Source organism: Mercenaria mercenaria, unplaced genomic scaffold, assembly GCF_021730395.1.
Source record: "Mercenaria mercenaria strain notata unplaced genomic scaffold, MADL_Memer_1 contig_2813, whole genome shotgun sequence".
Taxonomy (NCBI): Eukaryota; Metazoa; Mollusca; class Bivalvia; order Venerida; family Veneridae; genus Mercenaria; species Mercenaria mercenaria.
Window position 1 is genome coordinate 1 of NW_026460895.1, and position 60,946 is coordinate 60,946.

At 35.4% G+C, this 60,946-nt stretch overlaps 1 protein-coding gene across 1 annotated transcript; it reads left to right on the forward strand.

The window, feature by feature from the left end:
* Positions 1–601: 601 nt before the first annotated feature.
* Positions 602–9,144, forward strand: LOC128552452 (uncharacterized). Its single transcript, XM_053533492.1, has 4 exons — positions 602–673; positions 7,540–7,673; positions 8,362–8,497; positions 9,016–9,144. Exons 1-4 carry the CDS (start codon positions 602–604, stop codon positions 9,142–9,144), a joined length of 471 nt encoding a protein of 156 aa, XP_053389467.1.
* The last annotated feature ends 51,802 nt before the right edge of the window (positions 9,145–60,946 follow it).

Consider the following 60,946-nt stretch of genomic DNA (forward strand, 5'->3'; position numbering starts at 1 on the left):
TGTATGAAAGTTGGTCTGAATGTTCATCTTGATGATATCAAGGTCAGGTTCAAAACTGGGTCACATGAGCTTAAAAACTAGGTCACTTTGTCAAATAATAGAAAAAACAACATCATACTCAGTTCAAAACTGGGTCATGTGGGGACAGGTGAGCGATTCAGGACCATCTTGGTCCTCTTGTTTGTTACTATATTAAGACATTTTTTCCCGTTCGGGAAACAAAATCACAGTTTTTTAATAGGGTCAGAAAAACTGATCAGTGCATAAGGATTTTCAAGTAACAGAAATATTGATGGTACCATTGTACAGAAGAAGTGTAGTTCTAAAATTCAACCGTTTAGAATTTGTTTTAATGTTCTTGTTATCTTTTTATTCTCCATCGAAAGTTAGCACTTCTACTTAGATTTAGTGAAAAATCTGCATTTCCCTAATAAGAAATGCAATTTCCCGTTTGGGAAAGGTAAATTGCTTCCAAAAGTGTTGGATATAATTTTGCTAAAAAAAAACTGGAACACATTTCATTTATTCTGTCTGCAATATTGGCAATGTCGGAAGTATTGGAAGACGGAGAAACATACAAGTGAAATATACAAAGTCGTTGATGCCATTGGATAGAAATTGCAAAGATGAAGATACACAACAACAGCAGCATAGAAACACAAACAGAGGCTTGGTATGATGGGCAAAGATAATTAATAGCAATGTAACTGCTGATAAAAAGATCACTGTCATATCAGAATTACATACACTGCAAATGCTGTGATTAAGTTGCTATAGTTGCAGCTTATATACAATTTACCATAATTTTCTCAGGTCCAAACCTCAGTTCTTTAAATAATTGGGTGATCTTATAAGCGAGTTTCCTTTTCAGATGATGTAGAAATGTAAATTTTATCTTAAAGGCATTAGTATAGGTTTACTAGTATTACCATTATGCTGAGTATGTTTTTCTAATGTAAGAAGTGAAATCATAATTTTTATTTTGAGAGCTTAGACCAGTCATTCATTTTGTATGAACAACAAAACATAGCATACAAACAGCCATTGACATTTCAGTCTGTTTGTGCATTGATTATTAACCTGTAGAAATGTAGGTACTTTGAATGCTTTCCACTGACAACACAGTTTTAAACTAGAGCACTCTGAGTTAAAGACTTAAGCAAAAAATCCTAAATTGAAAAATAGACATAATTTTGTAAAAAAGCAAGAGTTACAAAGCCTGTACAGTGAGCAAGTGTGTGAAGTTTCAATCCATTCCAACCAGTGGTTATGGAGATACAAACTTACATAGGACTAGAATTGTGTCCAGAGGACAAAGATGCCCCACATACTGTGCCATCCTCTGTATAGCAAAAACTATCAAAGGGCCATAACTGCAGTAAAAACATTCACAGAAAACAAGCCTTTCTTTACGGTCATCTGCACATTAAGCTTGTTCATCTGTGAACGTTTGATGCAAATCAGGCTAATAGCGTGGAAGAGGTTGGACACACAAGACTTTTCTCTACATTCCATATAGCAAAAAAAAACATCAAAGGGCTATAACTGCAGTAAAAATAGCCGCAGAAAAACAATTCTTCCATTGTGGATATTTGCACATCTAGCTTGTTTATCTGTGAATGTATGAAGCAAACCAGGCTATAGTGTGGGAGGAGTTGGACACACAAGATTTTTGGACGTACGGCCCGACGGACAGACATACTTACAGACAGCAGCAGCACTATATGCCCCCTACGTAAATGTGTGGGGGTATAGAAAATGTAGATCGTACTATTGTTAGCTGAAATAAGAAGTTTGTTTTCTGTATGACTGTTTTTGCTATATATTAGCTTCTTGAGAAAAACAAACCGTAATTTACTAGGGTCTGTTCGTATTGCCTCAAAACATTTTATTGATTGAATTCTATTTCAAATCTGTTTTCTTTATCCAAGTTTCTTTTTTTTAAAGTCATGTTAATTCATGAATACTAGATGTTGATATCTGCGATGAAAAATCATTCAGGTTTGATCAAATCAAAAGACATAAATATGAAACAATTGTTTCCATCTTGAATATTTAATTGTTATGAATTTTGCAGATATGGCAGATGTACATGCTACTTTATGGTGTGTGGTATTATGTACATTTTGGATTGAAACAGGTGGTCTTATAAGCGAATAAAAGGACTTTGCGACCACAGAAATACAGAATAAAACATATGCTCTGGTAAAAATAGCATTTTAATGTGATTGTTTCAGTATTGGGTAAAGTATTTAAGGTATTTAATTCCAGTTGATGATGTCTAAATATTAAATCTTTTTCTATCTAGATCTCTATCTGCTCTGGAAAAAGAAAATCTTGCCCTCACTGTTGGAAAATCAGAAGCCAAATCTGTAATAGATGACTCTAAATACTATCTTCCATGTACAAAGATGTGTATTTGATAAGGCAGCTCAACTTGAAAGTATATAAATAGAACCGGAGCGAAGCTATTATTGCCTTTTTAGAGGGCATTACTTCAGAAATTAGCACTTAGGCTTGTATAATTAACAAGTGCATCGCAACCGAACATTTGTACAGTTTATGTAACTCTTACTTAGTAGCACCTTTGTCTTTTATTTCAAACCTAATTCAGTATGAAGCTGCACAGAGTAAATTTGTCATAAATCTGAATGCAAAATTAGGTCCTTCTGTCAGTTATCCTGCAACTGTCTCAAAACACTTAACAACGACATTGTGTCTGAAATCATTAGTCCTCCACCTCTGATTCATGTGGGGAAGTTGGCAGTTACTTGCGGAGAACAGGTTTGTACTGGTACAGAATCCAGGAACACTGGTTAGGTTAACTGCCCGCCGTTACATGACTGAAATACTGTTGAAAAACGGCGTTAAACCCAAAACAAACAAAACAAAACAAACAAAACACTTAACGCCATTACATTTCCTAAATGTTGACTGTATAGTAGCTTTTGATAATGATTAAGTAATGATAAAAATCTGACAAGAAGTTGAATGCTTCAGTGGAGACATGTTACTTATATTATAAACAGTATATATGACATTAATTATAGGGAGTTATATAAAAGTTTGGACAATTTTGTAAAAAAAAGGTTTATGAAGAGCAAACGCAGGCACACAGTCATGTCACTTGTGTTAGTGGTTGCATCGATCAATCGTTTTACAGATTATATAAGATTGACAAAAATTCAGATAGACTTGTACTTAATCGTAGAAATGGTTTAGAAGCTGGTGTTGCAAGATATTCTATGTCACAAGAAATCAAAATAGAATTGGCAATAGGTATTTCACGGTATTGTGTGACAGTTTACCATATGTGCAAATAAGCTTATACATGACAAAATGTAGCGACTCAATTCGTGGTATTGAAGGTTTTAAAAAGCACAACTTAAAGGGACAACACAAATATATCTTTGAATTTGATTGGGTTGTTTTACTTTAAGGTCACTTTGAAATAAACATGATTTTTAACTAAATTTTGAACCCTGTTTAAAACGTCTTGCTGTTTTGATTATGTTTAAGTCAGAAAAAGCTCTAAATTGTGCCAAACTCTGTCGTGATAATCACAAATCTTGGAAGATGCTGAAAATATTTCATTTTGGATCATAACCATATGTCAGGGAGGCCATTAAGAACAATAATGTCCCTTCTGCAGAGGGATACATAAATTGATGTAAAAGGTGAAAAAATCAAAATCAGTTGTATATGCACGAGCAAGTGTTTAGTATGCAACCTAACGATCATTATCAAACCTGTATGGATACAAAAACAAATTAGTTCGACAATGAAATTTTTATATGGAGACAGTTTTTAAGGAAGAAAGGTTATCTGTAACAACCAAAAGTAAACGGAGAGCACGAGTCAGTTACTAGAGATTAATTTGATTCTGGTCTCATATCTCATAATTTTTACCAACTTTGCTACAGTTAATCACCAAGTGTTCTTTGACAAGGTAATATCATCAGGTAATATGTCAGAGGTCCTGTGTATGTACCATCCACTGAAAGACTAACTCAAGAGTGCAAAGGAAGCAATTTACAAATTAATTGAGAGTTGTTTGTACAGGCTAAAGAATGAAGATATGCAACAGTATTATAAGGAGAATACACGCCTTGAGTTTTGTGTAAATGTTTTGTCTCCAGAATTTCAATAAAAATAGTTACTATTACCCGCTTTTGTTTAAACATTTCCTGAATGGGAAATCAAGAGTAAAACAGTAAACTGCTACATTTCCCAATCGGGAAATTGCATTTCTAATTCGGGAAATGCAGGCTTTGAGAAAAGATTGAGCAAATGTGCCTATTTCGGATGTCAGACAAATAAAAAATAACAAGACCGTTTAAAAATATTCTGAACGGTAGGATTTTAGAACAACATTTCTTGTGTACATTGATATTATCATTATCTCTGTAACTTGAATATCCTTATGCACTGATCAATTTTTCTGACCCTATTAAAAAACAGCAATTTTATTTCCCGAATGGGAAAAAATGTCTTAATATAGTAACAAAAAAGGGGAAGTCCCGATTTCCCGATCGGGAAGTTTCCCCCACTGTTCAAATAGGCTTGAATCTTTCATCACAATCAAGCTAAAATGAATAAGTATAAACTAATTAGTCAGTGTTGTTAGAAGTCATGTTTGAAAAAAACAAAACACAGTGTTATGGCAATATCAGTCTGTCTATCTTTCTGAAAACTTTCTTGGCATGAGAATCCTGTTTTACTTTGGTTTCAGCTGGATGTTATGACACTTGCACTATGTCATTTTTTCCATTTAACTCAATTCTTTTTTCACATAGAAATATTGATTTAGATCACTATTTAGTTAAAAGTGTTATACAGTATGAACGCAGATAATACTAAAAAGATGCATTAGCATTGGCGGTTTTCCACATTGGTATATATGTTCCGGTTTCTGTGTACAATTTAAACTATTAAAATCTTTGGACAATTTTATCAAGTTGATATATTTGTTTTTGCAGAGGTAAACATATAAGAGTTTAATTTTACACCAAATTTTGAGCAGAAAATGCAGGCATGTGCATATTATTAGCCCACCATCATCAGATGGTGGGCTAATCAAATCACTCTGCATCCGTGGTCCGTCGTCCTTCCGTCCGTTAACAATTTCTCGTTATCGCATCTTCTCAGAAACTACCAGGGGGATTTTGACCAAACTTTGTCAGAATGATGTATTGGTACCCTAGTTGTGTCCCCCTGAAAATCAGACTGGTTCAACGATTTTTAGTGAGTTATAGCCCCTTGTTTATTTCTATAATTTACGTAGATTTATATAGGGAAAAACTTTGAAAACCTTCTTGTCCAAAACCACAGAGCCTAGGGCTTTGATATTTGGTATGAAGCATCATCTAGTGGTCCTCTACCAAGATGATTCAAATTGTTTCCCTGGGGTCTAATATGGCCCCACCCCGGGGGTCACATGGTTTATATAGACTTATATAGGGAAAAACTTTGAAAAACCTCTTGTTCAAAACCATAGGGCCTAGGGCTTTGATATTTTGTATGTGACATCATCTAGTGGTCTTCTACTTAGATTATTCAAATTATCCCCCTAGGGTCAAATATGGCCCCGCTCCGGGGGTCACATGGTTTACATAGACTTATATAGGGAAAAACTTTGAAAATCTTCTTGTCCAAACCACAAAGCCTAGGGCTTTGGCATTTGTAATGTAGCATCATCTAGTGGTTCTCTACCAAGTTTGTTCAAATTATCCCCCTAGGGTCAAATATGGCCCCGCCCTGGGGGTCACATGGTTCATATAGACTTATATAGGGAAAGGCTTTTAAAATCTTCTTGTCAATAACCTACAACATTCAAATTTGGACCACATGTATGGTTTTGAGTGGCAAGATGAACCTTGACATGAGTTGACCTTGATTTTGACCTAGTGACCTACTTTCACATTTCTGTAGCTACAGCCTTCAAATTTGGACCACGTGCATAGTTTTGTGCACTGAAAAGAACTTCGACCTTGACATTCACCTAGTGACCTACTTTCACAATTTTGAAGGTACAGGTTTCAAATTTGGACCACATGCATAGTTTCGTGTTCCGGAATTAAATTTCACCTTGATTTTGACCTAATGACCTACTTTCACATTTCTCAAGCTACAGCCTTCAAATTTGGACCACATGCATAGTTTTGTATACCGAAACAAACTTTGACCTTTACATTGACCTAGTGACTTACTTTCACATTTTTGAAGGTACAGGCTTCAAATTTGGACCACATGCATAGTTCTGTGTTCCGAAATAAAATTTGACCTTGATTTTGACCTAGTGACCTTCTTTCACATTTCTCAAGCTACAGCCTTCAAATTTGGACCACTTGCATAGTTTTGTGTACCAAAATGAACTTTGACCTTAAGATTGACCTAGTGACCTACTTTCACATTTCTGTAGCTACAGGCTTCAAATTTAGACCACATGCATAGGATTGTATACCGAAACAAACTTTGACCTTGACATTGACCTAGTGACCTACTTTCACATTTTTGAAGGTACAGGCTTTAAATTTTGACCACATGCATAGATTTGTGTTCTGAAGTGATTTTGACCTAGTGACCTACTTTCACATTTCTCAAGCTACAGCCTTCAAATTTGGACCACTTGCATAGTTTTGTGTACCGAAATAAACTTTGACCTTAAGATTGACCTAGTGACCTACTTTCTAATTTCTCAAACTACAGCCTTCAAACTTGATGCACATGCATAGTTTTGTGTACAAAGAACTTTGTCCTTGAAATTGATCTAGTGACCTACTTTCACATTTCTCAAGCTACAGCTTTCGAATTTGGATCACATGCACAGTGTTGTGTACGGAAATGAAATTTGACCTTGAGCTAGTCAGTAAGTCTTGAAATTTGGAACACTCAAAAATGGCACATTGGTGGACGCCAAGATCACTCTGTTATCTCTTGTTAATCATTGCACAGAGCACAATTTCATACAAAAATACAGTTTGACATGGCCTAGCTGACATATTGGATCTGCATATATTATGTGAGGTTATTTTAGCTCTATACTTCAGGCCATAGAGGCCTTTGAAACTCTGTCAAATATTTTGATTCATGAAGAAATTTTATGGGTTTCAGACTTCGGGATGACTTTCAAACATAATTATGTCTCCCACACCACTGTGGTGGGAGACATATTGAGTTACTCCTGTCAGTGTGTGTGTCCGTGTCACAAATCTTGTCCGCACTCTAAGTCGAACATTTCTAATTCAATCTTCATCAAACTTGAACAAAATATGTTTGCCAATAAGTCCTCAGCCAAGTTCAATAACTAGCCAAATTGGCTTAGGCACTTCAGAATTAGGGCCCTTGAATTACCGAAAATTTCTCTGTACACAGATGCCCATATCCACACTCTAAGTCATTTGTGCATGGTTGATGCCAGTATCCACACTCTAAGTCATTGGTGCATGGTTGACTCAGATACATAACTATTCAGATGATTAGACAGTTGTGCTTTTCTCAAAAGTAGCTCTAGTTAGACAAGTTATGCACCATTTTCAGGTTAGTCCGGTGAAGTTAAGCCAGGTTTTACAGAAGTTGTTGTACTTAACTGGCCAATCACAGAATCAGCTAGATCACCTGTTTGCACTTAGGCAGGTTCTCAGGAGGCAGTTCCTGGATATCCTCGGCGAAAGGTAACATTTCATTTTTAGTTATGAGCAAGTTAAATGTTGTTTTCCACCACCAGAGCTGAAAGATAGGAAAATCTTTTAGCAATGCCCTCTCTTGAGTTGTTTATTAGATATTCACCAAAGTGGGTCAGACACAGGGTCATACGATCAAGATGAGTGACTTAGGGTCATAGTTGCCTGCATACCTGTTATCGCCTTGACTTTTGATAGGAACTCGTATCCCAGATTCTGAGTCCTTAAATTTAGCTCATAGTTTGACTGTCATTTTTTGGGCATTCATGTATGATAATCATGGATCTCAAACGATAGGAGCCATTCACCCCCGGCAGTATACACAATATTATGAATCCTAGATACAAATATTCCAGAAGAAATAGTTCATGAAATTCATTACTGACATACAGGCTTTGCATGTTTTGTTTGCCGTAAATTGAATAAGTTGGCACTGAGTATTCTATGTTTTATTGAATGTCTTGCCAATACATTACTGTGCAATATATCTCTGTTGATAAAAAAAATTGCATAGCCTATATTTAGTAACATTTTATGGAAAAATAACAGTTGCTCACTTTCATTTACGGAGAATTTGTTTTCTTCTTCTGGCAGCAACAATGTTTTCTTAAAGAATTTGCCTCTGTTATGTTTTAGGGTTGATATTTGATTCAGAATGAGAGTTTTGATTCTGTTGTAGGTGTACAGAGAGAATATTTTCAGTTGTGATTGGACATGCAAACTTTACTGCTGGTAACAGGACAACTTCACAGAGGATGCTTATTGATGAATTCCTTAATGTACCACACAGTTGTCCACTTCTGAGGGCTGATAAGGTACACATACTTTCTCTTGTTCTTTCAAAGTACCTGGCATTTGTTGCCGACACATACTGTTTAAGGTACGAAAATGTTTGCGGTTTGTTGGTGGTTACTAGGAGGAACGTCTGTAGTCTGGTACACGGCACATTTATTTTCGCTATTTTGCTATAGTTAGCTATCAGTAGAGATGGATATTGCAACACCTACCAGCCAACATAAAACATTTAGCATGACTGTTTGAAAACCAGGAGTGCCGTCACATTTGCCCATGCATCAGTTTCAATTTTGTTTGTCAGTTTAAGGTCCATGGCACAGTATTCAATTTCATGATACCTTTTATGGAAAGTGCTATTTTTGCCTCCGTGTTAAGGTGGCTGACATTGGATTTTTTGTCACTCGCTTCTTTGTGTTTTGAGCCAAGCACATGTTCTAATTTAAGGATGACATCCACTAAAAACATGGAAAAAAGTGTAAAAAGTACTATGTTGTGTTAATAGTTGAAGTCATACTTTGAGAGTAACTTGTATTTTCAGGTGAAAGTAAAGTTTTCAACCATTGTAGATGTAAAAGGAAGCATCTCTGATGTTTCAAGTGACAGTATGGAGTGGAAGTTTTCTAGACAATTAGCTAATGATCAACAGGTTGGTATTAATTTATTTTAGCTGTTTGCCATGGATAAGTAGAGGGAAAGCGTTTGACGAGTCCTTGCTATCGCCCGATTTCTCATTCTCATTAAATGGCCTCACAACACAGTGAATTGATGTAATTCCATTAGACTGTCTCTAATTTCAAAGTGTTCATTGATCAGATGAAGTTCAGTTATGTCAATCCCATTTGCTATGACCAATATACGATGTAATCTGTCAAATTTATGAAGTGTAATTGTGCAATACTCGAAAAAAGCGACATATTTTCTTCCGCGGTAACTCATTTAAGCATAAACACGCATAATGATTCTGCGTGATTTGGTAATACATTTGCCTATATGATTATGGTGACTAATTTTATGCCCTTTTGTCACAAAATAAGAATTATGATGTTCACAAATTCAAATAAAAACTGCATATTAACTTATTAGCCAAATTATCCTTTTTTTACCTTGTCCGTTTCAAAAAATTATCTTTAAAATCATTGCGCAAACACAAATTTATTGCGCTGTGCATTTATAAATTGCGCAGGTTTACCAAGCTTACGTAACATCCAGTGAAAGACAAAATATAGTTCCAGAACATATGCTAGTATTTTATTGATTTGGGGTTTCCTTGAAGCTTGGAATGTCTCTTACCCAAAGAGTTTACCACATCGATGAAATTAAATTATGACAGTTTTCATTTTAAATGGCCCGATAAGTTTATGTGCCAGTACGTTAATTTTTCCCGCGAGACTTCGCGGATGAATCCTAAAAACTTTTCTGGGCACTTGTCGGCGAACACACGCGAGCTGTTTATAACCGCTTCCAGGACATTGCGTTTGAAAATACGGACTTCGGTTAACCGAAAAAATACTACGAAGATCGGCCAGATCAAAATGATGCAAAATCGCGAGTGGCGAAAATGCAAACGTCTACATACAAATTTGTTTTAAATCGTAACCTTTCTGGAGTTTTGACTGGTTCGGATAATTTACTTATGATTCAGGTTGCAAAAACAATGAAACCGTCACCCATTCTGCGTTTCATGATGACACATGGGTTGAATTTTGCAGTCAGTAAGCGGATAAATTATTGGGAGAAGAAGCTTTTACTGGTTTGTTTAATTACTACTGATTTTAAAAATGATTTTTTTTCTTATTTTTCAAGAAATAAACAAATCGGCGAAACATTAAATTGTATTTTCTTGTAGTTTTTGAAATCGAAAGTAGATCGTCTTTGTTAGACTGCTTTGACAAAACGAAACAATTTTTTTTTATGAAATAAATTTAAATAAGGGGAAATTTTTCCACCTAAACTTAAATGTCAGATACTGCCAATTGCTGCTTAACTTTCTTCGCATAATAACAATTTGTAAAACATATTGTTGAAACTGGAGATTTTGGGGGTATAAAGAAAAGTGTAATCGTACCCAGATATAATATTTTGGGTAAATATCGAGCTGTGTTATGAATTTTTAACATTCAAGTAAAATAGCCGCCGGTTTCTTTTTGCCACGCCGGTATTTGGCAAATTCAGCCCATATTTATACGCGCTTTACAAAAATGAAAATTGCCTTTAAATTGTTACATTAACCCACCTATTTTAAAGTTAGTATGTTTTGATATGATATCATTACTAGTTTTTGTTAATCAGTACGAGAAAATTACTTTTGCCATGGCAAAAGCGTTTTGCCGGGCAAATCGGTCTTTTGCCATGGCAAAATAATTTTGCCATGGCAAGAAAATTCATGATTTTGCCAGGGCCCAAAATTGCCATGGCAAATTTTTTTCATTTTTCTTAAAAAGTGATTTTAACTATTTCCAAACGAATGTATTGTAGAAATACGTTGTTTCATTCGATAATCATTTTGTTTTATTTTGCCATGGAAAAACTGGCCATGGCAATTGTGCCATGGCAAGATTTGCCATGGCAAAATTTTTCCCACGGTTAGTTTCCCATGGCAAGATTTTGCCATGGCAATTAATTTATTTTCTCAAATATTTTAAAGGAAGTTTGATAATTTTAGTGATTATGAAATACAATACTGACAGGAACAGAGAAGATTTTAGATTTCTTGTTTTGGGCACATTTAATCAGCAAGCACAAAATCTTGCTACATAGGTTGTTTCACCATTACTGGGAATAAATGCGGGATTGATTTTCAAGTGGCAAGAAGTAGTTTTTTATTTCCTTGTTTTAATGAATAAAATTGATGAAATGTAATTGTAATTTCATATAAGGGTTAATCATATGACATATATTTTTTTGTTTAGAACAATACATATATTTCTCGAATTACATATTTAAAAAGTAAGTTTCTTTCGTTTAATATGAAATACTTTATTAATTATTATCACAGTATCTTAATCTTTGATGTTATATGTGACTCGAGGATTTTTTTTAGGCTTGGATAATCTAAGCCGCGCAAGAAAAGAAAAGAAACCCGAATAGAAAGGTTTAGCGCTTTAAAGTTTTCTGTCTCTTTATCTAAATTTAATTGCGAACATTGAGGTACTTAAGCTTTCTGGAAATGATTGTGAATACAATCAATTTTAAATTTAACGAAAAGAAAAAATTTGTATCAAAATATTTTTTGTGCAAACATATGCTATGTTACTAAATGAGCATTTGCAATATCCGTAGAAAGTCACCCGCCGGCTTATAATGTCGTTCTTGTCGCCGTCAGTGACCCCGCATTATTTTTAAACGTCATGTCGTACATTTAATTCAGGGATACCTATCGATGGCAGATAGCTAGCATTTGTTCGGAAGTTTAACGTGTCAGGCAAGCGAATTTTAAGTGCATCGGTTTGAAATTTTTAGTTGTATTTATGAAATTATTTTTAAAAATGACAGTACTTAAACCGAGACTATTTTTGGGGAGAGATAGAAGCTTTTAAATTGTTGTTTATGAATGGCAAGGGAAACCTTAGTTTAAAAAATCGAGCTATGTCCTACACGTTCTGCGGGGAATCTTTTAGTATTTAATTGGTTTTTAGGCATGACCAAGTTATTATTATTATCATCATTATCATATCATCATTATTATCATTCATCATCATGATAAACACGTTCACGGCGCTTCACTAAAGAAACGCCCCAACACAGGCGAGAAATTTGAGATATTATACTTTTGAGTTTAGCAAGTTATTAAAGATTTCTTTTCTACTTTTTTCAAGATATTCTCTAAATATTTGCATGATCCATGTGATTTTCTTTAACAGTGCACCTTTTATGCCCGTTACGCTTGGCGTATTAAATCTGACGTACGATCTGTATGTGTTTTAATAATAATAAAACAGTTTCAGTCTTCTTTTTTTAGTATGGAAAAAATCGGGGCGTGTTAGAAAAATGGCTATAAAAAACGAATGTGAAGGTCATATAATGACCATATTTATTTTTACAAGTATCAGAACATGTGTATTTACGTCAATTATAGAATAGAAATATGTTTTTTCCACAAAGCAGCGGTCCCACATCTATATGATTTTTCACTGAGGAACTGACGTATCCTGCATTTAACATACGGCCCAAAACATACGCTAACTTTACTTTAGCACTATTTACTTTCGCACTAGCGTTTAAGTGTCGCAAGCACAGTTAAACGTCGAAAGAAGAAATTAAATGTTGCATCCACCGTTAGCAAACGTTTTGCCGCAAAATCATCTGCCACTAGAAGTTGCACTTTTGACATTAAATGTTGCAAGAATTTGTACACAGATATATATGTAATATGAACTTTTAATGTCGACAATGCCTACTGAAAACTAAGACATGTATTTATAATCAATTATGTAATAGGTTTGGATCTTCAATAGTAAAATAATGTGGTATTAGCTTAAAGCCCAATGGAAAGGTTATACATTCTATTACATGTATACTTTCTGAAGACAGCAGTCTTAACATGTATAATTTTAAATTTTATTTTCTTCCTTGTACATATTGAAGACGAGGACCTTGCTCACCTTGCCTTTATAGTTGGCTGTTTTGATAGAGGGTCACGCAAGAAAAGGTGAATTATTTTGAAATAGGGAGAGTGTTTGTGACAGGGAGATGTTAAATTTTCCACTTAAATGATACGGGATGGTAATGTCGTCCCATTTGAGGCGTGTGGTGGGGATGGGGTTAAGGGGGGGAAAAGGGAAATAATGAATAATGATAATATTGTTATTATTAAAAATGATACAGGAATCTAAATATTAGTAAAGAAAGTAATTTTAAGGGAAACAGAAATTGATTTGGGGGGTGAGTGTAGATGACTAAGGGATCAATTTGGAAAGGGTAGAATAAAAAATGTGATACTAGGAGGTAATGCCAAGAAACTAAGATATGCAAAAATATCAAGGCACCCTGCTCGGTATTTGAAATAGTGCAATGAGGAAAACACATGATCTTCAGCTGGATATCGCCTTATGACATTACTAAAATTTCAAACAGAATTAGAACCCATGATCACTTGGCAGGAAATCATTCGTTTTCCACAGCTTCACTAGTACCAGGAATATTTTTCAGGGGACCTATTTAAGTCTCATTTGTGCAAAGGAACAGGCGTTTTCAAGATCGGTGCAGTTTACACTTCTTGCATATCAATCAGTTTGCCATTGGTGTCTATAATTTATTCGAGTGTGATCCCTCGGTGGCAAGGCCTTTCTATAAAGCATTATCATACATTTTCAGTAGATATAAGGTGTAAAGTGATCGAGACGTGATTTCGTGCGTTCAAAATTAACATGTCGAGTGCTGGAGTTAAAATGTCATGCTCTCGGGTGGGAGGTTGTGCGTTTTAAACTAAGATGGCTTGCGCTCAAAATAAAATGTCATACTGTCGAGAATAGATGTCGACACTCGTATATAAATTTTCATACAGCAGCGTGCGTAAAAATTTGAATTTGTCAACCCGAGGGCAGAAGTCAACCGAGGCGAATGCCGCGTGGTGACATTCTGTTTCGAGGTTGACAATACCAGTGTCACATACGCTCCCTATAGTATTTGTTTTATTATAACCGAGCAAACTTTTGTACAAGATGTTTTAAAATGTTTTTAATTAATTTAATTTAACAGTTTTATCTTTAGCGCGGTTATTGCCTGTGTACACACAAATATTGACTTTCACTACTAAATTATGGTACAAGGGAGGCAATCATTTGGCTAAACGATGAGGTTTTTAGCATTTTATTCGTACAATAATGGCTTCCGTGATGTAGTCGAAAGAAGTTCCTGATAAATTAGATCCTCGATTTTTCCGTTTTTCGCACATTTGCGCGTAAATCAGGGGTCAAATGGGCATTCAGTTGTGAAATGATTTTACATAAAATAGTACACTTTTATGTAGTATTGCATGATTTCGAGTTGTTTACTTAAAAGTAGAGTGCTTATTCTGCGGACCGTTTTCTGAAATGGGGCCCGAAATGGGGGTCCCTTGACTTCAGTTGACTTGCATTTCACTGCATACTACAGGTATTAAAAATCCCTTTTTCTTTCGTTTTCTCGAAGCAAATGTATGGATATTTTTGTGGAAAAAAAGGTCTACGTCAGAGTGAACATCTAAAACTTTTACAAAATTGTTCTGAAGTAGCTGAATGTTATATGTAACAAAGAGCAATTTCTTTTATTGGTATATAGCCATGAAGCAGTTAATTGCCCTTATATGAGATTCTAAATATCAGTGCGGTCACTGACCTAACGGTCCTTTCGCTTAGTCAGTGTTATAAAGGTTGAAAGTTTTCGATAGTCAAAATATTTCTTTCTCGGGTAATTAGGATTTTATCATTGTAGACAAAAAAATGGGTATAATAAAAGATTTTCACATCTCGAAATGAGACATAAGATGCCATCGAAGTAAAATGTCTCGCGCTCGAGGTAAAATGTCATGCTCTCGAGATAAGATGTCGTCCCCTTGAGTTCAGATATCATGCGCTGGAGATGTACAACGATGAGATACGTTTCCTTTAAACCGGAGAGATATAATGGCCTAGATCGATCACTTATGTTTCAAAAACTGGAAGTCTTGCATCAACCTAAAATTTGGTATAGTGATTTTACACAAGTAATTGGTAAACTATGCTAACGGGCGGATGTTTTGATTTTAACGGGCATGCGCTCTTTACGTGTGGTAAAAGAACTCTCAACCATAAGAAAACCCTACATAAAATTATCATGATATTACGAATTGTTTTGTCATTATAAAAGATAATTTCATTCAAGTAATTTATCATACGTATACTTGATTAAGTTATGTGTTTTAAATTTTAAACATATCTTACTTGAAAGTCTGCTTTATTCTTATTTTCGTCAGAAAAGAACAAGATTTCCAGTTTTTTCAACATCATACAAATATAAAACTTGTTCCTTACGTTTAAAAAAGTTCATATTTTTTCATAATATCTGTTTTACACAACTTTAAAATAGTTGTTTATACTTTTTTTCCCGCCTTGAATGACATGTCGCGGTTCTATGTAAATGGTTGCTATTTTAAGTGATTTTATCGGATAAATAAAATCACGTGGCGGAGCTGTTTTGTGAATAAAAAAATAAACATTTCACGTGATATCTAGTATCAAAAAAATCTATAAGAATATATGTTATGCTATATTTTTTGGGAAACTTTAATGGACATTTCCTTTTTAAAAGGATGAAAGTGTAGTTACAAAAAATCTAATTCGTAAGATATGAATCAACTCAAGAACTATAACTACACACTGAAGGAAAATGCCTGATATAAAATTCTATTTTTTTTTTATGTTTTCATGCTGGATCATTTTCATATCAAAAATGTACCGCGCAAAGAAGTCATTATCCGTGTTTTAGAATAATTGTGATAAACTTGAATTCCGCAAAAAATAGAACAGATAAAGAAATGTAAGTGTAAAAAACCCCCTCCCCGCTACCGCTCCCTTTCTATCAAATGTTACCGTTGCATTGACCATTCGGCCACTTTGATAATGTAAAATTAAAAACTTTCAAATTCGAAGAAAAAACCCAGAAATAAAAAATACTTTTTTTTAAGATGATTATTGTTAATTTTGAATACTGAATGAATTGATCCCATTGGAGTATGTATGGATATAAAACCATAGGCTGAATTTTTTTAAATGAACTTTTTTATTTTCAAGTTCGACTTTTAACTAATAGGTATTGTAACTGCGACACTTTGTAAGTTTTGTGAGATCACGTTAGGAAGTGAAAACCACGGACTTTTCGTGCGGAAAGTACGGAAATACAGCTTTTATCCTAATTACATACAGACGGACGACAGATGTTGTCTTTTTGTCATAAGTTTTCAGATTTTGTCACTTTTATCAAAAAAAGTTTTTATTTGCAGTTATGTACCCATAAATAAATATTTTATAAGCACTTTTCCTCATTTTACGGCTAATATTTTAAGCCAAAAATGGCAAAGTTCAGCAAATGTTTCCCGACGGCGTGTCCGTCGGAGAAGAAAATTGTTTTTCATATTCGATTAGACAATTTTTCAAGTATTATTAAAAGAATTGTAAGTTTGATACCTTACTTTTAACGCTTTTTACAATAAAATGAAATTAATGTGTTTTTTTTTTCGAAAACAAAATTAGCATTTATACAGTCCCTATAGCAAGTCTGCAGATCGTACAGACGGACAAAACTTACCTAAGCTATTTTTTTTCCATAGAAATAATTGATATTTACCAAGTGTGTTGCTTTAGAGCCTTAGTTGATGTAAAATCCTTTTTTGTAGGAAAATAAGGTGTAATTTCGTGCATTTTTTCTTTTTTACTTTATGGCACCTATGTTCGAGCCAGAAAGACCCTTAGGGTTGCGTTGGAGAATTGCGCTATACTTTTTTAAATAGTTCCATATAGTTCTACAAATGCATGTAAAAATTTTATTAAGATACCTTAAAATACTTGAAAATAAAAAAGGAATATATTAACAACATCTGGGCCTAAATTACCTCGACATGTGACAATTCCTGTCGAGTGTCCTTGCCCGTTAAAGTGGCATTATGCGCATCTAAAACTGCCACATAGTGTGTTTTGGGTGAGTGTTCTATAAAAGCAATTTTCGGTTGCTGTGCAATTAGATGTGTTAAATTTATATGTAAGGCCGCATTTGTTTTGAAGATGATGCTTTAAAAATAAAAAAATCGGACAGATAAAATAATAGATATTTTCAAATCTTCTGCGCCCAAAGATCTCCCTTACCTGAAAATGGAAATTTCTGAAGGAAAGGGAAGCAAACCAGCTTGCAGTTTGGCGTTTTTTAAAAAGACTGTCCCAGCCAAAATAAGAAAAGTCATATCTCGAAACTTATTATTTTGTACTGGTAACAGGGAAGAGTTTGGTATGTTGGGTTAAAAGCTATAATTTCCTCCCCCCTTTTTACATACACATCTATTTTTAAACTTGATTTTTACTTTAAAAAATGCATATTTAAATTTCCCCTTTTAAACTTTGAATCTTCAATCTTGAATCCCGTTGTCGTGTGTCGCATTGAATGTCGTGTTGGGCGTGGTTAATGTTGTGTGTCGTTGTAACATTGTCGTGTGTCGCGGTTAATTCCGTGTGTCGCGTTTTCAGGGCAACACACATTCAAATGTTAAAATATCGTGTGTTCTTGTACATTGTCGACCGTCACGTTGAATGTCATGCGTGTGTCGTGTGCCGCGTTGATTGTCGTGTGTCGCCCTCAAAAATTACTTCGACATGCGACAATTCCGCTACATTTGCGCAATATAATGTCGAGTTTTCGTTGTTCATTGTCGTGTGTCGCAAAACTCAATTTTTACTGTAACATTTTTGCCAAACCCTAGCGCGACAATGAGAGATTTAAATGTTTTAAAACGTCGTGTGGCCCTTGTACATTGTTGTCCGTCGCGTTGCAATTCGTGTGTCGTTCGTGTGTCGCGTTGATTGTAGTGTGTGCCCTTTTATGTGGCATTAACCGTATTCCGTAATACAGCGATAGAACTTTTTATAATATTGCATGTGCAGGTAGCTGTGTGGTCAAAACCTTTACTTGCCTTGATTATGAATTCGAAAACTTAAGTCTTACCGTATTATTTATATAATATCTCCTTATATATGAAGATTACACATTTAAAAACAATTTCAGACAATATTGAATACCTTTTATCCAAGTTTAAACAATAATAAACATATTAGACTGATCTCTGGCTACTAAATTTACGTATGTACATATACATAATTGCAACTTTTAATCAAGCATTAAATCTTGCTTTTTTCAAAACTTTATCTGTAAAATTAATAGACAGGAAAATTCTCACATTTCCGATCAAATTTATATTCATTTATTGAGGGGAAATACGCTTGTTTCACTACTGTTATCCAGTTAACCGTTGTAGATAATGTCGATTAAAAGCGTCTTTACTGACAAATTACTGGTCACCAGCTTTCCCAGAAAAAAAATACTACAAGAGAATCATTAAAATTTGTGAAATATGTTCAAAAATAATGTAAATTTTAAAAGCAATATTGTTAACATCACATTACAGTTTTTAAAATGTATTTGAGTTGATTTCGAACCCGAGATAACATGCGTGGAAGACCCGACACTTTACCACTTCATCGGTTAACTAACTATTCTAGTATTTTTTTAGTAATACAGGTACAAATATTACGTAAAACTAACGAAAACGCCGGAAAAATTAAAGGCTAAGATTTAATGACTGCGATGTAAATACTTACGCACAATAGCTTTTTTACTTTTATTGACCCGATATATCATGCCACTCCCTGCTTAAAAAGGTTGTCTATTTCAGGGCCAATCAGGTTCAAAAGACAAAAGTAAGTCACACTCTAGGCATGTCATAATAGGTGTAATTAACCCGTTAGTTCGGCAGAAGCAACGGAATTAAGTCTGTGTATTGTTATTGTCGTACTCAGCAAGGGTTTATTTATTTAAAATGTAGTTACGCAATTTAATTATTTATGGATAATCGTAAATGAAATGAAATGTTATTTAACTTGTCAACTATCTTTCAAAAGTACACAATATTTAAATATTTTTATGCTTACGAAAATTTTTTGGGATTCTGTTGGTGGAAGCTATTTTGACCTGAACATAAGAAAATATTATCCCCTAATAGGTTATAATAAGTTATCAATGGATGCTGTGGGTAGATATTTTGTAAATAAATACAAACCTGTACTAAGAAATCAAGGTTTCCAAACCATAAAATTAGGTTATATGAAAGATTTGTCAAGTATTAAATTATTCTTCAAAATATATGATTTAATGAGAGCTAAAGAGTTACAGAAATAAAGAAAAACAATAAAATAAGAATGTAAAAACAATGTATCCAGTCGGTTGTCGGGTTTGTGAAAAAAACATTACATTTATTATTGTTTTTAAACTTATACGTAAATTAACGTATTCGGAAATTTAAAATTGAACTCAAAAAAAATAAACGTACAATAATCAGTAAATATACATCAGTAAAGGCGGGAAAAAGGTATTTAAATACCTACAAAAGAACATAGAGGGATGCGCTCCATCGTTCTAAAAATGGCAATGAATTATTAAAATTTTTATAGAGCTTCTTACCAGGATTTCATGTTTTCAAATGTTACTAAAATTTGTGACTTCATGGTTTAAGCTCATCTTTAAAGATGAAAAGATACCCTGACTTTGAATTTATAAAGTTTCAGTTATACACAAAGATTGGGAATCTTTATTTTACTTCATTTTAATATGGGGTATGCACCGCTCTTTGCTATGTCAATACAAAAACGCTGGAGACATGCGTTCGATCCTATCACTTCTGTTTTTTCTTTATTATTATAATTATTATTATTATTATTTTGTCGATTAGGTCAGATTCCGTAGAATGTGTACATGTAATCATTGTGACATAAAATTTATTCACTTGATGATAACAGCCATATTGCAAGCGAATCACTGCAAGTTTTTAATGAGTTCATAATAGCAATTCTATTCAACATTATCTTTTACCACTCTGCAATTAACGTATTAATACAATACACAGAATGGCAACTAGAGATAATCTCGCGTTAAAGCGCCTCAGGTCAAAAATACCCCGCCGCGATCACAGCGTTACTGTTATTTGTGTCACTTTTAAGCGGTGAGAGAGGAGCTTAGGGATTTATGCAGGTTTGTTGTCTCAAATATACGATTTCTGAACATGCACTTAAATTTTGCGGGACATTTACCAGACAATTTTGATGTTAGTAGAGAATATGAAAACTTTACGCTAACTGAATTTCTTACACTTTACAAAGACTAAGAAGGGAGGGGGGGCGCCTTAATTAATGCTGGGATTATTGTCACCGTCACAACCCGAAATCATACAAGATATTTTCCAAAGGGGGGAATTTAGTGTGTGTATTTGCTTCTTTTTTTTTAAAAAAAACAAATGTATAATTTTTTATGTGCGTCATCATTTTACTTTTCTTGTTTTCATACCTAAAATTTTGTCTTTAACATAGTTTCGGACGGACTGTTTCTCGAAAATTGTCGCGATAAAAGCGGGGTTATGATCGGTTTAAGTTAGTCAATTTTTTTTTTCTGTTTCAGGATTGCTTAACATAAAATAATTATTACACTCTTCCAAATACATATAAACCACTGTTAGATTGTTTTGCATTTGACTTGCGTATATTTTAATAATATATTGTACGAAAATAAACAAAAACCTGAGTAAATGGGGGAAAAATACTTCTACTGCAGTGGAGTAAACGCTTTCTGAATGTTAGTAGTCAAAACTATTTGCCTCTGCTCTATGAACTCGGGTAATTTGTTTTTTCTGTTAGCCGACATTTCCATTCAATCAGGTAGTGGCGGGGGTCCGGTACCCGACCTCTAGTCTAGAGTTCGGTTACTTGTCTCCAGACAACCCGTGCATGGCAGGCTAGAGGTCTAGTAACCTTTAGATACTGGACTTTTCTTGTATTACAAAGAGAATAAAATCATGATAAAGTAAATATCAAATTACATTCTATTTTATTTAAGTTAGGCCAGAAGTTAATATTATATGTAGTAGGGACCTATGTTGGGATAAACAACGCCCGGACCGAGAAGAGCACTGAAAGACGCCACCATAGGAAAATCCCGTAGCGATTTGGTGATCCGGAAATACAGACGTCTACACACAATGGTAAACAAACAACAGGTAAACAGGTAGGCTATTTTAAGTAAGAATTTTTTACGCGTAATTTAGGCCACGGGTACACAGGATTCGCGTGGAAAACATTTATTAATACATAGATTATCTTGAAATTTTCAGTATCATTAAAGAACACATATCGCTAGATTGCTAGATCATTTTAGTAAAATAAAAACTTTAAAATAAGTAAAAAACATAGAGAAACTGTCGATTTTGATAATTCAAACGCAAAATTTCATACAACGCGATCGTAAATGTCTTTTTTTAACAATTTAAAGTAATTAATACCCGGGTATAATATTAAATATAGACTTTAGGGTTTAAAGTGCAAAAAAAAGTCTGAAAAACATTAAGAAAGACAAATGACAGCATTTTAAAAACTTAGAGTAAAACAGTAGCGGTATAGTACATTCAAAGTTTACGAGAATATAGAAAAAGCATATTTATCGATATGACACATTTATGCAGTAGGCGTGGCGTGTAATCTGGAATAACCTGTGTACTGTCAAACAATCGTACGTATATAAATGTTATGTTTTTTATGGGTTTTAAAGTTTTAAGTTTTGAAAGTTTTCTGTTAATAAAATAAAGAAGTAGAGTGTATATGTAGTTCATTGATGAGGCAGTTTCTTAGGCGTATCAGAGTGTAAGTAAAGGGAATCGCGGCTCTTACCCCGGATGAATAATTTAATAAATTTAATTTTAAATTCATAATTTAGACATAATTTAGGCGGGGGATGGGGGGGCGGTATAACATTTCAAACATTACAATAAATAAAAACTACCGCAAAACCAGACATGTTCCAAAATTAACACCGGGGCTTTGGGAATTAAGGCCCCCTTTTTAATTATATAATATGAATCTAATTCTTTGGAATCAATCCAGGCGCGACCCCGTATCTGGCAACGGGTCTCAAATTTATATTTCGCTGGGCCTACGATGATTAGTTTGACTGGAAACAGTATAATACGCAGGCAGCGGTAAAACAAATAAAAATGAATAAAACAAAACAAAAGTATTACAAAAGCATATTGTTTACAGGAGATGATTTAAAAAAAAAAATGTTTTCATACTTTCCTCGATTATTTGATGGTTCAGTCACAGGAACCCGATGTATTTATAAATTTTTTAACCCGGGAAAGTACGATGCATATTAAGATAAAATTATAGCACCTCGTTATTCATATTAATTACCGGACTCAGCCTGTCCTGTACGAGTTCCGGGGGCATAGCCACTTCCATTCGTAAGCGTATAATGTTACATGATTCTTTATAAAATTCCAATCAAAAATTTGTGCTAGTGTTTGTTTTTTTGATGCCGTGCATAAAACACGGCAGACCTCAAAAATATTTTTTGACCTGACTTCCAGTCTTCGATCAAGGTTGAATAATATATTTTGTGTGTATATTTTCTTATCTCGCCTCCTACAAGGAAAAAGGCGTCACGTACGCAGAAAACGCGTGAAGAGCATTCATTAATTAATAATTTGCTTCAAACTTTCAGTATCGATAGAGAATAGACTTAAATCGAATCTTAGAGCATTTTTAATGAGATATTATGTAAATAGTACACAAATCATACAAAAACGTCGATTTGCAATAAATTACCTGTAAAATTTCATACAGTGCATTCGTAATAGATATTTGTTTTTTCAGAAAATGTTTTTTAAAACCGCTGCGACCATTAAATTCCGACTTTCGGTCAGATAATGCAGAAAACAGAATAGAAAAATATTAAATTTAAAAAAGAAAATGGCATCAGTTTAAAAAAAGGCCAACATACTTAGAGCGGCTAAGTATACTAATAGTATATAGAATGACACATTTATCGATACAACATATGAGTCGCGCCATGAGAAAACCAACTTAGTGCATTACCAACTTTTAGTAACATCGGTCTATCGGAAAATCGATAAAGTTGCCTGTATAAATAAAGAAGGAAAAAAACTTAAACTTAAATAGAAAAAGTTCTATTTGGAAATCAAAAATTCAATACACCACAAATTTAAAATTTAAATTTATTCCCGGGTATTATGAATATTTTTTAAAAAATATTTTAATATTTGGTTGGTCCTTTTTGACTTTAAACAGACCCACTTCAGTTTTATATAGACTCTGTAGGAAACGGGTTAAAAAACTGACTTTTTCAAATATAACAAGATAAAATGAGATATTTTCCCCAAATAATCAAAAAAAACGATTCCCCTAAAAATGTAGAAAAGTTATTCAATTTTCGTTATGTGTAATTTATTTTTAAATTTTATAATGGTTGTTTGGTCCTTTTTGCATTTTAGTGTGTACAGTGAACTTTCTTAAAATTCCGGCTTCTTCCGCCGTTATCCGTAAGTACTCGGAAGCTGTTATGGAAAATTTTGTCATCTGCTGGACTGACTTTGTCGGTGTATGAATTGTAGACAGCTTCACATTGAAAAAAAAAACTGAGATTGTAATTAGGGCAGATTAAAACAAAATTAAATTTTTGAACTGAGAAACCCCGAAACCCAGATCCGCTGTCGTTTTAAATAAGTATGGATGATTTGTATTCAATTCGCATTTGATATAAAAAATGCTTTTAATTTTCATCGCAAAAAATACTTAAAGCAACTATTTCTCACGTGTTTCCATAAAATATAGTCTGTCAGTAATTGTGTTTCAAAGCATTCTTAAGAAATATAGCGATGATTAATTTCCAGATACATATATTAGTTTTTTGCCGATCGATCTGGAGACTTCTTTATTGCCGCGGCGGTCCGGGTTCGACCTCCTACGCGGTCATCTTTTTTTTCTTCATGTGGGAATTTTTAATAATTTAGAACCAAAAAAAAAGTTGTTGACACTGCATAGCAAGTACCGTAACTCTGCATTGCTTTTTGCAAGAATATTGACCTCCTTCGGTCTAGAGATTCACGGCTAGGTTTATAGGACTTAGAGAATCATGGCTAGGTTTATTTTCTTTTTACACAGAAACAAAAAATTCAGATGAGCATCTGCATCCACAAGGCGGTGCTCTTATTTTGTAAAAGGAGAGTGCAGTAATTCGTTCTATACCTGATTCTACTTTATAGTGTAAGTCTGTATTTTAATTTATTTTTCTGTTACTCATTTACTGGGCGTATGTCATAAATGTTTACAACATTATTGTTCTTTTTACAGGTCATCTAAACGCAAAAACCGGTCATGCGGATAGACATCAAAATGTTGAATTGAACTGGTATTTGAGACTTAAATCTTCAGAATATTATTTCATAAAACTGGTTGATAAATCGAAGTGGAAGTCTTTAGGAATGGCGAGTAAACAGTTGTGTCTCTTTGGAGAAACGATGATACAATATCTACGTCTACATTCAAATGATGCTATTCAAGGTAACACTATACTTAAAGAAGCTGACATATAGCAGTGTGAGAAAGGAAGTCTACTTTTGCACGATAGCAAAATATAGTATGTATATTTTATCGGAAGCAGCTGCAAAACCACTGTCAGGAAACTCTTTGAAATTATGGTGTGGTAGCCTATTTTACTGTTTTGGGTCCGCCTTGGTGGGACGATATTAAGGTAGAGTTTTATATGAAAATCTACGATAAAGTCTGATGATCTCGAATGTGGAAAAAAATAGACTTGATTAAGAAGTTTCGCTAAGAAATAAAGCCTCTGCGTTGGATCAGCTGCATTTTTTGCCGTCTTCTGAAGATCTTATCTTTCAGGAATAAACTCGCTGGACCAGCTACTCTGTCTAACTGTGACCTCTATTTCTCTGTCTCTCCTTCCGATGCGACTCAAACTCTGATGCTCTCGATCTGAAGTCGAAGGCCCTACGACTGAGCTGTCATGGCTAACGGATATAATTTTGTGTAATAGTAAAGTGATGTTAAAATAAGTGTTCATCACGTTGAATCGACAACGGCCGCATACTAACGTTTTCTAAAAAGCTAAGCTTGTTTAAATTAAAATTCGTTTACAGTTCATGTGCGAAACCACTACTGCAGACGACACTTCATATTGGAAGACGAATACACTGCATATCACTTTGAGCTGATACCATCGCGAAGGTAACCACAGGGACAGTTTACTGAGGTATTGACACACTAAATAGCTGTAGGCTCTTCTTTTATTTATATGAAACAGAGGAACTTTCAGTGGCTGCAGCGCACACTGAGTAAAGCACACACCGTGGACCATTTGAAAAGACTGTGACTTAGTTACATTAACTTGAGGAATGTTGTCAGTATAGTATACAAATCGAAAGAATGACTTATTTTCCATGACAAGTTAAGATTTTTTACGAAGAAAACGCTACCAGCATTTCAGGGATAGATCTGTTAAATAATTTCAACCAAAACAAAACATCAAAAGAAAGGAATGTATTTCTACAGAGCCAAAACAGCGATCTATTTGAATATGTTATTTTCTACCATTTTTTTCGCGCCATTTTCTTATTTGTTAATGTCTGTATATACCCACAGAGTCGCGAGTGAAACATGGTTTTACAATGTAGAATTTCATTGAACCTTTTTCTTTAAAAAAAAAAAAAAAAAAAAAAAAAAAAAAATGAAGGAAATTCAGTTATTAAAAAAGATAAGATCGTATTCTTTAATTTATTGTACGACCGATTTTGCCTTGATTTCTTTTCAGTGTGTCATTCATAAAAGTTCGAAAATTTCCGATGGTATAAAATAAATAAATTGTCAGTTTTCAGTTAAACATAAGTTTGTTCGTTGGTTTGTTTTGAGCTTAGCGCCATAGAAACAGTGTTTCAGTTATGTAATGACAGTTAACCTAACCGGTGTTCATTGATTTACAAACCTAATCTCCGCAAGTACTTGCCAACTTCCCCACATAAACCAGAGGTGCAGGACAATGATTTCAGGTACAGTGCATTTTATCAGATCGTCACGGAGAGCACACGCCTAGCACAATCTAAACTCACGACTCCGCGATACCTAGATCTGCGTTCTCCCTATTTGGTCTAAGCGGGAGGACCTAAAACAAATAAATAGCTGGATTCTATAAAAATCAATGGTTTCATTGTCGCAGCTAAATACACTGAATGATAGATATAACTGCACAAGACAAATCCTTTTTTTAAACTTCTATAACTGAAAAACGCATCATCGTAGAAGTTGTTTATTACGGAAATGGTACTGATGTTATAAAACTAATTCATTATTTTTTACAATGTTTTGTGGTGTTAAGGTACATCGACTTTTATCACATGTCGTATTTAAAAGATATCAATGTAGCTGCACTGGTTTTATTTTACTTGTTATAGTGTTCTGTACCGATATGATATATTTCATTGTACCAATAAAGCTGAATATTTCAAGTTGAGATATCGCTTTCTGTCTATCTATTTGATATTCAGTCATATTTTCCATACCTAAGTTGAAGTCCTAATGGTACAGCCGAACTTTGAAACTTAAAATGCACACAGATAGCGCTGAGACGAAATGCATCGTACAAGAAACTGAAATCTTGTGTTGTAGTATTCAGATTATTTCCATTTATGTAGCTATTTTTGTCCAAAAATACTAAGAACATCTCGGACAACGTAACTTTTATCAAATTTATGAGATAGAGAGCAGTACAGAAGAACAGTAACCTCGTTGACAGCATTTAAAATCATTTCTCTTTTTATTTCAAAAAATACTAGGAAGTTGAAATCATGATGTGCATTGTATAACAAGGAGTGCATGGGAATCTTCACTCAGTTTAGGACATCCTTTTTATCCGGAGCATATTGTTTTTGCGTTGCCCGTCCGGCTGTCCATCTAGGTGCTTATAATGCGGGAAGTATTTAAGCTAGAATCGCCACATTTAACATTATTAAAATTTGCGTACATATTATCCCATTTGACTCGGTAAATGCAGAATTTGTGTTCTTGATTTGTTCAATAAACATGAAAATGCTTAAAATGCAAAAAGTATTTAAGTTAAAATCATCAGATGTCATATAATGATATTTTAGCATAGTGCAACTACACATTTGCGGATCCATGATGTGTGCAGAGAGGGACGTCGCTGACGTCGAATCAATTGCCCCTCTCCGATGCCGGTTTGAACTTCACTTGGGGCGTTGAATAACTCATGCCCGGAAGCCATCGAGCTTGCTTTCGGAGCGGAAGGGCTGTGTGTTCTACCAGGTAACCGCCCCAGATGAAATAATGCGCAGAGGTAAAATTGAGGTCTTTCTCCACCATCAAAGCTGAAAAGTCGCCATATGAGCTAAAATGGTGCCGGTGCGGCGTTAAACCCAACAAAATGATGCCTGTGCTAAGTTGGGAGTCATGATTTCTAGGCTGTTCCTGGGGTACGCCCCCTTGGTATGAGATAGATATAGCTCAAGTGGTGCAACGGGTCCTACTTGTCATATAATTTGACATTCTGTTGTCACAATATCATCTTTGAAGTTTACTTGTTAATCAAAGCTGAAGGTAAAAAATGAAAGATGTATTATTGAACCTCCATTACTGGAAAAGTTCCCTTGGTTCTAAAGCCATACACACAGAAAACTGCGTCAGCTCCATAATGATACGTTTTAACTCACTACGGCTCTATAGCGATCATTACTTTAATTTCATTGTGTAATGTGATTATAATTCTATAAGCGTCTGAGAAGAAAATCATTCAAGCCCCCCGCACTCCCCGCACCCCCCCCCCCCGCCGGCGTTTTACTAACGTTTGAACATTGTAATTTAGTAAGAAAATCCGGTTCGATAGTGTAACTTGTTAGTGTAACACTAAAACAAATACTTTGGTTGACGTTTAACTTTATACACGCACTTATTGAATGACTTTTTCGGACCGTTGGGCAATATTTTTCACTATATACCGCCCAACGATCTATAAAGTTTCTCATTGCATGAGGTCAGATGTAAATTTCATTAAAACGTTTCTTTAAGTTACGACTTAAGTACAGGAAAATAAACTGTTTGAATTTAGACAATTCAATAGCATAAACTATGGGCCGACGACATAAATAAGGTGACGTGTTATAAGATTCATCCTTACACGTGAATGAAAAGGGTCCCCTTAAAAAAAGATACGTATAGTCAAAATATAGATGGTCAGATTTTTACATGCTTTATCGCAGAATTTTTCATTCAACAATTACATTCCTTTTCCCAAATACATGACTACGAGTTTAATTACAAAAATGAGTGATTATAAGTCATACATTATGCGTTAATTTCATTAGATTTATTCGATTTAACTGCATGAAGATAGTTTTAAACACCTGAACGTATCTGAACTTTTTTACTACAATTTCAACTTTTTTACTAAAATATTTACAATATACCAGTAGAGATATTGTCCGAAGCTATTCGAGTCAATAATGTACTGATTATGATACAAATGTACTGTTATCCTAATTAGATAAAACACAAACAAAGACGCCAAAGGCGGTATCGCACTTTGATCTTCTGATTGACAGGATGATATATCGTGTCATACAGTATCCATTAGTTGTTTTGCGTCTACCTGGTATTTAGCATTTTGCGCATGTGTGATTATGCATTATACTTAGTGACTGATGCCAGTGTAAATAACTTTTGTTTCTTTTATATAACGGTATTTTAGAGACATTTGTTATGATACTGCAATTGTAACTTTTTTGTATCTGTTCGTTTTAAAATAAAATTAACACCACTTTTAAACAGTACAACATGCATCTTGCATTCAATATTATTAGGTTATTTAACATTGTTCTGTACAATACGGAGACATATTTGGACGAGTACCCAGCTGAGAAAACCATATTGGACGAGCCGCTAGGCGAGTTCAATATAGTTTTCTCAGCTGGGTACGAGTCCAAATATATCTCGTATTGTACAGTACAATGTTAAATAACCTTTTTATTCTATATCTATTTTATCTTACTATATTAATAGTTTAAATTAAAAAGTTTCACTGAATATTGTATTCCTGCCTTTTCTAGTTTTTCCCAGCTTAGTATGAGTGCAAATATATATTATACAGAACAATGTTTGACCTTAAATAACCTTTTTATTATATATTTATTTCACTTCATACGTAATATACGTAATTCATTGAATGTGTTTTTTTTCTACGTATCATCATGAAAAAAGGTATATGGTGCAACATCCCTACAACAGCCATTTGGCGATTTGGGTGGTAATAATACTTGGCTGAGATATTATGCCCACCGACATTGTCAGCAAGTTTGGTGAAGATCGGATGAAAACTGTTCGACTTTTAAGAGCGGACAAGGCTAAGTTCCCTGTTCTTCGAGTAATTCAAGGACTATTATAATCAAAGAGTGCGTGGTACAATTTTGCTAGTTATCGAAACTGGCCGAGATGTAATGCCCACAAACATTGTCAGCAAGTCTGGTGAAGATCCAGCGAAAACTGAGTTATAGAGCAGACATGTTTTGGATGCTGACCGCCCGTCCGTTGCCATTCATAATCTTCCCATTTTGTTTCTTAACCCTTAAATTATAAATTGCTGAGGTAGCTATTCAGACAGTCATGGCTGATACCAATTTCTAGGTTTCGTCCGGAACGGCTTCTTTTAGCGACTTTTCAAATATTCCAAGATCTGATGATCCTTTTTACTGTATTTTTAAGTTTTTGATTATTAACAAACGTTTTAATATCTTAATCAGATAGCATTGTTATCCCTTGAATCATTTTTGTGTGTTGTAAACAAAAAGAAAGAAAAAAAAACCTCAAATTAAATCAAGATTTCAAAGCGCATAATCAAACTCTGTACATAGAGCGCCTACTTCATCCGATTTGCATTCGGAACATTTTCACGCGTTTCGGGCTTTATCGTATGTTTAACACGGGACTGTTGAACCATCCAAATACAGAAAATACAGGATTTTTGTACGCGCGTGCGTCCAAATACAGAAAATACAGGATTTTTGTACGCACGTGCATCCAAATACTGTAATATATTGTACGGTCACGTGTTGCAAATGAACGTTCGCGATTGGATAGATAAAATAAGTATAGAATAATGAGATGTATAACAAATGTATGATCTATCTCTACTGGTTAGGATTTTTGTGTGTACTTAGATGTTTTGCGCTTCCAGTCCTTTTGACCGCTAGCGGACTCGACATGTCGCCCGTAAGCATCTTATATGAAGTTATGTGTTTCTACCTTTCCTTTTGGTTGATTTTTAGACCGATGATAGATTATAGTACATAGGAAGTAAAATATATCTATTTGAAAATACGCCAGCTCCCGTATTAAAGCTGTATTTTATCCCCTTTAAATATGTGAATAATTTATCAAAACACCAAACTGAATGCAGAGTGTAATCCGTGTCAGTGTTTACTCGCTGCATAATTCATATTTATAATTATTCATCCTCAAATGTTTAATTCTTGCATAAAAACTACTTTTTTCGCTGGATCCGCCCATTTATTTCATTTTTTCCAGTGAATTATAGAGTTTTCTCAGTAAAATAAAAGTGATAATCCACAGTTTTGAAACAGTAGATTATCATTTTTATTTTTCACTGTTTTTGCCGAACTAGTTCCGATCCTCCGTCGCGATTGAAGTCAAATTTTATACCGAGCGTTATGAATACCGGGGACAATAATGACGATGACGTCGTTAAAATGACGTCATTTGTGTTATGCTTTCTGTTGATCGTTCCCGCGATTTTCGACATTTTATAAATTACGCAACAAAATTAGAGTTTTACACATGAAATAAAAAGAAAATTTGTTTGTGTCAGTGAAATATCAATTTTATTTCACTCGTGAGCACCAAAAAAAGTCATTTTCATTCGTGGCTACGCCGCTCGTGAAAATATCAGTTTTTGGTGCTCACTTGTGAAATAAAATTGATATTTCACTGAAACAAACAAATATCCTCTATGTATTAACGGGAGAAAAACCGTGTGCAAACAAGGCAATTCACGTGCTGTTAATACCCGATTTTTATTTTTGAAATGCTTTCCCAGGGACGTATATGTAATTCTGCGCAGATTGACATCTGGTATATGCGTCTTTTTTCTTTCATAAAAACCTCTTCTTGAAGCATTAAAGATGCAATCTAAACCATAGAATGTTTTACTGTATCAGTATCTAACGCCAAATGCGCTGGCCCCCAACATTGTTCGTACTCGTTTCTTCCCTTGTTTACTCCCCTTTTAGAACTCTGCGTCAATTCAGATTTTGTAGACAACCGTGAATGTTAAAGAACCGCGTGTTTACCTGTGCGATTCTTTGTCTTTAGGTATCATGTTTATGATTTTTGTAAGTACTATCCGACCAGGGATACCTGACAGTGACGTCATTTTGTGTTTACATTCCAATGTTTACCTTGTAACTGTAGTAGATTATCAATCTGTTCTTTTACTTATATCTAGTAAGGATACTTAGCTCAGAGGATACGGCGCTGTCGTTGTAATCGAAAGGTACGGAGTTCGAATCCGGTCAGTGACTTTTTTTCCAACACGCATATTTTTTTTTTTTCAATTATATACTTATCAACATTTTCTCGTGCTTCACGAGGTATGCGTACAGAATAAATTGTGTAGGAAACTTTTGTCATTTCACTCCACATGGAATGGCTAAAATGGCTATGAACACGTTTTCTAATTGTAATGAGCCTCTGAAGAATAACGAGAAAGCAACATCTATTCTAAAACATGTTTTAGAGGTTAGATGAATATCCAGAGCTAAATAATAATAAGATAAAAATACTTTATTTAGTAATTCATTATTTAATTCTTTAATCAAATAATCAAATAATCAAATATGTTTTCGTTATATTCTTTCAGGTCTGCAAGCAGGAGAAGGATGCCGGGAAGTTGCTGGTGCCTTTAGAGTCGGTGGTTGAGAGAGTGGCGCATCTTACTGGGGTGTCTGAGTCGACACTGTACAGGCTACAACGGGGAAACACACCAGCAGCTGAACGAAAGGATTATCCGAGGAGGATCGAGCTAGATTCTTTTGACCAGGAGGTCGTGAGGCGTACTGTTGCAGACCTGGTGCGTTCGCAGAAAATCGTCCCTACCCTTGCCGACATTCTGAAAGAACTGCAGACAAGGATAGGTTTCAATGGAGGTCGTGAGACATTGAGGAACATCCTTAAAGACCTAGGTTTCAGTTGGAAAGCGACACAGTCTAACCGAAGTCTCCTCATGGAACGTACAGACGTCGTATTGGCTAGAATCCAGTATCTGCGTCAGATACGAAAGTTTCGGAATGAAGGTCGCCCGATCGTGTACACGGACGAAACGTTTGTTCACACTTCCCATAGTGCTCGGAGATCCTGGCAGAGCGACGACTTTGCAATTGCAGTCCCATTTGGAAAGGGAACCCGTTACATTATCGTCCATGCAGGGTCTGGGGAAGATGGGTTTATCGACGGAGCGGCATTAATATTCAAAGCTAAAACAACCACAGGTGATTACCACAACGAGATGAATTCTGACAATTTCATGAGATGGCTACAGAACATGTTAATACCAAATCTCAAACCCAGGACCGTTCTCGTTGTAGACAATGCGCCCTACCATAACATCCAAGAGGACAAGTGCCCGACATCTGCCAACAACAAGACAGATATTAAGGCGTGGCTCCAGCGCAACAACGTTCAGTACGGAGACAATATGCTCAAGGCAGAGCTTCTACATCTATGCAAGACCAACAGACCGCCCCCGAAATACAGATTGGATTCAATGATGAAAGCGCATGGGCACACTTGTATTCGTCTGCCTCCGTACCACGCCGAGTTAAACGCGATAGAGTTGATATGGTCTCAAGTCAAGCGCTCAGTGGCGATGAGAAACACTTCCTTCAAGACGACAGACATGATCCCCATGATTCGCAATGCCTTTAACAAGGTTACACCCCAGGACTGGCAAGCCTGTTGTAGACATGTCGTTAGTGTGGAAGAGGCATACTGGAGGAGTGACATAGCGAAGGAGGACCAGCTAGAGCGCATTGTCTTCACTGTTTGCTCCAGCGACGAAGATACTGACACAGCGAGTGACACAGGTTGCTTTGACAGTGAGACAGATACAGCTGACTGTGACAGTGAGACAGAGACAGGTGACAGTGACGTTGAGACACACTCAGCTGACAGTGACAGTGAGACAGAGACAGCGGACAGTGACAGTAAGACAGGCACTATTGACTGACAGTGAGACAGACACAGTTGACGGACAGTGAGACAGAGACATGTTGCATTAACATTCTGTTATATTTTGTAATATAATAAATGATTGATACACAAATAAAAAATAAAAAAAAAAAAAAAAATAATTAAAATAAAAAAAATAAACATTTTTTTTTCAGAAAAAAAGAAAAAAGAAAAAAAAAAACAAAAGAAACGCAAACGAAACCAAATCTTAAAAAAATCAAATCTTTCCAAATATATTTTAGTTCTTGCTACTAAATAAAAGTTCAAAAATATATCTCGCCTACCACCAGTTTCGAACTAGCATCGCCTGCGTGACAAGTAGCCAATACATCCACTGGACTATACCTTACTCAGAATATATTAGTTGATAAGGACATATCTCTATCTATTACAAGCATACATCCGTTTGGGGATATACCGTGGTTATTTATAGTTTGTTGACAAATTGACGTCACTGTCAAAAATTGTCGGTGGATTAGTATCAGTCAGTATGTTTATATCTAATTTCTCGAAGAATTTATATAAACAGCTTGGAAACTTGACACTGAGTTCGTACTCATCCGTACTCCAACTGCGTGTCCGTACTCAATGTAACTCAAATGTAAAGTTATTATTCATGAAATTGTGATCGAGTCCACCAAATTGTGAAATGATATGAACAATTATTGGTAATGTTATGTTTGTAATAATGAGAGATAAAAACATCGCTTAAAACCCTTCAGGATGTGTTTTTGATAGTGTTGTTTATTTCCGGGCCCTGGATACGGATATTTAAAACATGTTTACCGTTTCCAAGAACAACTGGAATGGTAAATAAAAAATGTACCGGAATCGTCAAGTCATCACGTATGAAAACAATACATAAATCGTCGTGAAATATATTTTTATGCAAGAATAGCGACAATACACGTTTGTTCTGTGTATTAACGTCTGCAGAAGCCCGCGGGATTGTTTGTGACCGAGACCGAAGGTCGAGGTCACAAACATATCCCAAGGGCTTCTGTAGACGTTAATACACAAAAAAAACGTGTATTATCATTACATTCTAAATAAATATTTAAATATTTCATAAAAGAACAATCATGATAACTCATCCTTATAACAGTGGATTAAAAATTCGCAGCAAAATAAATAAAAACAAAAGTCTGTAAAAATAAAAATAATCATTGTATGAATGCCCGAAGCATTTGGAAATATGCCGTCTCTAATGTGGATTGTTTTGTCTTTTCAGTCAATAACTTGTGTAAACCTGTGTTTGTTAAAAATAACATATAATGTTGAAAATTCATAAACCAACACAGTTTTGTCAAAACATGTTTCGCTTTAATAAGCTTCTTCAGTTAAGAAATAATTTATAGCAAAAGAGTGCTTTAACACTATTTATGCACGATGGGTGGTTATACGTCGGGCGTAATAATATCACGAGGGCGCAGCCCGAGTGAAATTATTTGAACGACGTATCACCACCCGAGTGCATAAATAGTGTTAAAACACGTTTGTGCTATAAATTATTTCGATTCTTATATGCCCTTCAACTAAAACAGTAGATAAAATATAGAAGCGCTCTTTCTTGGTCGCAACAAAACCTTTGACGTCACCGCACGTTAATGTGACGTCATTCTAGCGTAAGAGTGCTTTAACAGAGGCAAGCATATTAGAATTGACAATAACATACACAATGATACGTGAAATGCGGAAATGACGTTGACGCGCCAAATGGACGTCGACGTTTAGACGCCATAAATGGTTTATAAATTTAAAGTGCATCATAAAATAATACGTCTATGAATGTTAAATAATATACATTATTATTCTATTTAGTTGTAGACGTTATAATTTAGATAATACACGTATTAAACTCATCATTAATTAACTGGATCAAATGATACATGAATTTCCACAGAGACTCGGCCAGTAAATAATATTCAAAAAAGTGGAAATAACAGTTAATTATTGAAGATTCAAATACAAAAGTTTTAAAGGTAGAATCCAGCAGAGATTCATTTTAAAATTCATAAAGCCACGATAAAGGCACACTTTGTTATATATATATGAAGGAAAGACATTAAATTATTAACAAGATAATTGAACATTTAAAAAATTAATCTAATTGTTTATAATATTATGCGCTAATTTATTTAGCAAATACAATATGTATGCCAGAATTAATCAAATTACGTTCCATATAAAAACTTGCAGCCGGTACTGTCTTTATCAAAATTTTATATATAATAAAGGGAGGTAATAATTAAGATGCATTTTGTTGTTTTCGTAAAATGTTGTCATAAAAATATTTATATTTACAATAAATTGAGAATACAAACATGTTAAAAATTAAAGCTGAATAATTTTGGTAGTGTTAAGATTATACAGAAAGGTTACGTAACTATATAAAACAGGGAGTATATAAAAGTGCAAAACTTAACTTCAACATCATACACATAACACGAGACATTTCAGTTCTAATAAAGTTACTTTGAGAATTTATACAGTGACTTTGCATTCATACCGTGCGGCTATAACGTATCTAATTTATGAATCCAATATGTCTCCTTAGCAGTCTATCCATGTTATCACGCACTAAGTCAATCGGCATAAAAGTCTTCCATAGAATGTTCAGTAGAATTGAAATGAAGAGCAACATTTGATGAAAAACTTGGGTCACATATACTTCTGATATCAAATTTATGACTGTTCATCCGTTTCGACACAAGTTGATGCGTTTGACCGACATATTGTACTTTACACCTTTACATGTGATTAAATAAATAACGTCACTAGACGTGCAGTTTCCACCGAAAAATATTTTAAAAGTTTTCCCTGTATTTGTACTCGTAAATGTATCACTTTCAATAATACTGTCACAATGTGTACATCTGCGTCTGTTACATCTACTTTTTACAATCCAAAGATTTTTTGTTTAGTGACGAATGAGTAAGATAATCCTGTAGGTTTTTGGGTCGTTTATAAGCTAGAACAGGTTTATAGTTGTATAATTGTTGTACACTTTTATTGTTGGACAGTTAACGTGGGTTAAGAATAATGAAAATGGTGTTTTTACACGATTAATAGTGGTAGAATTTTGAAAAATCGTCTGTGCAGATATTGACTTTCAAACCTTGATGTGTCCTCACCGTAATATTTTTGAGCTGCTGTGCCGTCATTTAGCGTTTTAAGTCCCCAGAAAGTTTAAAATATCAATCTAGAGGTTCTAAACTACCTAAAACTGCGCAAAATCAAGAGATTTCCGAAATTTAATTTTGGCCGAATCTTTTATAGGGGCAAGGGACAATAAATATGAAAACTCCACAACTCTGCGCTGATACCAGTGCGAAAAAAAATCATAAAAAAATCCAAATTCGACAAATTCAAGGCAATTATTGAATGTCTTGCATACACATAGCACTTCATTATGTGACATTTTCAGTCGGCCGATTCTGTTGCTTCTGTGATAAAAACGAGTAAAACGCAGGTTTCAGGACACTAATTTTTTACACAAAAAAGGCCCAAAATGCACATCTTGCACGAACTGTACCGTATTATCTGGAAATGACTGACCTAAAACACATGCATACTTTTAAAGCATGTGGCCAGATAAAAATAATAGTGGGAAGAAAAGTGACTGATGACCGTTTACTTTTTCCGCAAATTTGAGCTGAAGCTTGATAGATGGATGACTGTTTCCAATTCGTCTGACTTCCGTTACCTCAGGTAAAGTTTTAGACCCGGCCGTCTACATGGAGCTAGGAAAATCGATACATGCACATATTTATTTTACACAATAATCACTCGTACGCAGGAATCCTTAGTTCTATACACATCATAAATAACCAGTTGAAATATACATGCATATGCCTGTAAAGTGCATATGTCTATTTTATTTAAAAAACGTACCCGGGCCAAATGCGAAACTGTCCCCTGCCACTTAAACGCAGCTTCTTGTTTGATTAAATGTAGGTACCTCTGGATAATATTTTAACATTCGACTCGCCGATTCATTAAGTTTACACTATATCGCGCGAGGATTTGTAAAGATACTTTAAATTCGTCATAGATAACACTTGACTATAAATGCCTATTTAGTAGTCTACTATTTTCGCCTGAGAATCGTTTGGACAAAATATTTTCCGTTGTAAAATATTTGTAGTACTACTTTTCAAAAAATCATATACGCAATACAAGCTATTTACTTTAAGTTAGCATTACTAAGATATTGAAAATACGTGTCTACTGTATATGGAAAACGTTTTACCGGTCTTTTCTATTTGAAAATTACACTGCTGACGTATTATGTTAATAAATAAAAATGGCTATATTTCATAACATATAGTGTACCTTGCAAGTAGATAGTTACTTGACAATCAGCTTTGCTACACATTGTGAATTATAATATCTGTTTCTTTCCATATAGCCAAACTAGTCTGTTATATCCATTATAGATTATATCTGTTTCTTCTTAAATAAAAATACGATATAACCACTGTCTCGTATTTTGAAGACTCACACAATTATATATATATGTGCAAGGGAAAATCTGATACATATTTTTCCTATTCGTCAATAAAAATCGCTGTATTCACAATTATGTCTTGAATGCTTAAGTACCTGATTGCAGATGAAGAATATAAAAAAAAACTTTAAAGCGCTAAACATTTTTGTTGGGATATTTTTTTTTCTAATTTTGTACGGCGCTTAGATTATCCAAGCCTGCTAAAATTTTCGAGTCATATATAACATCAAAGACCAAGATACTATGATAATAACTAATATCGTATTTCATAAACGAAAGAAACTTACTTATTTGATGAATAGATATGTTCTGTAATTTAAGTAATATTTGTATTGTTCTAAATAGAAAAACATATGGCACACGATCACTGTTATGTAATATTACAAATACATTTCATACATTCTCATTCATTAAAACAAGGAAGTAAAAAACTACTTCTTGCCGCTGAAAATCAATCAGCATTTATCCCAGTAATGGTGAAACAATATATGTAGCAAGATTCTGTTCTTCCTGATTTAAATGTGCCAAGAAATCTAAAATCTTCTCTGTTTCTGCCAGTGTTGTATTTCATAATCACTAAATTTATCAAACTTCCTTTAAAATATTTGAAAAAATAAATTAATTGCCATGGCAAAATCTTGCCATGGCAAACTTACCATGGTAAAATTTTGCCATGGCAGAAACTTGCCATGGCAAAATAAAAAAAACTGAGTTATCGATATGAAACAACATATTTCTACCAATACATTCGTTTGGAAATAGTTAAAATCACTTTTTAAGAAAAATGAAAAAAAAATTGCCATGGTAATTTTGCCGTGGCAAAATCATGAATTTTCTTGCCATGGCAAAATTATTTTGCCATGGCAAAAGACCGATTTGCCATGGCAAAACCGCTTTTGCCATGGCAAATGTAATTTTCTCGTACTGATTAACAAAAAACTAGTTATGATATCATATCAAAACATACTAACTTTAAAATAGGTGGGTTAATGTAACAATTTAAGGCAATTTTCATTTTTGTGAAGCACGTATAAATATGGGCTGAATTTGCCAAATACCGGCGTGGCAAAAAGAAACCGGCGGCTATTGTAACAGACATGATAGATATTATTGTAACAGAAATGATTCTAGAATTTATTTTTATAACACACACATAGAATCTATATCAGACTTATATTCTAGTCCTGAGGCATGACCTGAAAGTAAAAATATGAAGTGACAGTCATTCATACTTTGGATATTGTAATACTAAAAAGAATCTAGGTAATATTTAGAAATTGAAACATAAAATTCTCATTTAGAATTCACACCAAAGGCTGTATCAAGGATCTACATTTTCAAAATTTTCTTGTGGTGATACCCCAAACCCTACTTGCAGGAGGGGGTATCCTCCCACACCCTTCCCCCATATTGCCACTTTACAGTTTGATACATTTGCCTTTTTACCACCTGCCACAATGCCCATTTCAAAATCTGACTGCAGTTTAAAGCGGGAAGGAACACCCCTCCCCACACCCACCCTGCTACCGACCACGTAAAAATGGCTCAAACATTTTTCAGCCCAGACTGGGACGGTCTGTCTACATGAATCAAAATGGATAATTGAAAGTGCATGGACTTGGGGACTACTGACATGGTTTTGAAGGGGTTAACAGGTCTGAAATAGAATAAATGATGGTTTAAAAACTAAAAAAGAACTGCATTTATTAATATCGGTTATCTTTTCCTAAATTGGTAGCTAGGGGCCTCCGTGGCCGAGTGGTTAAGGTCGCTGACTTCAAATCACTTGCCCCTCATCGATGTGGGTTCGAGCCTCACTCGGGGCGTCGAATTCTTCATGTGAGGAAGCCATCCAGCTGGCTTACGGAAGGTCGTTGGTTCTACCCAGGTGCCCGCTCGTGATGAAATAATGCACGGAGGGGCACCTGGGGTCTTCCTCCACCATCAAAGCTGGAAAGTCGCCATATGACCTAAATTGTGTCGGTGCCACGTTAAACCCAACAAAATAAATTGGTAGCTAGTCTGAGTAACTTCCCTTAGTTTCGAATGCACAATTTTCCTGACACTATATATTGACACTCAGCAACATTTACATAATTATCTTTAAATGCAAAAGTAAATTTACTTTAAATTCACATCCCTTATAATATGATTGAACAATACCTAGCGTGTGACACGGTTATCGCCAGGCCCGTTATCTGTAAAATATCTGAACAGTTCTTTCGTCCATCTATTACAAATTGTGTGTGGCAATCTGCGCTATAAAATTTCAATATGTAAATTGTCATATTCAAATTTTATCATGTCGAATATATACCAGCCAATAATTGCCTGTTTTGGTAATGCCGGAGGCAAATGTTTACTGGAAAAATATTTATAGTCATGGGCAGTATCTTAGTGTCAGCTGTCAAATTGTAGTTTGTACTTTCAACATTTTTATTTTTGCGAACCACTTCTCAATTTTAGAGAAATATATTGGGTTTAAATACTTGCATGATGTCAAGTTTTACTAGGCATCAATTGAATGTCCATTTCATCTATTGTAACAAAATCTCTGTTCAGTTGGGGGAAAAAAAAACTTAAACCAAATTGAAACTGGTAGACTATACTACCAGTAAATCAATCATTAGCCGACTCTCAGCCCCTTCAGGCCTTTGATTTTGGTGTATTATTGTTTTCATGTGAGATGGGAGTATCTTGGCAAGTAAGTATTAGACGTAGTATTTTCTTAAAAACTGCCCCTATTATTGTACCCCCCGACAACAAAGTTGTAAGGGGGGGTATACTGGTTTCAGGTTGTCTGTCTGTCTGTCTGTCTGTCCGTCTGTCTGTCTGTCCGTCTGGTCGTCTTCCGTCTGTCCGTAGACGCAATCTTGTGCGCACCATCTCTCCTTATCCCCTTGACAGAATTTAATGAAACTTCACACAAATGATCAGTACCAACAGTAGTTGTGCATGGGGCATGTTAGGTTCTTTTAGAAAAAAAATTTGCAGAGTTATGGGACTTTGTTTTTTTGTTACTATACTATATACATAGACACAATCTTGTGCGCACCATCTCTCCTCATTCCTTGGACACAATTTAATGAAACTTCACACAAGTGATCAGTACCAACAGTAGTTGTGCATGGGGCATGTTAGGTTCTTTTAGAAAAAAAATTTGCAGAGTTATGGGACTTTGTTTTTTTTTTTTACTATAATATATACATAGACACAATCTTGTGCGCACCATCTCTCCTCATCCCCTTGACACAATTTAATGAAACTTCACACAAGTGATCAGTAACAACAGTAGTTGTGCATGGGGCATGTTAGGTTCTTTCAGAAAAAAAAAATCCAGAGTTATGGGACTTTGTTTTTTTGTTACTATACTATAGACATAGACACAATCTTGTGCGCACCATCTCTCCTCAACCCCTTGACACAATTTAATGAAACTTCACACAACTGATCAGTAACAACAGTAGTTGTGCATGGGGCATGTTAGGTTCTTTCAGCGACAAAAATTGCAGAGTTATGGGACTTTGTTTCTTGTTAACATACTATGTACATACAGTCTTCATATACAATCTTGTGCGTGCCTAATCTACCAAACCCTTGCACACAATTTAATGAAACTTCACACAAGTGATCAGTACCAACCCTAGTTGTGCATGGGGCATGTTACATTCTTTTAGATAAATATTCTGCATAGTTATGGGACTTTGTTTTTTGTTACTATACTGTATACATACAGTCTATATACATACAGTCCACATAATTATGCAGTCTTGTGTGTGTCAGATTGCAATGTACTATGTCAGTGCATGCGGGGGGGTACATTCATCACCTTTAGTGATAGCTCTAGTTATCAGTTTGTCTTGATAAAGGGACATCACCCCAAAGGTCAACAGTTTTAAGCTGTATCTTCTATACTACTTTCCCAGTTATCATTAACCTCACATTGGGTCTGGTCTTAGTGAGAAGGAAGACAGATTTTGATTTCAAGTTCCCTGACATTGGGGATTACTTCTCCATCCAGCCCTATTTTTTTGTCCTTTCAAACACCTTTCTTACCAACCTCCCCGATTTAACCCTTCCTCACCCAACCCATTAACAGAATATAATCTTCCTCTAACCACTTTTTATATTACTGCATGTTATTTCTAAGAATCCCACATACATATCCTCCTTTTCTACCAGTCCTTTTCCCCTTCACTGATGCCACATTTACATGTTTAATGACTCTTTGTTGTGTTTGATTGGTAAACATTCACAAAATTTCTACCTGTGTACTGTAAATCCGATATTCGCGGTGTTTTAATTTTCGCTATTTTTCGCAAATCGGGTGCATCGCGAATTCATAAATCCGCGGAAGTTTCCTTCCATAACATACAGACATATTCGAAAAAAATGTCCGAAATATGGTCAAGTTCAACAATAAATACTAGCCGCCTGTACACGATGTTTATTAAAAGTACTTCAATTTATTTCAGTATAGTATATATAAGTATAATAAAAATCATCGAAACTACATTTCATGTAGAATATACTGCTTAAAGACATAATTAACGCTAATGTGTAGAGATTGGATTTACATGCAGCTGGCAGGGTGATAACTTTGTTTTTAGCTCACCTGTCACAGAGTGACAAGGTGAGCTTTTGTGATTGCGCGGTGTCCGTCGTCCGTCCGTGCGTGCATCCGTGCGTCCGTAAACTTTTGCTTGTGACCACTCTAGAGGTCACATTTTTCATGGGATCTTTATGAAAGTTGGTCAGAATGTTCATCTTGATGATATCTTGGTCAAATTCGAAACTGGGTCACGTGCCATCAAAAACTAAGTCAGTAGGTCTAAAAATAGAAAAACCTTGTGACCTCTCTAGAGGCCATATATTTCACAAGATCTTCATGAAAATCGGTCAGAATGTTCACCTTGATGATATCTAGATCAAATTCGAAACTGGGTCACGTGCCATCAAAAACTAGGTCAGTAGATCTAAAAATAGAAAAACCTTGTGACCTCTCTAGAGGCCATATATTTCACAAGATCTTCATGAAAATTGGTCAGAATGTTCACCTTGATGATATCTAGTTCGAAACTGGGTCACGTGCCTTCAAAAACTAGGTCAGTAGGTCAAGTAATAGAAAAACCTTGTGACCTCTCTAAAGGCCATATTTTTCATGGGATCTGTATGAAAGTTGGTCTGAATGTTCATCTCGATGATATCTAGGTCAAGTTCGAAACTGGGTCACATGCGGTCAAAAACTAGGTCAGTAGGTCTAAAAATAGAAAAAGCTTGTGACCTCTCTAGAGGCCATATATTTCATGAGATCTTCATGAAAATTGGTCAGAATGTTCACCTTGATGATATCTACGTCAAGTTCGAAATTTAATCCAGATATCTCTGTAAAGGCGCTGACTGGGTCTGATTAGTGTCTTTTATAGTGTTTTATAAGCTCACATGTCACGTAGTGACAGGATGAGCTTTTGTGATCGCATTTTATCCGTCATTCGTCGTCTGTCCATATGTCATCCGTTCACAATTTCTTGTGAACACGATAGAGACTACATTTTGCAATCAATTTTTATCTAACTTGCACACAAGTTGTACAGGCATAATATCTTGGTTCCTTTTGAAAACTGGCCAGATCCCATTGTGGGTTCCACAGTTATGGCCCCTTATAGGGCCAAAATTTTATATTTTTGGCTTGTGAACACGATTGAAACAACATTTTGCAGTCAACTTTAATAAAACTTGTACACAAATTGTATTGGCATAATATCTCAGTTCCTTTCAAAAACTGTCTAGATCCCATTATGGGTTCCAGAGTTTTGGCCCCTAAAAGGGCCAAAATATGCTATTTTGGCTTTTGCAGTCATATATTGACTTCATTTATGGTTTGATTTGATGCAAATTTGCAAAATTTCTTCTACAACAATAAATCTTGGATTCCGCGATGATTTTTTCAGATCCAATCATAGGTTCCAGAGCTACGACGCCTGATTGACCCCTGAAAGAACCAAAATTTGTTGATTTTTAGCTCACTTGTCACAAAGTGACAAGGTGAGCTTTTTTGATCGCGTGGCATCCATCGTCCGTCCGTGCATGCACCCGTCCATCCGTAAAATTTTGCTTGTGACCACAAAGAGGTCACATTTTTCAAGGGATCTTTATGAAAGTTGGTCAGAATGTTCATCTTGATGATATCTAGGCCAAGTTCAAAACTGGGTCACGTGCGGTCCAAAACTAGGTCAGTAGGTCTAAAAATAGAAAAGACTGGTGACCTCTCTAGAGGCCATACGTTTCAATGAATCTTCATAAAAATTGGTCAGAATGTTCATCTTGATGATATCTTGGTCAAGTTCGAAACTGGGTCATGTGCCATCTAAAAGTAGGTCAGTAGGTCAAATAATAAAAAAACCTTGTGACCTCTCTAGAGACCATATTTTTCTTGGAATCTGTATGAAAGTTGGTCAGAATGTTCACCTTGATGATATCTAGATAAAATTTGAAACTAGGTCACATGCCATCACAAACTAGGTCAGTAGGTCAAATAATAAAAAAAAATTGTGACTTCTCTAGAGGCCATACTTTTCATGGGATGTGTATGAAAGTTGGTCTAAATGTTCATCTTGATGATATCTAGATCAAGTTTGAAACTGGGTCAAAAACTAGGTCAGTGGGTCTAAAAATAGCAAAACCTTTTGATCTCTCTAGAGACCATACTTTTTTATTGATCTTCATGAAAATTGGTCTGAATGTTCACCTTGATGATATCTAGATAAAGTTCGAAACTGGGTCATGTGTGGTCAAAAACTAGGTCAGTAGGTATAAAAATAGAAAAAGCTTGTGACCTCTCTAGAGGCCATATTTTTCATGAGATCTTCATGAAAATTGATGAGAATGTTCACCTTGATGATATCAAGGTCAAATTTAAAACTGGGTCATGTGCCTTTAAAAACTAGGTCATTAGGTCAATTAATAGAAAAACCTTGTGACCTCTCTAGAGGCCATATTTTTCAACGGATCTTCATGAAAATTGGTCAGAATTTTTATCTTGATGATATCTAAGTCAAGTTCAAAACCGGGTTACATAAGCTCAAAAACTAGGTCACTATGTCAAATAATAGAAAAAACGACGTCATACTCAGTTCAAAACTGGGAAATGTGGGAACAGGTGAGCGATGCAGGACCATCATGGTCCTCTTGTTACCTTATGTTACCTTGATAGAAATGACATTTTATATTTGATTTTAACCACACTTACACACAACTTCAGTCACAATTAGATCTCAGTTCCTTTTGAAAAACGGCAAGATTCCATCATGGGTTCTAGAGTTACTGTCCCTGATCGAAACTGGATCATGCCAGGTAAAAAACTAGGTCATCAGGTGAAATCAAAGGAAAAGCTTGTTAACAACCTAGAGGTCACATTCTTGAAACTTGGTCAGAATGTTTATCTTGATGATTTCTAGGCCAAATTCGGGGTCATATGAGGTCAAAAACAAGGTCACCTGGTCATATCAAAGGAAAAGCTTGTTAACACACCTGAGGCTATATTTATGACCTTATGTTTATCAAACTTGGTCAGAATGTTTATCTTGATGATTCCTAGGCCAATTTCGAAACTGGGTCATATGGGGTCAAAAACTAGGTCACCTGGTCAAATCAAAGAATAAGTTTGTCAACACTCTTGTTCATTTGATGAGCATGAAACTTGGTCAGAATGTTTGTGTGCATGAAATATCTGATGAATTTTCATCTTGGTCGTGTAGGATCAAAAACTAGGTCACCAGGTCAGATCAAAGAATAAGCTTGTTTACACTCAAGAGGCCATGTTTTTGGTCCAATCTTAATGAAAATTGGTCAGAATATTTGTCTCCATGAAATCACTAGGTAAAACACGTTTACACTGTTATTGTGTGTTACTCAGGTGAGCGACTTAGGACCATCTTGGCCCTCCTGTTTAGTGCAATGCTGATTTATTTAACTCGCCCTGTTTTCCTCTATTCTGTACCAATATTTGCTTGTTCTTCGAACAAAAGTATGTTTTCTTCTTTTAAGTCATCATTGAGAACATTTTTTTAGCTCACCTGTCATGAAGTGACAAGGTGAGCTTTTGTGATCGCGCAGCGTCCGTCGTCCTTCGTCTGTGTGTCCGTCCGTGCATAAACTTTTCCTTGTGACATCTCTAGAGGTCACAGCTTTCATGGGATCTTTATGAAAATGGGTCAGAATGTTCATCTTGGTAAATTCTAGGTCAAGTTCGAAACTGGGTCACGTGCGGGCAAAAAGTAGGTCAGTAGGTCTAAAAATAGAAAAACCTTGTGACCACTCTAGAGGCCATACTTTTCATGGGATCTGTATGAAAGTTGGTCTGAATGTTCATCTTGATGATATCTAGGTCAAGTTTAAAACTGGGTCAACTGCGGTCAAAAACTAGGTCAGTAGGTCTAAAATTATTAAAATATTTTGACCTCTCTAGAGGCCATATTTTTCAATGGATCTTCATGAAAATTGATCTGATTGTTCACCTTGATGATAACTAGGTCAGTTTCGAAACTGGGTCATGTGCGGTCAAAAACTAGGCCAGTAGGTATAAAAATAGAAAAACCTTGTGACCTCTCTAGAGGCCATATTTTTCATGAGATCTTCATGAAAATTAGTGAGAATGTTCACCTTGATGATATCTAGGTAAAGTTCAAAACAGGGTCAACTGCGGTCAAAAACTAGGTCAGTAGGTCTAAAATTATTAAAATCTTTTGACCTCTCTAGAGGCCATATTTTTCAATGGATCTTCATGAAAATTGATCTGATTGTTCACCTTGATGATAACTAGGTCAGTTTCGAAACTGGGTCATGTGCGGTCAAAAACTAGGCCAGTAGGTATAAAAATAGAAAAACCTTGTGACCTCTCTAGAGGCCATATTTTTCATGAGATCTTCATGAAAATTAGTGAGAATGTTCACCTTGATGATATCTAGGTAAAGTTCAAAACAGGGTCACGTACCTTCGAAAACTAGGTCAATAGGTCAAATAATAGAAAAACCTTGTGACCTCCCTAGAGACCATATTTTTCAATGGATCTTCATGAAAATTGGTCAGAATTTTTATCTTGATAATATCTAGGTCAAGTTCAAACACTGGGTCACATGAGCTCAAAAACTAGGTCAGTATGTCAAATAATAGAAAAAAATGACGTCATACTCAAAACTGGGTCATGTGGGAAGAGGTGAGCGATTCAGGACCATCATGGTCCTCTTGTTTCATCTGCCGCCATGAATGGTGGGGGGTTATAAGAATAGTCTTCTTCCGTGTTTCCGTCTGTCCGTAACATTTTATGTCTGCTCTGCATCTCCTTAACCCCTTGAAGGAATTTCATAAAACTTGGGTTAAATGATTGCCTCATCAAGACAATATGCAATAAACATGACTCATCCGTCGGCTCAAGGTCAAGGTCACAACTCAAGGTTCAACATTTGAGCTCTGTATCTCCTAAACCCTGTGAAGGACTTTCATGAAACTTTGGTCAGATGATCACCTAATCAAGACGATGTACAGAACTCATGAGTCAGCCATGTTGGCTCAAGGTCAAGGTCACAAATCAAGAATCAAGGTCAAAGGTTTGACCCTTCCATTTAATGTCTGCTCTGTATCTGCTAAACCCCTTGAAGTATATTCAAATTGATTGATTTCCTAATACATGGACTATAAAATGTAGCGACTACTTAACAAAGTCAATGCTTTCACCCAATACCATCAATCCTCTCACTATCCATAACTGGGACCGGGGATATAGCTGTCTTTCAGACCAAGAAAAGTAAAGGTGTCTTTCTGATTTGATCAGGATCTGACAAATTGTTCATAATTATTGGCCTAAAAGAGGTATCACAAAATAACTGTATACTTTTGTATTTCCATGATGGCAATTATACATGCCTTGCATGAAGAAAATGAGAAATAACAAGTATCTAGTTACAAATTGACAGTGACATATATAAGTCCAAGACAATTTGTTTAATGTTTCAACATGTTATTGAAATAATGTAGCAATATATACATGATTCAGTGTATTTAGTTAAAATTTCAATCACATTTTGTTTCTACAGTGTAAGATAGTTATCCCTCTATATTCTTAAAACTATGCCAAAAGATGTTGACTGAAGTTTGCAGATGAAGTTTTGAAAAAGAGCCTAAATTGTCCACCTGAAAACTTGAAATATAGCTGTATGTTACCTGTATTATAAGAATGATTTTCATGAAGTTTTTGTGGGTGAAAAAAGTAGGTCACTAGGTCATGGTGGGTCTTTAAGTGTGAAGGCCTTCTGTTTGACTTTGTGTCAGTTTTGTTGTTCAATTCGTAGTTAGAGATGGCAGTAAAACTCGTTAGACTAAGTTTAAATGAGTTTTAACCTTAATTTTAATGGATTTTTAGCTCACTAGAGCACAAAGTGCTCAAGGTGAGCTATTGTGACCAGTCATTGTCCGGCGTCCGTCGGTGTGCGTCGTCCGGCGTCAGTCGTCCAGCGTCCATCAACATTTGCCTTGTGAACACTCTAGAGGCCACAGTTGTGATCCAATCTTTATGAAACTTGGTCAGAATGTTAGTCTTGTTGATCTCTAGGTCAAGTTCGAAACTGGGTCATGTGGGGTCAAAAACTAGGTCACTAGGCCAGATCAAAGGAAAAGCTTGTGAACACTCTAGAGGCCACAGTTAAGACCAAATCTTTATGAAACTTGGTCAGAATGTTTGTCTTGATGATCTCTAGGTCAAGATTGAAATTGGGTCATGTGGGGTCAAAAACTAGGTCACTAAGCCAGATCACAGGAAAAGCTTGTGAACACTATAGAGGCCACAGTTGTGACTCAATCTTTATGAAACTTGGTCAAAATGTTTGTCTTGATGAGGTCAAGTTTGAAACTGGGTCATGTTGGGTCAAAAACTAGGTCACTAGACCAGATCACAGGAAAAGCCTGAACACTCTAGAGGCCACAGTTGTGACCCAATCTTTATGAATCTTGGTCAGAACATTTGTCTTGATGATCTCTAGGTCAGATTAGAAACTGGGTCATGTGGGTTTAAAAACTAGGTCATTACGCAAGATCAAAGGAAAAGCTTGTGAACATTCTAGAGGCTTCAGTTATGACCGAATCTGTATGAAACTTGGTCAGAATGTTTGTCTTGATTATCTCTAGGTCAAGTTTGAAACTGGGTCATGTTGGGTCAAAAACTAGGTCACTAGGCCAGATCAGATGAAAAGCTTATGAGCACTCTAGAGGCTACAGTTATGAACCAATCTTTATGAAACTTGGTCAGAATGTTTGTCTTGATGATGTCGAAGCTGAGTTTGAAACTTGGTCATGTTGGGTCAAAAACTAGGTCAGTAGGCCAGATCAGATGAAAAGCTTTTGAACACTCTAGAGGCTACAGTTATGAACCAATCTTTATGAAACTTGGTCAGAATGTTTGTCTTGATGATGTCGAAGCTGAGTTTGAAACTTGGTCATGTTGGGTCAAAAACTAGGTCACTAGGCCAGATCAAAGGAAAAGCTTGCGAACATTCTAGAGGCCACGGTTTAATCCAATCTTTATGAAACTTGGTCAGAATGTTTATCTTGGTGATTTCTAGGTCAAGAATGAAACTGGGTCATGTGGGGTCAAAAACTAGGTCACTAGTCCAGATCATATGAAAAGCCTGTGAACACTCTAGAGGTTACAGTTATGACCCAATCTTTATGAAACTTAGTCAGAATGTTTGCCTTGATGATCTTTAGGTCAGGTTTTGAATTTTGGTCATATGGGGTCAAAAGCTAGGTCATATGGTCAGATCAAATTAGTTGTGACTTAATCTTTATGAAACTGAATCAGAATGTTTGTCTTGATAATTTCTAGGTCAGGTTTGAATCTGGGTCATGTAGGATCAAAAACTAGGTCACTAGGTCAGATCATAGGAAAACCTTGTAACACTCTAGAGACCACAATTTAAGTTTGAAACTCCTGCAAATAGTCAGAACCTTTGTCTTGATGATTTTTAGTTCAAGTTTGAATCTGTGTCATGTGGGATAAAAAACTAGGTCACCTGGTCAAATCAAAGGAAAAGCTTGTGAACACTCTAGAGGCCACAGTTGTGACCCAATCTTTATGAAACTTTGTCAGTATGTTTGCCTTGATGATCTCCAAGTCAGATTCAGAACTGGGTCATGTGGGGTCAAAAACTAGGTCAGTAGGCCAGATCAACTCTGGTGAGCGATATAGGGCCATCATGGCCCTCTTGTTATACCCTGACTGAAAGACGGGACAAATTATGGAAACGCCCCTGACAGAAGGGTGAAAGGGTGACATCCACAAACTTTGTACGGTGCATTTCTTCTTCATGCATGGAGGAATTTTCAAATTGATATTGCACAAATTTCCACTACCGTGAGATCATAAATATTAGTCTTTTTGACAGCTGGCGAGCTTGACATGTTGCCCATCAGTATGTAATTTATTGCTGGCTGAGGAAAAAAATTGAGATCACTTTTCTGTGGTACAACATGCATGTTACATCCAATTTTCAGGAGTATATTAAGAGTGTGCTCCTCTTAAATACAAAATATCTGTAGTGATATAAAAAGTATATAACTAATATTATGATACGGACTGACGTAAAAGACAGTGACAGGTGTTAAATGAAAAACACATATATTGGCATGTTTAACGAGCTGGATCACGAAAACAATGTCAAAGTAGCCATTTTAAAGTTATATTACGCAAGATCAAAGGAAAAGCTTGTGAACATTCTAGAGGCTTCAGTTATGACCCAATCTTTATGAAACTTGGTCAGAATGTTTGTCTTGATTATCTCTAGATCAGGTTTGAAACTGGGTCATGTGGAGTCAAAAACTAGGTCACTAGGCCAGATCAGATGAAAGCTTATGAACACTCTAGAGGCTACAGTTATGACCAATCTTTATGAAACTTGGTCAGAATGTTTGTCTTGATGATGTCGAAGCTGAGTTTGAAACTTGGTCATGCTGGGTCAAAAACTAGGTCAGTAGGCCAGATCAAAGGAAAAGCTTGTGAACATTCTAGAGGCCACAGTTTAATCCAATCTTTATGAAACTTAGTCAGAATGTTTATCTTGGTGATTTCTAGGTCAAGAATGAAACTGGGTCATGTGGGGTCAAAAACTAGGTCACTAAGCCAGATCATATGAAAAGCCTATGAACACTCTAAAGGCTACAGTTATGACCCAATCTTTATGAAACTTAGTCAGAATGTTTGCCCTGATGATCTCTAGGTCAGGTTTTGAATCTTGGTCATATGGGGTCAAAAACTAGGTCATATGGTCCGATCAAATTAGTTGTGACTCAATCTTTATGAAACTGAATCAGAATGTTTGTCTTGATGATTTCTAGGTCAGGTTTGAATCTGGGTCATGTAGGATCAAAAACTAGGTCACTAGGTCAGATCATAGGAAAACCTTGTAACACTCTAGAGACCACAATTTAAGTTTGAAACTCCTGCAAATAGTCAGAACATTTGTCTTGATGATCTTTAGTTCAAGTTTGAATCTGTGTCATGTGGGATAAAAAAACTAGGTCACCTGGTCAAATCAAAGGAAAAGCTTGTGAACACTCTAGAGGCCACAGTTGTGGCCCAATCTTTATGAAACTTTGTCAGTATGTTTGCCTTGATGATCTCCAAGTCAGATTCAGAACTGGGTCATGTGGGGTCAAAAACTAGGTCAGTAGGCCAGATCAACTCTGGTTAGCGATATAGGGCCATCATGGCTCTCTTGTTATACCCTGACTGAAAGACGGGACAAATTATGGAAACGCCCCTGACAGAAGGGTGAAAGGGTGGCATCCACAAACTTTGTACGGTGCATTTCTTCTTCATGCATGGAGGGATTTTCAAAATGATATTGCACAAATTTCCACTACCATGAGATCATAAATATTAGTCTTTTTGACAGCTGGCGAGCTTAACATGTTGCCCATCAGTATGTAATTTATTGCTGGCTGAGGAAAAAAATTGAGATCACTTTTCTGTGGTACAACATGCATGTTACATCCAATTTTCAGGAGTATATTAAGAGTGTTCTCTTGTTAAATACAAAATATCTGTAGTGATATAAAAAAGTATATAACTAATATTATAATACGGACTGACGTAAAAAACAGTGACAGGTGTTAAATGAAAAACACATTTCGTGGCATGTTTAACGAGCTGGATCACGAAAACAATGTCAAAGTAGCCATTTTAAAGTTATATTTTGTAGCAAAACTTCAAAATAAATGACTGGACAGGACATCCGCAATAACTTTTCAATAATTTTTAAATCATATTTATTGGCAAATTCCAATGAAAAACTGTGATCAATAGGCAGTAATCAATGGTAAAAATTAATTCTGGTCATAGAAAATAAGTTATAAATTTTCATTTATAAATAACACAAGCCTTGATTGCCTATTATTCGTTTGTCACACATTTTCGCGACCCATGTTTCCGATTTATTTTGTTCATTCAGAGAAGATGTACATTTGTATTTTAAATTTTAACTCGAATTGTCAGATGCAAAACACAACAATGTATATCTCTATTAGACTCGAATCTTGCATCAGACTGTTTGTTTGATTTATAAAGCCCTTTAAATTTATTTAAAATACAATTCCAGGCCCTGAAGCCTTAAGCACCCCCCCCCCCCCCCCCACCCCCTCCCCTCCGATGTTTGCCGAGAAGTACCCTGCCATTTTGGCAAAGGAATAATAATAATATTTTCTCAAAATTTTAACCTAGAAACACACCAGTGGCCACCAATCCATACCTGTATTTCATAGTTTTCCAGGGAGAAAGCCCCCTGACCCCTATAAAGAGGGTACTAACCCCTCCATTACTTCAAAACTTTGGACCTAAAAATGCACCAGAGGCCACCATTTCATGCCTGTATTTCAAAAATTTCCAAGGGGAAAGCCCCCTGACTCCCCAATAAAGGTTTTAACAATCAAATAATGAAATAAACTATAAAAATTACAAATTGTTGCAACATGCACAGTGTGTCGGAGAATATCCACCCTGCATGCCTCCCCCTCCCAGATGCATCACTGACAGAGTGGCAGAGTCTTTAAACTCGTATGTTAGCCAAACACCTGCAGATATGAATTTTTGCTGCATTATTTGTTTCCCTTTCATGTAGGGATAACATGTAACACTGTAGAGCGTCATCTAGTCTGTTCTCCTGTTCCATGCACTTTCCAAGTAGATTCAGTGCTGTTTCTCTGTGTCCAAGATTGATTTCTCTTTGAGTTGCCCATATCAGTTTGTTCAGTGCTTGTTGCTGTGCTTCGGGCCTGTTTAGGTTGCCTAATGTCTTGTATTGTAGAAAATAAAGGTATGGAAGTGAGTCTACTACAGCACATTCCATCCAGTTATCATATCTATCTCTGTGTTGAATGTCCTCTTGTGTTGATCTGAACATCTCATACTGAAGTTCATGTGGTACACAGTTTATTTCTTCTCTACAAAATCTTACACAATATGCAACAATGTACTTAACTGCTTTCTCATCGTATTGACTGGAAATTTGACGAAATCTTATTTTGCTGATTGTTCTAGGGAACTCGTAACAGCCACATACAGGTTGAGTAACTTCTATATTGTATCGTTGATCTACATCATTAAGAATAAATGCTGCACTTCCCATTTGTCCTGTACAATACAATATAGAAGCAAGTTTAAGTCTGCTTGAAGCAACATCCGAGTCCAGTCCTGTTTCAAGCCAGGCTAGTGCTTGAGGAGAAACTGTGTTGTTTGTTTGAATGTTATGAGAGGCTATCAGGGACCCTATAGAGCTGCAATATAGAGGTGCTAGAAGTCTGCTTGATACCTTTACTAACATATCACCATCCCTGTAGTATCTTGTTAAATGTTGCACAATCTGTAACAGAATTCTCAGTTTCATAACTAAACTTTCATCTTTTTTCTCATGAATATCTCCATTATGGATGTCTAAAATACATCCAGCTGTCTCTAGTAATAAATGAGCTGAAGTTTCCATAGTGTATTCATTTGGGCTTGGAATGTTATGATGTACTCCATTCATTATGTTAAGCTTGATCTGAAGTCTTTCACCAACATCGTCAATCTGAATTCCAAAAAGTGACATTCCATCACATAGTATCAGGTTTGCTGTTGTTTGAAGTAACTCTTGTTTTACTTTATTTGAAAACTTTCCTGCCATCAAGTTGTTTTCATGATCAAAGAAATGGGGACAGTTTCTACATGATATACATCTGTTCATTGTAAGTATGCAGTATGTGAGACAGTTTAAAAGGTTACATTCCTTCCATATATATGAAGGTTTACTTGCTATACAATGAAACAAAACAGTTTTACACATGAAACTGGAAATGTAACTTTCATTGTTAAGATTAATATATGTTTTTATAATCATTTTCATTAAGATATAACATCTTATTTGAGTAATGTTCAAATTGAACATCAAGCACCGTTCAGCTAATGAGGTAGAAAGTCTCCATTCAAAATCTGCATTTTCGCTGACTTTGTTGCCAACACCAACAACAAAACACTTTGTTGTTTTTACATATCTGTACATATTAGCTGTGGGCCAGTTGTTGACATCTAAATGACATAGGCAGGCTTTAGCTGACTGTGGCCATGATGTACAAGGAAGTGCTAGGACTATGTCTGTATTTTGTATACCAGGTTGTTGTGTTGTTGCTAATGATGGTCCTTGTCTCTGCTGTCTTCCAATCACAGTGATATCAAGCACTGTATTCTTGAACAATATCCGTCCACTAGTGTCCTTGACAAAGTGATTATCATATTCATGTGTATCAGGAAGTGGAGCATCATCTCTAAGACTCTGTAGATGACAATATCCAGGAGGTGATGTTTCATTTTGGATCATCAGGTAGTTATGCTTACCTAGAGTCCATTCTGACCAGTCCTTTATCACATTGTGATCATCCAGAGTGAGAAGAAGGTCAGTATCTGATCTAAGTCCTATTGTTGTAGTACCTTCCGACCTACTGCCAAAATTATAGTTAGTCACTTGATGTTTTCTTGCTGTGTATATGATTGTTGAATTGGTTTCCTCCAGTACAGCTTTCCTTCTCATCTTCAGCACCATCCTTTCATTAACTCCAATATCATCTAAGACCTCAGAAAGTCTCATGGATATATAGTGGTAGTGATCTGGTGTACGAAACATCCTGAAACAGAATTTCAAATATAACTTTGTTTTGATAAAATATATTTCATGCTAAATGTTGTTTCTTTACATGTTGATATGCAATTTAAAGTTGTAAAATTTATAATACATCAAATGGAAGTATAAGGAAGTTTTTTTTATAAGAAAATTGCTGAAAATAAGAATGTCATGTTTATTGTAAAGTATGATATACAAACTCTATGTAAAACAGAGACTTTGATATGTATGCAAAATGCAGTAACTAAAACAAGGCAGACAAAATTCCTTTTACTTACTAATAGTTGATGTATTTTGTGTAGTAGTTTAGGCTTAAATTAAAATAAAGTGTGTTTGCCCTTTACTTACTGACCCAAAATTTTAGCAGCAACTCAAAATGTTTATATTTAAAAGCTTGTCAGCAAAAGAAACATTTATATTTAAAGTGGCTTGATGCACATCTTACTGCACATTATGTGTTTCTGGTGAATGTTTTATAAAAGCAATCTTATGCGTAAGAATATATCACGAAGACCGTAGGCCTGAGTGATATATTGTTTCGCATAAGAACGAAAAACTCGGGTTATTCTACGATAAATTACTCTTGGGAACTTATTATTTCGATTCTAACACGACATACTAGTATCAAAAATGTTAGAAAAATGTGGTAACTACTTTTTACGACGGTACTACGCACCTGGATCGGATGACGTCATTGCACGCGAGTGGTATATTGCAGAATAACCCGAGATAGATTTTGCTCTATATGTATGTAGGTTATTTGCTGGTCGTGTTAGAATTAACGATAATGCCACATTATTATTATTATATTATTATACCACATTTATATAGCACTCTTTTCATGCACTTGTACACGTTCAAAAGTGCTTTACAGAATAAATTGCAAAAATACAAACAAATACGTATACAAAGATAATGCTTCTAAGTATTTAATTTGATGCTTTAGAAATAAAAGAATCAGACTAAATAAAATAACAGCTCTTTTCTTCAATCGTACCTATATTTAGAGATTTCTGAAGTTGAAGGGAAACAACTGCTGCATGCAGTTTGACTTTTCGTAAAAAGACTGCCCCACTCAAAATATGAAAAGTCATATTTGGACACTTGCTATTTCTTACTGGTAACAGGAAGAGTTTGGTTACATATTTGGTTAAAGACTATATTTACACACACGTCTATTTCAGCTGGATTTTTACTTGAATGCATTTATAAATTCCACTTTATGTGAGCATTCAGTCAATTCCTAATAAATTACTGTAATTGCTGTGCTAAATTTTTAAACCATGACCACTTGGTGATTTACAAATGTAACTGCCTGGAATAAAATTCTGAGGAGCACTTCATGTTTACCTAAGTATTGCTTTTTATGCAGGTGATTATATTGTGGAGACTAGCACAGAGATATTGTACTTGAATCACATCATTCTCCATATTAACATTATAGGATAAATCCTGTTTTCCGGTATTAGCCACTAATAAATACCAGTTCCCGGTTTTACGGTGGGGGGAGGGGGGGGGGGGTATAAGATTATCCTTTTTTTCAAGGTTTAAACAAAGAAAATGAATAAAAAAGTATTGCAGATTATCATAAAACATAGTTGTAATTAAGATGTAGCAAAAATATCCTCAAAGATAACTTTATTTTTGAAATTTTATCTTCTAATTTCTACTCTGCCGCTTCCATGGCTCGATACCGATGGTGTGACGTTATTCGCATTTTTCAAGGTTAACAAATTATTTTTGCAGAGATTTTGTTGCTGAGGTCGTAAAATAGTATTTTCACTGTGAGAAAGTAAGAACTTTCCTAAATCCTTATCTTCTGATAAAAATAATCGCTAATATTGTAGTCTTTATATTGGTTAATTTCGCCAGCCCCCTGACCCTATTTATGGAAATATCAGAGGACGGGATTTATCCTATAATGCTGATATGGTCAATAAATTTGTATACCAAAATGAACAAGAAAAGACAAAAAAAAATGCAGCCAAATTTTTAATAATCACTATCACCACTCTCTTCTTTGGGTTCATAACTGGGAGTTTAGAATTCTTTCTTTAGTGGAATCTAACCAGCTGGCTGAGGGTTCCTTGTTTTACCTGTGCCCCCCATTCCCCTCCTCCCCCTATCCACACACACACACACACACACTCCTACTAGTGTGTACAGTTGCCTTATTTTATAACAGTTTATACAAAGAATTTGTTTTAACTTAAAAAAACAAAAACAGAATTTGGCAATATTACAATAATGCGAAACAAATGGAAATTAAAAATACATGTTATTAAGAAATAGACATTGAATAAAGTTCGGAAAGACACTCAATTGAACAAGATATAGTGAATAAATTAGAAAAAAAAGTCACAAACTAAAATAAGAAACAGTGAATTGAATAAGATAACTTACCTTATATTTTACAGAAAACTGAAAAGTTTATTTGTCCGACGTAATATGTTGAAAATGTATTTACCAAATATAACTTCCTATATTTTACAGAAAACTGAAAGGTTTATTTGTCCGATGTAATATGTTGAAAATGTATTTCCCAAATATAACTTCCTCTCTTGGTTTGAACTTATTAATCAGGGAAATAAATTTGTAATATCAGTTGTAAAATTGACATTGGCATTCACTTCCTTAGTAATGCTTAGTTATTTGTTTTCCAGTTGGGCATTTCTGTTTTGTTTTATGCGTTTAGTCGCACATTTCATTAATCTTTATTTGATGATTGTACTGAAGTAGTTTCTGTATTTTACTGGATTTCAGTTATACCCATCTGAAATGTGCACCTGTTTATAATGTGCACTTCCAATTTGAGCTTAAAATCTGGGGGAAAAGTCTATTTGGAATGAAAAGAAAAAAACATATAGTTAGTAGAAATGTAAACATCTGGTGATCAAATTTTCCTTAATTTTCCTTTGCATTAATCAAAGCATTCTGTGCCACTATCCATCAGCAAGTTACATTGTGAAGGATCTCAAAAGAATTTCAATTTACTTTAATTAATCCCCCACCAGAAATGGTGGGGGATTGTAATGGTCTCCGTCCATCCTTCCGTCCTTCCATCCGTCCTTCCGTCTGTCTGCTCCATATCTCCTAAACCCATGAACTATTTTCATGAAACTTGGGTCAGATGATCACCTCATCAAGACGATGTGCAGCAGAACCCATTGGTCAGCCTTGTCGGCTCAAGGTCAAGGTCACAACTCAAGGTCAAAGGTTTGAGCCTTCCATTTTGTGTCCACTCTGTATCTCCTTAACCCCTTGAAGGAATTTTATAAAACTTGGGTCAAATGATCACCTCATCAAGACGATGTGCAGAACTCATGAGTCAGCCATGCCAGCTCAAGGTCAAGGTCACAACTTAGGGTGAAAGGTTTGAGCCTTCCATTTTGTGTCCGCTCTATATCTCCTAAACCCCTTGAAGGATGATCATGAAACTTGGGTCAAATGATCTCCTCATCAAGGTGATGTGCAGAACCCATGAGTCAGCCATGCCGGCTCAAGGTCAAGGTCACAACTCAAGGTCAAAGGTTTTAGCCTTCCATTTTGTGTCCGCTCTGTATCTCCTAAACCCCTTGAAGGAATTTTATAAAACTTGGGTCATATGATCACCTCATCAAAACGATGTGCAGAACTTATGAGTCAGTCATGCGTGCTCACGGTCAAGGTCACAACTTAGGGTCAAAGGTTTGAGCCTTCCATTTTATGCCTACTCTGTATCTCGTAAACCCCTTGAAGGATTTTCATCAACCTTGGGTCAAATGATCACCTCATCAAGAACTCATGAGTCAGCTATGTCAACTCAAGGTCAAGGTCACAACTCAAGGTCAAAGGTTTGAGCTCTGTATCTCCTAAACCTCTTGAAGGATTTTCATGAAACTTGGGTCAAATGATCACCTCATCAAGACATTGTGCAGAGTTCATGAGTCAGCCTTCAGTTCAAGGTCAAGGTCACAGCTAAAGGTCAAAGGTTTACCCTTTCACTATCCATAGCAGTGGCGGGGATTAAGCTGTCTTTCAGACTGCCTTGTTTAATTTATTTTTATGATGAAATCAGACATTGAAGTTTTTAGAATAAATGCCCAGTAAGCAGGATGGCCTACTGTGGCACCTTGTGTCAATTTCTTTGTTCAGTTTGATTTCTGTTGAAAAAAAAAGATTATAAGCTTGATTGTATGAAGTATATGGAGAGCTATTCTACTCTGCCCGGCCTCAGCATCCATCTGCATACATACCTTGGCTAAAGTTTTGATGCACTTTCTAGTTATCTCTGTAATTACTTGATGGACTTGCTTCAAACTTAAAATAGATATTCCTCATCATCGCCCACATCATATGGCACAAGGGTCATAAATCTTGCACCAATATTTCTTGAATTATCCCTCTTTTTACTTAGATTTTTAGGTTAAAGTGTTTGTGAACTTTCACTCAGTCCCAAAATGGATTTGATTAATCCCCCTCCATGAGTTGTGGGGGGTGGGTGGGGGGGGGGGTATAGGAATTGTCTTTGTCTGTCCGTCCACCTGTAACACTTCTGCCTGCTCCATATATCTCAGTTTGTGTTCGCTCTGTATCTCCTGAATGCCTTCAATGATTTTCAAATTCATTGATGTTGTCATAAATGGGCTATAAAATATATTTAATAACATCAATGCTTCCATCCAATACCATCAACCCTTTTGCTATCCATAACAGGGGCGGGGGATATAGCTGTCTTCTAGGCAGCTTGTTGTACCAGGGAAGCAAATTTATGTCTGCTATGAAATCATTAATATTTTCAGGGGACTATTTTTAGCGGAAATTCAAATTCAACGAACAAGCAAAGTTCCCATTCATTTTACTATGATAAGTGAAAATCCATAAATTAATTTCCTCATGAAATAGTCATTTTGGGCAAAGTCATGAAATTTTATGCCACAAAATTTAAAGATGCTGCAGTATTTTTGTTCTGAACACTGAGCATTCGAAGTGTAGTACGTTATCACAGTGTAGAAACGATTGAACAACCAAAATGGAAATAGCGATGTGATTTCAACAATTTGTTGAAATCTGATAAACGTGGTCTAACATTTTCGATTGTTATTTGGATAATTACCAAATAAAGGTATGTTTATTCCTTGAGATGTTTTTTGAAAGGCATGCTTCAAGTTTTCCCAGTCAATATAAGTCCAAAATGACTTACATGAGCGGTAGGTTAAGTGAAATCAGTTGATTAAAGGGTGAATGTTTAGATGGTGCATACCAAAAATGAATGAGTTTTATTAAAAATAAGGCAAATTTTCTGAATGCATGTCACATTATAAGAATTTTGTATATTTTCTTTTGCATTGATCACAATTTTAGCCTTAATTCATCCCTGATTTTTTGTTTAAAACACAAATTCGTGGTGCTTTGTATCGCACGACCTATTGAAATGATAGTGAACAACTTATTTTGATTCTTACACACAAGATTGTACTACTTATTGCAAATACAAAAATGTATTTTGATACTATTTTGTCCATACTGAATGGCATATTGTTATTATTAATTACGATTAAATTCTGATTTCTGTCTGTTTTAGGTACAGTGAAGCAATACATTATGTCATACATGTATAACGTCCCCGCTGAATCATAATTGAGCTAATTGAATTCGCTCGTAGGGATCAAAACGTATTTTACGGTCATACATAAAAGTCAGTATGACTTTTTATCATAATTGTGTTTTTGAAATGTTGTTTTCAACCGTTTGGCCCTGAAATATTTCGTGTGTAACTGAACAAAAGTAGAATTTCTTATGTCACAATCGTGGGGGATGAAATGTAACAGCCAACCATATTTTATCAAAATGTATAGGCGATTTTGCTATATGTTTATTTAGCAATTACTGCGGATC

Bases quoted from the DNA above. Each gene is read 5' to 3' on its own strand.
- LOC128552452 (XM_053533492.1), top strand. From the start codon at position 602: ATGCCATTGGATAGAAATTGCAAAGATGAAGATACACAACAACAGCAG. The intron at 7,674-8,361 runs GTAACATTTCAT...ATTCTGTTGTAG, and splicing joins CTGGATATCCTCGGCGAAAG to GTGTACAGAGAGAATATTTT. The intron at 8,498-9,015 runs GTACACATACTT...TTGTATTTTCAG, and splicing joins CACTTCTGAGGGCTGATAAG to GTGAAAGTAAAGTTTTCAAC.